This window comes from Mustelus asterias, chromosome 4, assembly GCF_964213995.1.
Source record: "Mustelus asterias chromosome 4, sMusAst1.hap1.1, whole genome shotgun sequence".
Lineage (NCBI taxonomy): Eukaryota > Metazoa > Chordata > Chondrichthyes > Carcharhiniformes > Triakidae > Mustelus > Mustelus asterias.
In genome coordinates this window covers 58055548-58127636 of record NC_135804.1, presented here as the reverse complement: position 1 = coordinate 58127636, position 72089 = coordinate 58055548, and the positions used below count along the sequence as shown (strand labels likewise).

At 41.5% G+C, this 72089-nt stretch overlaps 2 protein-coding genes across 5 annotated transcripts in view; one reads left to right on the top strand and one right to left on the bottom strand.

The window, feature by feature from the left end:
- Positions 1 to 15991, bottom strand: part of csnk2a2b (casein kinase 2, alpha prime polypeptide b) — a 41405-nt gene extending 25414 nt beyond the window's left edge. The window contains exon 1 of one of the 4 annotated variants that reach the window (XR_013497629.1): positions 15382 to 15981. Coding sequence is in view for 2 of the 4 variants with exons in the window: in XM_078211104.1 (XP_078067230.1) it covers positions 15382 to 15392 (11 nt within the window). In the remaining 2 variants the exon portion in view is untranslated. Of the gene's footprint in view, positions 1 to 15381 lie in introns of all 4 variants that reach the window. The other 3 variants (XR_013497628.1, XM_078211104.1, XM_078211102.1) reach the window with 3 other exon arrangements.
- Positions 15992 to 28243: 12252 nt separating this feature from the next.
- cfap263 (cilia and flagella associated protein 263) lies at positions 28244 to 48423 on the top strand. Its single transcript, XM_078210286.1, has 9 exons — positions 28244 to 28361; positions 32340 to 32463; positions 33392 to 33556; positions 34737 to 34892; positions 36188 to 36268; positions 39020 to 39175; positions 40428 to 40535; positions 42407 to 42562; positions 48146 to 48423. Exons 1-9 carry the CDS (start codon positions 28252 to 28254, stop codon positions 48233 to 48235), a joined length of 1146 nt encoding a protein of 381 aa, XP_078066412.1. The 5' UTR covers positions 28244 to 28251; the 3' UTR covers positions 48236 to 48423.
- Positions 48424 to 72089: the final 23666 nt, after the last annotated feature.

The following is a 72089-nucleotide window of genomic DNA, read 5'->3' as shown; positions in this document are numbered from 1 at the left end:
CCGCGTGCACGCGCAGAGGGGAGAGGGGCCCGACCCGCGTGCCCGCGCAGAGGGGAGAGGGGCCCGACCCGCGGGCCCGCGCAGAGGGGAGAGGGGCCCGACCCGCGGGCCCGCGCAGAGGGGAGAGGGGCCCGACCCGCGGACCCGCGCAGAGGGGAGAGGGGCCCGACCCGCGGGCCCGCGCAGAGGGGAGAGGGGCCCGACCCGCGGGCCCCCGCAGAGGGGAGAGGGGCCCGACCCGCGGGCCCCCGCAGAGGGGAGAGGGGCCCGACCCGCGGGCCCCCGCAGAGGGGAGAGGGGCCCGACCCGCGGGCCCCCGCAGAGGGGAGAGGGGCTGATTCGTGTGAGGGTGTCGGGGAAGGGACGAGGGCAGATTGAAGCCTTTGCGTGGCAGAGTGGGAAGTTGGGTTTCATAAAGTCTTTTGCCATTGGCTAAACCTATATGATTCGATGAAATAATTTTTTACTAGTATTTTGAAAACCCATTTTCACTTTTACATGTCTCGGTAAATAAAACAGAAACTTGAATAATTATATTCTGAGTGCTGCTGCTTCAATGATTTTTTTTTCTGGTATCTGCCTCACTGTAATTCTCAAATGTTAAATGCGATTGCGTAGGAAAATATTTTGGAAAGCTGAAATTTAAACTTTTGACTCCCATTCCTGAATTTTGTAAAATCAGAGATTTTTTTTTCAAAATTGACACTTCTCCTATTTCCTTTGGGTCTCTGGTTCAACTCTCATTTAAACTCCTCATTAGTTGCTTGAATTTCATGTGTTACGGAGAGACTGTTGGTTCCAGCACTACGTTTCCAGGCTTCTTTGCTGTGTCATTACCAGCTCGCATGCCCAGTAACTTCACAGGGTCAAGTTTTTTTCAAGCTGAAGGTTGCAGGAAAAAGTCTAACCAACAGCCCGTTTTGCCAATTGTTGTTCTGGTACCATTTGGGCCTCTGGCAACATGTACAAATACGGAAAGGTGTCGGTGTTGTGGTGTTGTCACAAGACTTGTCATTCAGAGACCCAGCTAATCCTCTGCGGACCTGGGCTTGAATCCCATCAAAGCAGATGCTGAAATTTAAATTGAATAAAAAACTTTCGTGACAACCATTGTTGCAAAAACAATTGTAATAAAATATTCATCTGGTTCACTATTGGCCTTTCAGGAAAGAAATTTGCTATCCTTACCTGGTCTGGACAACACGAGACTCCAGACCCACAGCAATGTGATTGACTCTCAAATGCCCTCCAAAATGGCTGAGCAAGCCATTGGACAATTGTTCAAGGACAATTAGGGATGGGCAATAAATGTTAGCCCAGCCAACCAACGATGCCCACATCCCATTAGTGAGTAAGAAACTTAAATTCAAAGTTCATTATAAGCCTCTCATAATCAGGAATCTTTATCAATTGAGTGTCTTTAAATGTTTCTCGGCAAACAAATTCTACCCTTGGCTGCAACTTGTGTGGAAAATGACCACAGGATTTTGCTGCTTAAAACAAATGCAAAAGGAGAAAGCACAGCAGGGATAATTGAACACCGAATAGACAGGCTGACAAGCCTGAACAAGAGGGGGGTGTGGTCATATAGTACAGGGTGGCAGTATAACCCAGCCATTCTTAGTCTGACAAGCAATGCTGTGACTGTGCACGAGTGTACAGTACTTCATAAGTGTAAAATGAAGTACGTAGAGCTCGCTAGTTAAACATGCTGCTTACTGCACATTTCAATTTTTCCATTTATAACCTGTAAGTTTGTACTAAGTGCATACATCTTACTGTGACACTGAAGTTCAACTTTAAACTTCACCATAAGTTCAGGGAGAATCTTACAAGTAGATGACGAACATTCCACTCAGCCTCAACACCTTGTCTGTCACTAATGGCACACATATCAAATGTGAATTCAAACAAGAGTTGGAGCACCACAATTACCACCTTAACTTTGGACTAGAGAGGAAAAATATCAGCCAGTGATCCATTTCTGACTGTTAGTCAGTGAGCTCTGCTCAAGGCTACAAGTGTGGATCTCACTTATATTGTTATTTACTTTTGAAATGTCCTTAAACATTCTAAGTCCAGCTCACTCACACCAGGGGGGGCCCCCCCTCGGGGGTAGTACTCAAACTGTTGGCACCCAGTCATCACAATCCCATATCAAGGAGGGCTTTCAGGAGGAAAGAGAATTGAGTAACAAAAAGCTCTGGTTGTGTACAGACTGCTGTTAGTGCTGTTACAATGCTAACTATTCTTTCATTTCCACTGGGGACAGCGTGTTCAGAATGTTTATATTTTGTTTAGAGAAATAATTTACTTCTGCTTAGAAAATGGGGGTTGCATAGCAAAAACCTGAAGACGACCATGAATATTCCAGTCACAGACTTGATGGTCCACTCAAGCTCACCTCCAAGTCCCTGAAGCACAAAACAGACACCATTAAGATACAGATACATGACTCCTCGCAGTATACAGCACTAGCTCTGCCTTCAGGAGGTTGGATGATACTGTAAACTAGTGCACAGTCTACTTTGGGATGAATTACAACTTCAGTACATAGTAAATTTAGATCAATCTCGACTCAGTTACTTGCAGCAGTCCACATGACAGGATTACATTCAGTTGGAATAGTTTTGCAAGCAAAACTCCCATTTTGGTTTGCTGGTAAAATGCACCTTAGACAGAGATTTATTATCTCGATCAATGGCACATCTGTGGTCTAATTTGGTACAAAATCCAAATGGTTTATCTACCACTTTGATTGGACCATTTTGCATATAGAAGATAAACAAACTTGAATATAGCAAGAAGTTTCACAACACCAGGTTAAAGTCCAACAGGCTTATCTGGAATCACAAGCTTTCGGAACATTGCTCCTTCATCAGGTGAGTGGAGGTAGGTTCACAAACACGGCATATATATAGGCAGAGACACAATTGCAAGATAATTACAGATTGGAATGTGAAGAATAGTTGGAATGCGAGTCTTTACAGGTGCAAACAGCGTGGAGAGAGAAGGGTAATCACAGGACAAAGATGTGCATTGTCTCAAGCCAGGACAGTAGGATTTTGCAAACCCAGGCAGGATGGTGGGGTTATAACTAGTATGGCATGAGCTCAAGATCGCAGTTGAGGCCGTCCTTATGCATGTGGAACTTGGCTATCAGCTTCTGCTCGGCGATTCAGCGTTGTCGTGTGTCTAGAAGGCTGCCTTGGTGTACGCTAACCCAAACACCGGAGGCTGAATGCCCTCGACTGCTGAAATGTTCCCCGACAGAAGGTGAACGTTCCTGCCTGGCGATTGTTGTGCAATGTCCGTTCATCTGTTGTCGTAGCATCTGCATGGTCTCGCCAATGTACCATACCTTGGGACATCCTTTTCTGCAGCGTATGAGGTAGACAACGTTGGCCGAATCGCATGAGGCACTGGCCAGTTAGAATAACCAAACACTTAACCAAGAATCACACTTAACAGATTTGGTTGAAGAACCAGGGGACTGATGGTACCAGTGGAAAGGAGCAAAAATGTGAATGATACCAGAAAGTGAAAGTGAGAAAACCGGAAAGGAAAGACACATTAAATTTCAGTTCAACTGAGAAGCTGTGGAATTGCTGGTATGGAAAATTATAACATTCACAAGGGACAGTGCAGAGGGCAGTTCACCCAGCAGGCATTAAACGTTGCTGGTATTTCATTCATCAGCACCAACAACCCTCATTTTTCAAAATACAATATGCTCTTTTTAATAAACTTCTTCGTTTGCCCTAGGGACTGCAATTGGCACCAAGTGGGCTTGTGAAAAGCAAATATTCTGCATTTCTCAACTGAAAGAACTCAGCAAGCATCAAAAAAGCTTCATCACTGTATGGCACAGAAAAAGTCACATGCTCCCAGTCCTCTGTCAGTTACCAGCTGCCACAGGGATTAGCTGCAGAATAAGACACCTTGTGAATGACCTAAGAATTCCCCCTACCCTCGTGATTGCATCAGTCTACCCTACTAAACATTCTAATGTTCTTGGGAGGGGGTGGGCGGTGGGGTGGAGCAGTAAGGGCTGGATAGAGGGCCAGCGATAGCTAGAGGCTAGGGGGAGATTGACAAAGATGTCATGGACAAAAGGGAATGTAAATGGTGGGGATCATGGCTAAGAAGGGTGCACAATAAAAGATCAGAATGTGCTGCTATCAATACCCTTCTTAGACATAATCACCACCATTTACATTCCCTTTATCTTTTTGTAAATCCCTCCCTAACCTCCATCTATCACTGATCCTCTATCCAGCCCCTGCTGCTCCACCCCCACCCCTCCAGCCCCCTCCCCATAGTATAAATCTAATCTCATTTCCAATTGACTACAGATCTGAAGAGTCATTCAGACTCCAAATGTTAGCTCTGTTCTCTCTCCAGATGTTTTCCTAACTCAGACCACAATCAGTAAGGATAGGCAACACCACCTCCTCCATGATCACCCTCAACACCGGTGCCCCACAAGGCTGTGTCCTCAGCCCCCTACTATACTCCTTATACACTTATGATTGTGTGGGCAAATTCCTCTCCAATTCGATTTTCAAGTTTGCTGACGACACCACCATAGTGGGTCGAAGCTCAAACAATGATGAGACAGAGTACAGGAATAGATAGAGAATCTGGTGAACTGGTGTGGCAACAATAATCTCTCCCTCAATGTCAACAAAACGAAGGAGATTGTCATCGACTTTAGGAAGCGTAAAGGAGAACATGCCCGTCTACATCAACGGGGACGAAGTAGAAAGGGTCGAAAGCTTCAAGTTTTTAGGTGTCCTGATCACCAACAACCTGTCCTGGTCCCCCCATGCCGACACTATAGTTAAGAAAGCCCACCAACGCCTCTACTTTCTCAGAAGACTAAGGAAATTTGGCATGTCAGCTACGACTCTCATCAACTTTCACAGATGCACCATATTAAACATTCTTTCTGGTTGTATCACAGCTTCGTATGGCTCCTGCTCTGCCCAAGACGGCAAGGAACTACAAAAGGTCGTGAATGTAGTCCAATCCATCACGCAAACCAGCCTCCCATCCATTGACTCTGTCTACACTTCCTGCTGCCTCAGCAAAGCAGCCAGCATAATTAAGGACTCCACACACCCTGGACATTCTCTCTTCCACCTTCTTCCGACAGGAAAAAGATACAAAAGTCTGAGGTCACGTACCAAACGACTCAAGAACAGTTTCTTCCCTGCTGCTGTCAGACTTTTGAATGGACTTGCCTTGCATTAAGTTGATCTTTCTCTACACCCTAGGTATGACTGTAACACTACATTCTGCACTCTTGTTCCCTGCTCTATGAACGGTATGTTTTGTCTGTATAGCGCGCAAGAAACAATACTTTTCAATGTTAATACATGTGACAATAATAAATCAAATTCCAATAAGATTGCAACCAACTGAATCCCAATTTTTCCTGTTTTTCTCCTCTCACAATAATACAAATTAGAGTGCCCAGCTCAGTACTCTTGCATTTCTCAGACAACCTAGCTGAGGTACAGAAATGCAGTAAATGAGCATAGCAAACATATCTAAATGTTTAAGTTGGATTTTGTGGAGCCTGAGGTATCTACAAGGACATCATTCTGGGGTTGATCATACCAAATGTTGTAAAAGCACAATGCATTGAGAATACTGAATTTCATGTTTTTCTGTATTTATGAGCTTGCACTGTTGATGTTTGCTTATATATTAATGTTTTGTAATGATAACCTATGGTGTTATGTTTTTTCAGAAAATCAGACAGGAATGTGCTCACATTTACAGCAGTCCCGCACATTGAAATGCTCAAGAACCACTACTGCTAACTTGCCGATCTGGTGTCCCTCTCAAAGGCTTTAAACCCTAATCGCAGACATTCTATCTCCAAGTAGCTACCATTTTTCTTGGTACTTGTTGAAGTCATGATAAGTGTCATTGGTGCAGGAGATTGCATCGCACTCACTATTGGTACAGCTGCTCAGCAGAATCTTCTGCAGTTTCACTTTTGGAGACAGGAACTCTGGGGATTATGCTGAACTCATTTTAGAAATTCTCTCAAGGGAGCTCTCTGTTGTTCAGCAGGGTGTCTTCAGATTCGCTTGCAAGCTAGAGATCTGTAAAGTATCAGTCAAGACTCCTGTGTGTGCCAAGAATTGCAAAGCTAGCTGCCTTTAAGCTGGTGAAAGGTCACTGCCCTGAAAAATCAACTCCAAATCTATGGAGAGAGAAAAACAGCCCGACAGGGGTCAAAATGCTTTTGTCCCATCAAGGGCTCTTTCTGAAATTTTCACCAGGGCTACTTTTGGTTTTGAGACATTCTTTTTTCATATCATCCAAGAGGAGGTAGTCACACAGTAACATTGCCTTCTGTATGTGTGTTGGGATTTGTTTTTAGGTTTTAATTTAGATTTTTTAATACTTTCATGGGGCGTGGACATTACTGGCAAGGCCAGCATTTGTTCTTAATCCCTAACTGCCCTTGAGAATTGCAGTCCATGTGATACAAGGACACCTACAGTGCTGTCAAGAAGGGAGTTTCAGGATTTTGACCCAACAGTGAAGGAATGGTAATATAGTTTCAAGGTGGTGGATTGGGTGCCAATCAAGCAAGCTGCTTTGTCCTGGATGGTGTCAAACTTCTTGAGTATTGTCGGAGCTGAACTCATCCAGACAGGTCAAGAGAATTCCATCACACTGCTGACTTGTTTCTTGTAGAAGGTGGACAGACTCTGGGGAGTCAGAAGATGAGTAACAGCTGCCAAATTCCTAGGCTCTTACCAACTCTTGTAACCACAGTATTCATATGGCTGATCTAGTTCAGTTTCTGGTCAATAGTAAATGGCTAAATGTTGATAGTGCGCGATTCAGTGATGGTAATGTCATTGAATGTCATGGGTAGAGGTGGCTTCTGTTATTCAAGATTATTGCCCGTCACTTGTGAGATATGCATGGTATTTGCCACTTATCAGCCCAAGTCTGAACATTATCCAGGTCTGGCTGTATATGTACAGACTGCTTTAGTATCTGAGGAATTGCGAGTGGTACTAAAAATTACATGTGAATATTCCTACTTCTAACCTAACGATGGAGGGAAGGTCATTGATGAAACAGCTGAAGATGGTTGGGCCAAGGACACTATCTTGAAGAACTCCTGTAGTAATTCCCCCGGGGCTGAGACGATAGATCGCCAACAATCAACCACATTCTTGTGTGTTAGTTTTGATTCCAACCAGGAGAGTATTCCCATTGACTTCAGATTTGCCAGGGCTCCTTGATGTCACACTTGGTCAATCTCTGCCTTGATGCCTGGGCACTAACTCTCATATCCATGTTTGAACCAAGGCTGTAATGAGGTCAGGAGTTGAGTGGTCCTCATGGAAACCAAAGTGAGCATCAGTAAGCAAGTTATTTCTGAGTAAGTGCCGCTTGATGACACTGTCAATAACACTTTCCATCACTTTGTTATGATTGAGAATAGACTGATGGGGCAGTAATTGGACTGGTTTGATTTGTCCTGCTTTTTGTGGACAGGACATACCCGGGCAATTTTCCACATTGCTGGGTAGATGCCAGTGTTGTAGCTGTACTGGATCAGCTTGGCTAGGGGCACACCTAGTTCTGGAGCACAAATCTTCAGTACAATTGCCGGAATGTCAGGGCTCAGTCTTTGCAGTATACAGTGTCTCAGACATATCTTGATATCACATGGTGAACTGAATTGGCTGAAGACTGGCCATGGTGTGACAGTGGAGACTTCAGGTGAAGGCTGAGGTGGATCATCCACTCTACACTTCTGGCTGGAGATGGCTGCCAATGCTTCAGCCTTGCGTTTTGATTCAGGTGCTGGGCTCCCCATCTAGGATGAGGATATTTGTGGAGCCTTCTCCTTCTTTTAGTTTAATGGCAATGGTAGAGTGTGGAATAAGGCAGGCCATGAGGTTACAGATTGTGATCATCTACAATTGTGCTACTGCTGATGGCCCACAGCACCTCGTGGATGCCCAGTTTTAAACTGATGTCAAGACACTGACTTCCAAGGGTTCAATAAGGGGGAACACAGAAATCGCCAAGCTAGACAACCAGATGAATTAAACAAATGGTTTGATTCACAATCTTCACATTTCAGTTATTTTTCCAAGCTAATACATCTCCATGCATGATGATCTGTGCTTTAATGAGACAGAGTGGATGCACCCAAAGAACCATTAATTGTGGTTCTTTGTACCCAGACTAACAATAAAGGACAGGTATTTAATTCTCCAATGCAGCTGGTGCCAGACAATCAATCTTTAATAGCACAGAGGTTTATAGCATGGAAACAAGTCCTTCAGCCCAACTTGGCCATGCCACCCAGTTTTTACCACTAGGCTAGTCCCAATTGCCCGCATTTAGCCCATTTCCCTCTATACCCATCTTACCCATGTAACTATTTAAATGCTTTTTCTCATAGGCTATTTTCCCTGGGCCTGCTCCTGGGCTCATTCCTAGTTTTCCAGCTGCCTCCTCAGAATCCTACAGAGCAGGAGGCCATTCGGCCCATCGAGTCTGCACTGACCACAATCCCACTCGGGCACTATCCCGATAACCCATGTATTTACCCTAGCTAGTCCTCCTGACACTAAGGGGCAATTTAGCATTGCCAATCCACCTAACCTGCACATCTTTGGAGTGTGGGAGAAAACCGGAGCACGTGGAAGAAACATGCGCAGACACGGGGAGAACGTGCAGACTCCACACAGACAGTGACCCAAGCCAGGAATCGAACCCAGGTCCCTGGTGCTGTGAGGCAGCAATGCTAATCACTGTGCCACTCCTCTTCTCCAGCTTCTTCTTCTTGGCCTCTTCTCAACACAATTAGCAATGACATAGCTGGAAGTTTTTTTGTATGGCAGCAATGGGACTGGCCAAAATAATTGCTCCAGCCCCTCCAATCAAAGATTGTCTCACAGGAGTAGCAACACTGGGAAGGAGTCTATCTCTGATTAGAGGAGCTGGAGCAGCAAGCATGGAAGAGATGGAACCTGCAATTGGAGGAGCACCTACTCAGATTCTCTCTCTCCCATGCCTGCTTTTTGCTCCAATTAAACTCCACATTTTCCCACTCAGCGAGATGCCCATGCCTGCAATTGTCCACCCGGTTTGGACAACAGGAACCATAATGTGAGGTAATATACCCAGGGCAAACTTCCTTCAATTTTTTGCTCATGTATTTCATTTTTCACAGGCTAATTGAAATATTGAGGGCAAATTCACCCACCGCCATGTACTGCTGTCTTAGTTGAGTACTTGCATCATTTCCTGTTTTTATTGCCTTTAAGCGTGCATGATGCAGAAAGGGGTTTTTTTACACTGCAACAGCAGAGAATTCACTCACCCTTAAAAAAATCCAAGAAAATTTTACTGAGCCTCATTCCTTCAGTCCATTCAGCTCTCATTTTAGGATTCAGGTTGAATATCCTTGATGCCTTTGACTCTATTAGCCAGCAACATTTATAAACTGCAGGTTGTAGCCCCATTTAGGAGCTTGACAACATAACCTGGACAGATAAAGCCATGGAGTTGAAGCAGCTATCCAGTGGATAAAAAGTTAAACTAATGGCAGATGTTAAATATTCCCATGGAACTGTATGAATAGCAACGTCCTGACCTGCTCTCCTCCCTTATCTCCTTAGAAAAAGTGCATTCATCTTTTGGCTCTTTACATCATGTTACTGACACAATAATGTGTAGCTTTATAATATTAACTTCATACCAGAAAGTAATCCATTGGGTAAAGTGCTTTGATTTTGCAACAAGTCTGCAATAAACTTGGCAAATTATTACATTTATATTCTAATTTCTCTCCAAAACTATATTTCAATGCATCGTAGAATGGTTACAAGCACAGGAGATAGCCATTTGTTCCAAAATGTGTACTGGCTGTGAGGACAATCCCACATAACACCTGCTTCCTTGTAGCCCTGCAAATTTCCTGTCTTCAGTTTTTTCTAATTCAGTTTTAGATTCTAACCATACAATGCACAAAAAATGGTTTTCATGTCACTACTGGTTCTTTTGCCAATCACCTTAAATCAGTGTCCGGTAGCTATCGATCCTTTTGCCAATGAGAACAGTTTCTCGCTATCTACTCTGTCCAGACGCCTCATGATTTTGAACACCTCCATCATCACCTCTCAACCTTCTTTTCTCCAGCTTCTTCAATCTATCCCTACAATTGAAGTTTCTCATTCTTGGAATCATTATTGCAAATCTTTTCAGGCCGCTCCTAAATAAGCCTTCACACACTCTTCATAACACCCAGAATTGGACATAATAATTCAGTTTTCCAAAAGGTTCAGCATATTTTGTGCTCTACATTTCAATTTATAAAAGCCAGGATCCCATTTGTCTTTTAAACTAGTTTCGCAACCTGCCCAGCCACTTTCAAACATTTGTGCGCATACACTCCCAGGTATTTGTGTTTCCTCCATGAGAATTGTAACCTTGAGTTTACATTGCCTCTCCTCATTCTATTAATCCAGAAACTCAGCTAATGTTCTGGGGACCTGGGTTCGAATCCCACCACGGCAGATGGTGGAATTTGATTTCAATAAATATCTGGAATTAAGAATCTACTGATGACCATGAAGCCATTGTCAATTGTCGGAAAAACCCATCTGGTTCACTAATGTCCTTTAAGGAAGGAAATCTGCTGTCCTTACCTGGTCTGGCTTACATGTGACTCCAGAGCCACAGCAACGTGGTTGACACTCAACTAGGGATGGGCAATAAATGGCCAGCCAGCGACACCCATGTCCCACGAATGATTTTAAAAATATCATCCTACCAGAAAAGATTTCACATTTATTTGCATTAAAATTGAATTTTATCTTCCATGTGTCTGCCCATTTTACAAGCCTGTCTATTTCCTCTTGTTGTCTATTTCTATTCTTGTCTGTCTCTACCTTCCTCTAAGTTTATATTATTTCCAAGTTTTGTCAACTGAAAATTTGGAATTTGGGTCATTAACATTTTTTTGTTGCCATTCTCTAATTAATTAATCACTGTTGCCTAAGCGTATGTGAATTTTGTTCTGGATTACAGTCTCCAAAAACTTTCCAACAACTAAGGTTAAACGATTATCCTTGCACCCTTTTTTGAAAAAGGGTGTGACATTTGCAATGATAATCAGTCAAATGGCTCTATCACCACCTCTTTGATTATGACTTTAGTAGCATCTCCTTCCTTGGTTAAAACAGATGCAGAAAGCTCATTTAGCCATTTCTGTCACATTTCTGCTTCCATGTGTAGATCCTTTTTAAATCCCTAATCTGCCCCATCCCTCCTCTTCTTATCCTTTTACCATGTTGTTATAGAAGACCTTTGGATTTCTTTTTATGCTAACTGCCAATCTCTTTTCAGACTTCCTCTATCTCTGATTTGCTTTTTCAATTCTCATCTGAATTTTCTATATTCAGCCCGATTCACATTTTATCAACCTGACATCTGTCATACATTCCCTATTGTCTGCTTCGACTCGCTCTCTGCTCATCATCCATGGAGCTCTGGCTTTCACCCTTGTGAAAATGCACCTCAACTGTACTCTAGCCATTTCTTTAATGGCAGTCCGTTTTTCTGTTACAGCTTTGGCTGCCAATGTTTTATGCCACTTTACCTGGGACATATCCATTCTCACCCCATTGAAATGGTCGAGAGCTTCGAGTTTTTAGGTGTCCAGATCACAACAACCTGTCCTGGTCCCCCCATGCCGACACTACAGTTAAGAAAGCCCATCAACACCTCTACTCTCTCAGAAGACTAAGGAAATTTGGCATGTCAGCTACGACTCTCACCAACTTTTACAGATGCACCACAGAAAGCATTCTTTACGGTTGTATCAAAGCTTGGTATGGCTCCTGCTCTGCACAAGACTGCAAGAAACTACAAATAGTCGTGAATTAAGCCCAGTCCATCACACGAACCAGCCTTCCATCCATTGACTCTGTTTACACTTCCTAGGAAAAGCAGCCTGCATAATTAAGGACCCCACACACCCCAGACATACACTCTTCCACCTTCTTGCATCAGAAAAAAGATGCACAAGTCTGAGGTCACGTACCAACCGACTCAAGAAACGCTTCTTCCCTACTGCCATCAGACTTTTGAATGGACCTACCTCGCACTAAGTTGATCTTTCTCTACACCCTAGCTAGGACGGTAACACTACATTTTGCACACTCTCCTTCCCTTCTCTATGAATGGTATGTTTTGTTTGTATAGCACGCAACAAACAACACTTTTCACTGTATACTAATACATATGAATAATAAATCAAATCATGATACTCAAAATCACTGTTCCCTCAGCCCTACACCTACAACCTTTCTGCAAAATGAAACTCATTACACTTGATTGTTTTAAATGAAATGCTGCCTTTAGTTCCTAAACAACCTGCCAACCCAACCATACGATCACAAAGCTAAGTACAGAAAGATGGACATTTGGCCCACCTAGCTCATCCTTCAACACATTCACATGCCAAAAGTAGGGCACCCAAATGCCTGTTGACTGATTCCAGAGTTTTTGCCTTTGCTTTCTGTGAATGTGCTTCCTAACAACACAGAAATTGTCTTTTTCTAATTTACTCCTTACCTCATCATCTTATTGGTTATTTAACTTGTGCTCTAGATTAACCTTTTTATCCCACACTGTCTTGGAGACCCTTTAAAAGAACCCCCGCCCATTCATCTCATTTGAAGCAGTAAAAGCTTTTCCAAATTTTCCTCAAGAGTCTTCTGACAGTAGGGATTGGCCTCATGCTCCTTCACACTGATTTCAAGCATTGGCTCAGGTCCTTGTGGTTTAACGGACAGAACTGAGGGCTCCGAGCCATTTGCAGACTGGCCCATTACTTTATTGCTCGATTAGGTAAACCTCAGATTTTTATTCTGATCAGGTCATTCAGCACAAGATTCCGCATGACTGAACAAGTGATCACTCAAGTGATCAATTAATACAATTTCCTATATTTTTCTCCCTCCAGGGTGACGGACAATACACTTTGGACATACTCATGCTACAAATGGATAAAATGTACCCACACCTGCATTGCTTGCTATCTGGCTACTGGGAGGTCACAAGTGGAGAAATAACTGACTTCAGCTCACTGCCGCTGCTGGGGAGCAGGGTTGAAAAGTGAAGAATATTGCACATTACACTGTCTGATCACAAATGACAGGTGAATGGGACTTGGTACAGGTTAAGGTAGAAGAACCAGTACAGTTATAGGTTACAGAGGATGGAATGCCAGGCAGTTATGGGGCATTGGAATAATGTCAGGAGCTGACTAATGAACAGGAGTCCAACAGCACATAAGTAAATGTCAGTACAGAGTAGAGCAATATTATGGAGGTGAAAGTACATACACTAAGAGGGAGGATAAGTGGTCTGAAAATCAACTTGGTGTAAATCTGGTCATCAAGGTTGGGCCAAAGAGAGGTTATGGAGTTAGTGGGAGGATATAGTATGTGTGTTGGGGGTCACAGATGATGATTTAGGTCTTCAAAATGTTTAACTGGAGCAAACTACAACGCATCCGAGACTGGATGAGAAAGAAATGGATCGAAAAAAAGAGCTGCCATCATGAGTGTGTGGAACCTCATTCTATCCATGTGCCCTCTCCCCAACATTATTCATGTCTTTTAGATTAAAAATATTTTCTCAATTTTCTTTTCTATCACCCCAACCTGCCAATTACTGTAGTCTTGATTCCCTTCTCTAATCTGGACATTTTCAACGAATAAACATAGTTAAGTATTCAAGTTTCAGACATTCACACACACCCAGCATTTGTCTTAATTCAGTGTGAAGATTTTGCCAAAATATTTAATCAGTCCCCTCACTGAGGAGATATTTGGATACTGACAAGAACCTTTCAGGTATGTTCAATCAACCCTCAAGGCAGTGTGTCAACTGGATGTCTGTATATCGTAACATTACTTGATACAAGACAATCTGAATAAAGGAAGTGTATGTACAGTTACTGTGTCCAAAGTGCTCGAGTCCAAAGGCAACATAAATGTTGTTAAGGCTACCTAGAATGAAGTGGAGCTTCATAGAAAACAGACACACCTTTTGACTACAGGAAGATCACCAATCTTTGTTTCACTTGTGGAAAAGGGTGCCTCTGGATCTTAAATTTAGAACGAGGGAAACAAATGTCATTAATAATTAACTCCTTACTGGACTCAACTCAGGAATGCCTTGGATACTTCTGGATTGTGCGGCCAGACTCTGCATTTAACCTTGTTGGAATGCCTGTTTTACCAGAGTACTGCTTTACATTTCCCTTTACTGTCTAAGTTACAGCAGCAAGTAACAGCACACATTTTTAATTCACATGACAAGAACAGCTTGTCCTTATAAAAATTCTGACAAAAAAACTCAGGTGTGACCTCACAAGAGTGGGCGTTAATGAAATTAAAACTTTACCAGATTAGCATTTTTTTTTCTTTTTAGTCAGATGAATGCCCAAGCATACATGGAAACCAGCCACCATGATTAATCACCAAAACAAGTTTTTCAGAAATTTACTAAGCAGTTTTGGTTTATCCAATATGGAGTCCACAACCTCACCCAGTAAGGGACATGTCACACTTACCTCAGGGCAAGTATTTAAGCAGATGTTTAAAACCTTAATCATTATGAGCACGCTTTCACCCACTTGTCTAGTTAGGGATATCCTATTTATTGCATAATCAGTTTACAGGTTTATATGAAGGAAATGGGAAGAATCCCAGTCCCAATGACAGCTCTAATCTCGAGGGTCTCATCAGTAAACTGAACTAGCAGGTCAATCATCAATAGTACTCAAGTGTTAGCTCAGGTTTCAAATTAGTGAAACAGCCGACGATCCATTTGGTACTAATCTTACATAGGCAGCATTTAGGAAAATATTCAAAGAAATCAAATAGCATTCCAAATAGCCCAAGCAACAGTTTGCAATCCAAATAGTGGTCTCCTTTTAGATAATAAAAGTTCATAAAGCATTAACAGTTCAACTCATTTTTATTTCTGCCATGTTAATGACTGCAAAAACAAGAGTTGGATGATGTGGGGCAGTTTATTAACAAAGCATTGAAACATCATAAATAATTTCTTAAACCTGATGCTGTATAAAAGTACTCTCCAACAAGAACCTCTAACAATTAAGCAACTTAATAATCAAGCCAGTTACAGCCCATTTCTATAGGAAACACAGATTTCTAGTGCCTAATTCCATGTTTCTATATATTTTATGCACCATCTATTGTATTTCTACATTTTTCTATAACTGCGTTTCCATTTATGTACCCAGCAAACATTTATCTATTCCATCATACAAATAGATACCTATACCTTCGAGTCATATATTAATCTCACGACTACAGCATATTGTGTCTTACCCCCACTCAGGAACATGCGACTCGTAGTCCCAGTATTCGCGGGGTTTCAGGCTGTTTACCTCGGCATACACGCGGGCCCTGCTCCCGGTAGCCGGACCCGGCATGGCAGAGCCAGGGCTCAGCTCTGGGACAAGGGGGCGAAATCCCCAGAGGGAGACCGCGGGGGCGACAGAGAGGTCGCACCGCCACTGGGCACACCGACTATCAGGAGCCAGGCCCGGCCGCAACCCACGCAGCACCACTCGGGATAACTTCGACAGGGCCCTTGGAGCCAGTGAGGACTTCCCCCCGGGGCAGGAGGCGGCAGTCGGGTTGGTAAGGCCCAGGCAACGAGAGCGGGGCCCCGGGGAGGGTGGGCAAAACCGGGGCAACAAGAGCGGAGACCCCCCGGGCAGAGTGGGGTTTGGGGAGGGTCAGACAGCGGAGAGGGCCAAAGTCAACAAAGCCGAGCCGGCCTTCCCAAAGTGAGGCCCGCAGCGGAAGAAAATATTCCGCCGGGTGCGGACCCAACCCTGAGAAACCGGTCACAAGCCCGGTCTGTCAGCGAGAAGAGACCGAAGTGCACAGGCTGACGGACGCCGGCAGCAGCGGCTCCTAGCGGCACCTAACTGAACCTGAGCGACGCCGGTTGCAGACTCCATCAGCAGCGGCTCCTAGTGGCACCTAACTGAGCAATGTCGCCTGTAGACTCCACCGGCAGCGACTCCTAGCGGGACCTGCCAAACTGCGACTGGCTGCGGCTCCCAGTAGTGTTTAACAGTGGTTCCCAAAGAGTGCGGCGAGAGAGGATGGCAAGTGTGCGGGAAGATTCAAGGTCAATCAAAGAAACATTTAAACATGGTTTAAACAAGCATTGTTTTATACTTTCTGGATGTCCCATGATCATATTATAAAGTAGTTGTGTTCTATGTTATGAATCAGGCACTGCTAGGAGGTTTTTTTTGTTTTTGAATGTATTTCTTATCAATAAAAAATTCGGTGTGTCTTGAGCAAATTTTTATTCCTAAAGTGCGGCCCAGTGAAAAAAGTTTGGGAACCACTGGTTTAATAGAACATTAGTGAAACACACCAACTACAGACTCACCGTGGTAGTGAGTCGGCTTCCAGAATGCCGACGACAGTGATAGCACTCAATCCGAAAAATACAGTGCCCTATTCCTTGACGTTCACAACACTTTAGACAGATTCCAACAAACGGCCCCAAATGATACAGAAGGCCACTTGGACTGTCATGTTTTTGTCACCTCCAGTCTCAACTATTCCAACGCACTCTTGGCTGACATCCCACATGTCAACTCCATAAACATCATTCATCAAAATTTTGCTCCCTGTAACCTAACTTGAAACAAGTCACCCATCATCCTGCCCCAACAAGGCCTCAAATTTAAAACTATCATCCAGGTGTTCAAATTACTTAATAGCCTCACCCCTCCCTATGTCTGTAATCTCCTCGCATCCTTCAAACTTCTGAGATATCTATGGTCTTCCAATTCTGGTTCTCTTTCTCAGCCTGATTTCCATTACTCTAACATTGGTGGCCGTACCTTAGTTCTGGAATTTCCTCCCTAAACCTCTTTCTATCTCAGCGTTGCTTCTCCTTCAAGATGCTCCTTTAAACTTATCCGTTCTTTGGCAATTAAGCTTTCAGTTGCCAGCCCTAACATCACTTTATGCAGCTCGGTGTCGAATATGGTTTTATAATGCTCCTGTTAAGTGCTTTGGGGCATTTTTCTATGTAAAATGTGCTAAGTAAAAGTTGTTATATTGCATCTTTTTTTTCAAAGTTTAACTATAATTCCTATGTCCAAAGTGTCTGAGTAATCTTGCCAAACTGCAGTTAAACTGCAGCACCATCATTGGTGGGAGGTGTAATTACAGTGTGACAAATTTACACAGGCAATTTCTATCATAAAAATGAACATAAGAATTTTGAACATCAACCTAAAAGTAATGGCATATAGTGTGACATTAAAATGGGGCCTGAATTACACTTGCATGCCCAGCTTCTAATCTAGATGTACCTTTAGACTGGTTGTGAATAATTTTCAACATAGATGAATGTGAGGTAATATGCCTCGATAATAAAAAAAAGTCAAAGAACGTGGCACTGTGGTTAGCACTGCTGCCTCACAGCGCCAGAGACCTGGGTTCAATTCTGGCCTTTGGTGATTGTGTGGAGTTTGCATATGTCTATATAGATTTCCTCCGGATGCTCCGGTCTCCCTCCACAGGCCAAAGACATGCAGGTTAGGTGGATTGGCCATGCTAAATTGTCCCTTAGTGTCCAAAGATGTGTAGGTTAGGGGGAATTAAAGGATAAATATGCGGGGTTACAGGGATGGGGCCTGGGTATGAAGCTCTGTGAGACAGTTGGCGTAGACTCAAAAGAGTTGAATGGCCTCCTGCACTATAGGGATTCTATTATTCTAAATGTCTGCTCAAAAATAAGATTCTAAATGGGGCTGAGGTGCAAAGAGATCGGAGAGTAAAAATACATAAATCACTAAAAATTTGACAGAGGCCAGTAAGGCCATAACAAAAACAAGCTAAGGAAAAGGGTTTAATTCTAGTGGGATAGATTTGAAAAGCTAAACTGTGTTGAACCTTGGTTGGAACACACTTGGAGTACTGTGTGTGGTTCTGGTCACCATGTTATAAAAAGAGACACTGGAGAGAATGGTAAAAAATTACAAGGATTATGTCAAAACTGGGATTATAACTCTCAGGAAAGGGTGAGCAGGCTGGATTTCTCCTCTTGAAAAGAGAAGGTTGAGGGGTGACCTCATGGGAATCTTTAAAATTATGAAAGGTTTTGTCAAAGAAGACACAGGGTATGTGTTCCCACGTGGGGAAGAGCAACATTAGAGGCCATCAAATAAGATAGTCACCAAGAAAGCAAATCTTAGAATCTTAGAAACCCTACAGCACAGAAAGAGGCCATTCGGCCCATCGCATCTGCACCGACCACAATCCCACCCAGGCCCTACCCACTAATCCCTCTAACCTATGCATCCCAGGACACTAAAAACAATTTTAGCATGGCCAATCAACCTAAATTGATGATCAATTTCTTTACCCAGGGTATGGTGAGGATATGGAACTCACTACCACAGAGAGTAGTTGAACCAACAGTATAGATGTTTTTAAGAGGAAGCTAGATAAGTGTATGGGGGAGAAAAGGACAGAGGGATGATAGTTAGATGAGGAAGGATAGGGCATAATTTGAGTGGAGAAGAAATTGACTAATTGGGTCAAATGACCTGTTTCTGTGCTATATGTCCCAGATAATGCTTTGGTGTTATTCCCCCTTTGCAACACCCGAAGTAATCAATGAGTAAATTATGGATATTTAATTTATGCATGGAGTGTGCATTTCATTCAGAACTCATTGTAAATACCTGAACACTGCTGTGGTTTTGCAATTGATATTCCCAATGTTAAAGGAATGCTATATGTTACAGAATAGCTGCTATTCTATGGTCAGAATATATCTGAGATTCTACAATGTAACCTCCAGGTTCTTAAAAAAAATTAAATTCTTTTATGAATACTTTTGTCTATTATTTCTTTCTTATTAACTAAATCTTTTAACATCTATTGAAAAGTGACAGATCTCACAATAACTTGATTAAAGCACATTCTTTACTCTCATTAAAGTTTTTACATGAAGGCCTCAGCCTCTCCCCAAAGCCTGGGCTTGGACTTATTATTTTTGCCCAAAGCAGTGGGACTGTAAGATGATCTTTGAATGTGCATTCTAAATGTATGCAATGTACCCAGTTTTCCAGGATGCATAGGACTATTCAGTCAGCTATACCAATAGGAATTTGTTTCTATATTTCCTGACATTTTTGGCTTATCACTTCCCATTAAATAATTTTGAAAGACAAGAGGATAAATATGAAAACCTTCCCTGAGGTAAAGTTTAACTGTTTTTTTTAAGGAGCGGTTGTGCGAAAGAGAGCAAGAAATTGAGGATGAGAAAAAATTACTGCACTGATCACATCATAGTTTTTTTGTAACTTTTATTTTTCACTCTTTTTTTTACGTATCAACTTTAGCTCAGTGGGAGCATGCCATGCACATATCCACCCCCACCATTAACTATTCCATCCCCCCTCCCCCATAACCCCAGGTTGCTGGTTTCATGACAATAAATCATCAACCACAACCATCTTCCTTTGTGCCAGTGGAGAGTTTTATTCCTGATTCTCATTGACTTCAATTTTGCCACAACTCCTTGATGCCACACTCAGTCATATGCTGCCTTGATGTTAAGCGCAGTCACTCTCACCTCACCTCTTGAGCTCAGCTCTTTTGTCCATGTTTAGATCAAGGCTGAAATGAGGTGAAGAGCTGGGTGGCCTTGCAAGAACCCAAAGTCAGTGAGCAGGTTACCGTGTAAGTGTCACTTCATTGCACTTCCAACATCTTCCAATATTTTGCTGATGATCGAGAGTAGACTGGTGGGATAGTAATTGTCCGGGTTGGATTTATCCAGCTTTTTATGGACAGGACATACCTGGTCAATTTTCTACTTTGCTGGGTAATTGCCAGTGTTGTTGCTGCATTTGAACAGCTTGGTGAGAGGCACAGCTAATTCTGGAGCACAAGTATTCAGTATTACTTCTGGAAGGTTGTCAGGGCCCATAAACTTTGCAGTATCCGATGCTTTCAGCCATTTTACATGGGGTGAATCGAATTGGCTGAAAACTGATATGTAAGATGTGGGAGACCTCAGGAATAGGCCAAAGTGGATGATATACTCATTATTTCTAGCTGAAGATGGTTGCAAATGCTCTGGCTTTGTCTTTTGCACTGATGTCCTGGGCTCACACACCATTGAGGCTGGGATATTTATGGAGCCTCCTCCTCTGATTAGTTGATTAATTGTGCACCACCATTCATACATAGCTGGATGTGGCAGGACTGCAGAACTTTGATCTGATCTGTTGGTTGTAGAATTGCTTAGCACCATCTATTGCATGCTGCTGCCCATGTTATAGTCCAGGTCAGAAACTCCAAGGTGTTTTATGAAGTCAGCCCAGACAATCGGTTTTGCACTTTGAATTTGGGGCGGGTAAGCATAATATGTTTCACCCCAGGTCTGATTCAAATGACCCATTAGGGAGTGTTTATCAAACAAAGTTTAATTAAGAATACAGTTAACACATAGAAAGAGAATTAGCAATAACTTTTACCAATTACAAATAAGAAAAAAACAACAACCATGGGGGGTAGTTGTTGTTGTTTGATATTGTTTTAACCTTAACAACTAAATGCACTGTTCCAGCATAACAAACCTCCCTATAAACCTGTCCCAGGTTTAGCACAGAAAATAAGAATGCTTGCGTGATGCTGGAACTTAGTCCTTTGGTTGGAAAATTGAAACATTGGCTACTCCGTTCTGGAATTCCCAGCACCTCGAGGTAGAGATAATGCCACTGTTGGCCACTAGCTAGCAAACTACCCACAGCAACATTTTCCCTCCAGAGAAAGACTGCTTCCAATCTGCAGTCCAAACAGCTTCTAACTGAACTGCAGCCAGCCAAATTCCCAATGCCAAGGTGAGAGATACAGAAATACTGCTTCTCAATCTGGAGTTCAACAGCTTCTAACTAAAACCGAAAGTGAATCCTTGGATTCCTCTGTGAAGGAAGCACTTGACCTTGACTTGTCAATCAATCTTCCCATAACACTTCAAAAGGGTCATAAAGTCCCAAGGAGTGCATTAGGCTCAGATTATAAAGAAACAAAACCCCATTTAAACCATTTAAGCAGCAATAAAAGATGCCACTACAGACCCCACAGTGCCAATAATATAAAAAGACATATTTACAAACTGCATAGAACATGATTAAAAATACAATTCTTAAAGGCACAGTAGCATCGCACCAATGTTTGGCATGCAAGTAGTTTGAGTTGTAACTTCACTAGGTTGATACATCTTTGGTATACCTGATGCTCATGGTGTGCCCTCCTGTGCATCTTATTGAACCAGAGTTGATCCCTGGCTTCTGCTACTGCTGATGGCTCACAGCACCCCCTGGTTTCCCAGTTTTGAGCTGCTAGATCTGTTCAGAATCTATACTATTTAACACATTGGTAGTACCACACAACACATTGGCAGGTATGCTGAGTGTGAAGACAGGACTTTGTTTTCATAAGGATTGTGCCATGAGACATACCAATACTGTTGTTGTGAAGTTGAGTAGAGTAATTGTAAATTGGTGTTTGTAAAATTGTAAAATGCTAGGGAAAAGGCATTGCATGGTCCCTTTAAAAACGTGGTCCTTTTTCTGTGCTTAGAAAGTTTTTTTAAAATGCAAGTACACACAGAGTGCCCAAAATGAAACATCCAAATTGAAACATTTGTATTGAAAGGGCCAAACAACAGGGTTACCAAGGCAACAGGTTTTCAACAGGCTTTCAGGTTTTTAATTTTTTTAAATTTAGCCTATCAATTTGAATTAGGCACTTAGATAGCAAAAACCTATTACATTTAAATCTGATGGTTTTGGCAATGGAGGACCAATCCTATTGTGGGGGATATTGATATGTCATCATGGATATAAAAGAGGGAAGGCAGTGGGACAAAAGTAGAGAGCAACTGCCACCTGCCACAGCTCATAGCTTTTAGCTGAAAGCCTCATCTGGATAGCAAAGAAGAAAGAAGAAACAACGAGAAGGCCCAGAATATTCCAGAAGACACAAAACCTGGTTGTAATTTAGAGTGACTAAAATTCTATTTTTTTGTTAATAAGTGAAAATTGTATTTATCTGAGCAGCTTTCAATTAGAATCGTGTTTTATTCAGTTTGTTAATAGTTCTGTTAACCTGTTCACTGTTAGTTAGATAAATACATTGTTACTTGTTGATTTAGAGAGAGAATGTCAGAGAGTTATTTCGATTTAACCACTAAAAGCTGCTGAAGAGCAGATATTACCACTTCACACTCACTTTTACAGATTTTAGAGCAAGGTACTCCTCTTTGAGTGGTTAGGAGTTAGTTCTCAGAGGGGAGATCCACTTCTGCTTTGTAATACTGTCATGGAAGGTTGCATCTGTGACAGGTAGATTCCATTCCTCACTATCTGCTGCCAGCGCAGTCTGTCAGATATGTCCTTTGGAATTCGCTGATTTCAGTCAGTACCCACATTGCCAAGCTACTCTTGGCGATGGATATTGAAATCCCCCATCCAGAGTAAATTCTGTGCCCTTTCCCCCCTCAGTGCTTCTTCCAAATGATATTCAACATGCAGGACTAGGCCACCTGAGGGAGTGATGGGTGCGGTGCGATAGGAGGCGATCAGTAGGAAGTTTCCTTGCCTGAGTTTGATCTGGTGCCATGTGACCTAATGTGGTCTGGAGTCAATGTTGAGGGCTCCCAGGGCAACTCTGTCCAAATGTACATTGTGCTGCTGCCTCTGATGGCTCAGTCTGCTGGTGGGACAGGGCATACCAAGGGATAATGATGGCAGTGTCTGAGACATTGTCTGTGAGGTATAGTTCTGTGAGTATGACTATGTCAGCTGTTGCTTGTCTGTGGGACAGCTTTCTCAATTTGGCACAAGCTCCCAAATGTTAGTAAGGAGGACTTTCCAGAGTTGACATGTCATTATTGTTTCCAGTGCCCTAAGTTGATGCCATTTTTATTGTACGTCCAGCTTTATTCCTTTTTGTCTTTTCTGTAGTGGTATGGTACAACTGTGTAGCTTGCTAGGCCATTTCAGAGGGTAGTTAAGAGTGCTGTGGGCCAGGAGTCACATGTAAGCTTGATCCGGTAAGGACTTCATATTTCCTTTCCTGAAGGACATGAGCTCCAAGGGCGCATTGGTGCCAACCATGAACACACTCATTTTTCTCTTTTCTGGCCCTGGTTTGCTGGAAGGGGAGGGGAGAGTACTTTCAAATGACACCACGCATGACAGGGTTACATCAGTCAATGAGAAACCCAATTGGAAGATCAGTGCATCGCGGAGGGAGGTCATGCTCCAGTTGGAGATTTAGGGTGAGAGTTTGTGTCTAGGGAGCAGTCCCTGTGCAGAAAGTTCCAGAACTCCTTATTAGTATGGTGCTTGTCTAATCTGGAGCTGAACATTTTATCAGTGCCAAGATAACATTTATTTCACAAGATAGTTTCAAAATACAGATTTTCATACGTCACTGATGTATTGTATGTTTATCTTTAATGTGTGAATTTTAATAATGAAACATTGACTGTTGTTATACTGCTATCTCATTTTTTGTTGGCATTTGGGGTCATGTAATTTTGAAGCATTCACATTGGATCACAGTGAAAAAGTTTGGGAAGCAATGTTTTACAACATATGTGTATACATGTTTTAACACATAATTTTACATTAATTTAAAGATGCCAGCCTTGGGGGTTCAATGGTTGCACTCTTATCTGAGTCTGTAGGTCCAAACCCTAATCCCGAACTGGGGCCCTGACCACCTCCTGGATATAAAAGATCCATGGTATTATTCATAAAGCAGGAGAGTTCTCCCAGTCCTGGTAGACGTCAAACAAAACCTAAAACAGATGACCTGGTCTTCTCATTGCTGCTTGTGGGACCTTGCTATGTGCAAATTGGCTGCCACTTTTCATAGATTGTATCATTTGCCATCCTTAACTACTTCATTGGCTGTAAATTTGCTTAACATTCTGAGTTTGTGAAAAGTGCTACATAAATGCAAGCTCTATTTATTTTAGCTCCCATTCATTTAATTTGAAAATCTCTACAATTATTGTTTTTAATTAATATTAAATTTTGTCTTACTTCTTAATTAAATTAAGTTAAATGTCACCCTTTATTTTGTTCCATCAATTTATTTAGTTTTAACTAATTTTGTTACTATTCCCACATCTAAAATATACCAGCACACAAAAACAATCCCCATTATCCCATAAAATCTTCTCATTAAACAATATGTTATAATATACATTGTATATATTACACTGTCAATAAGATTGACACAATACATAAAAATAATTTGACTTATTCACTTTAAGAAATATATTAATGAAATAAAGCTCTCATATTATACCGTTTACAACATAAGATGTATTCTCCAACTTACCCTAAATGTCGCCAAAGCTGATCATCGAGTAAATATAAAAGCCTTGCATTTAATGTGCATCCATCATTCTTCAGGTATTCCACTTCAGTGTGTCAAATGAATTGAATAAAAGAAAGAAACCAGTAATTTAGTTCTTGCCGTCTGTGGCATCAACTGTGGCTTTACAAGCAGCTACCAATCTACAGATAACCACTTAGCTTCCAATAACTTGGCCACTAATTGACTTCATGATGTATCTATTTACATATATTAAACCTTTCCCTAACCCTGCACCTAAAGGGAATAGGCCCACCTGTACCCTACTCCAACTGAACAGCAGAATAATATATTGCATGCTATATAATGTGATGTATCTGTCCTTGTGAAACCATGCATTCTCCAATTTACCATGCCATCACCAGCGAGGATCTCTAGGATTGGAATAAAACAGAAAATGCAGGACTCTTCTCCAGGTTCAGCAAGTTTATTCAATATTTTGTCAAGTTTTACAGATCAGAGATGTTCAAGTTTCAATCTCTCTTCTGCACAGAGTTAGCCAATCTTGGCCAGGTGACAGAAGGGGCACAAAATGTCTCTCAGTGTTGTGGGAGGGGAGAAAGAAATCAACCATGTTTCATGGTCCTTAGCTCCTCAGCTAGTCTATCGGGACCACATTTGTGTAGATATATGATAAGGACTGATTGGGTTTGGTTGTGATTCCCCACAGGTTAAACAGCCTGATACACTCTCTAAGCTCTTTCATAAGATTGGCTGCTTGTTAAAGTATGAAAGGGTTCCCAGAGCCTGTAGAAGTCCATTCAACAATGAAACTGTTTTCAGGTAAGCTGAAGGGGAGAAAGAAAATGCTGGCAAACAGACACAAAACAAAGAGTGATGGAATCATAGGACTGCTGTGTTACCAGACTTCCCTCAGTGGCTGAATATAGGAATATGTCATTGTAATTTGTTTGTTGATATGTGTGTAGGTATGTATTGGAAACAGTGTGGCCATAATTACAAAAAGTTCAATGAGAAGCTGAGTGCAAGATCAAGGCTCCCTCTCCAAGGTTGACTTTCTATGATTCCAGGATCATTTTGGAATTTTGGGATAATTCCACCCTCGGGCCTCTACAGCCATCTCAAATCTTCTTCAAAATCCTTTTCATCACTTCTCCAGGGAAAAAAAACCCAGATTCAACCCTTCAATCATCACCACATATCACACCATTTCCAAGCTCACTTTCCTTAACAAGGTCCTTAAATGTGTAGTTACCTCCCAACATCATGCTAACCGCTCCCACAGTCTGATTTGGATTTTGTTATTCTGTCCTTTGTTGTACTTACAACACTGTGAGACCATTTTGCTCAAAGTTACTATCCTTTTTTTGTTCTCTCTACCATGCTCAAAATGGTCAATCATGCTATCCTCTTCCACTCACGGTCAACTTCCATGAGGCTTCTCTTGCGTGGTTTTACTCTTTGCTGTTTCAGTGTAGCCAGCACATCTTCAGGAATGGCTTCTTCCTATCCTAACCCCATACAGACATTTGTGGTCTAACGCAATCTTTTACCTTTGGCCTTCCTTTCCCACATTTGAACGTTGCCCCTCGCCATGTGTGCTGATGGCATCCAGCTCTAAGTTTCCATCATTTCTTCAACTCCACAACCTACCACAATGTTGTCAGACTGCCTATCTAACAGGACATCATAGATCAGGCAGAGTCTTTTCAAATAGAACACTGTAAAAACCGAAACTATAATTTTCAGCTCTGTTACAAAAAATCTGTATCTTTAACACTGATTCCACTTTAACTATTCACTAAGACAGTGCTAGACAATTTACAATGTCACTGGCATGACCAAGCCCAGAACTGAGTGAGTTTCAACCCTCAAATATTGGGTCACCACTAAGAATGCCTGCTCACATTCATCTCAGTAATATAGGAACAGTGGAAGAGGAGTAGGCCACTTAGTCCCTCGGGCCTGTTCAGTTAGATCATGGTTGATCTGTATATTAATGCCATTTTCCTGTCATTGCTCCATATTGTCCATCTCTGCTTCACCTCATTCCCACTACAGCCAAAAACAAATAAAGTATTATATAGCAACTATAGCAACTTCATAGTGTCCCAAAAGACATCACAGCCAGTTAATTACTTTTGAATTATCATTATTCTGTCGTATGGAAACAGAATAACAAATGTAGCAGTGTCCAACAAGCAGAAATGGGCCAATAGACCACACAATGAGGGTAAAATTGGTCAATGGCAGCAGCACAAAATGGGCTCTTAGTGAGTCAGCAACCAATTTTTCACTGCACCCAACTTTTGTCCGTTGAAGTTCACTGGGCTATAGCTCAACTGTTTTTGGAGACTCATTTCTTCATCTTACTGTAACTGTAAATCTTGCCAAGACTTTCCAAGTCCATGAAAAATAAAAGCAGTGAAAAGTAGATTACCGAGTTACTACAAGTTCATTTCATAATACTGGCCAACAACAATCTCACCCCAAATTTAGTGATAATGGTTGATGGATAAATATGGTCCATAATGTTAAGAGAACTTCCCTCCATATTTCATCCAACAGTGTCATGAATCTCTAACACCAGCCTGAGATGATAGATGGAGCTTTGGTTTAACATCTGTTCTGAAAGACAATAAATCCAGAGAGCGACACTCCCTTCATCCTGCACTGAGATGTTATTCTGGTTTTGTACTTAGGTACCTGGGGCAGGGCTTAAACCCACAACCTTCTGACTCAGAAATGAAATAGGGACACTGAGTTGAGGTTGATACTGTGTGTACTTTTGTCACTTGACTTTTCTAGTTCCTTCCATGCCAAGCTCTCAATTTCCAGTTGCTCATCCCACAAATCTCCAATGATCGACATTGGCTCCATATGTTCAACACAAATCTTTGCTCTCATTTGCTCAAATCTGACCTTGTCCCATCCTAACTCCACCCAATGTAGACTCAAATCTGCTCTATTCAAATGATTCCTGATAATATTGTCCCTGATGTCACAGATTTTGGGGCATCTATGTCAGATCAAAGTAATTATATTTACAATGAACCCATAAAGGCAATCATTGGTTATAAACAAAAATTATGTGAAATTTGCATATTTAAAAACTGAGGTTTATAATACATTTGCAGAATCAATTTATTGATAATTTCTCTTGATCATTTAGTGTATTATTGGGAAATGCTGGTTCAGTAAATCATTGACAAGCATTTTGCTTGATCCAAACTGTTTACTTGGATACAAGGGAGTATAGTAGACTAAAATCTGCTCTATTCAGGTGATTCCTGATAATATTGTTCTCGGTGTGGCAGGTTTTAGGGCATCTGTATCAGATCAAAGGTATAACATCTGCAACGAACCCACGCTCCATGTACCTATACGTAAAGTCATCAAATTACTATCATTAGCTTGGTCTGCAAACAAAATTGTGTGAAATTTGCATTTTTTTAATAAACGAGGGATATAAGACATTTGCAGAATTAACTTCTTGATCATTTCCTTCAATAATTTGTTGTCGTGATGGCAAATGCCGGTGCTTGGTCATGCTCATAAGGATCCATTTGTCCTGGAAACTGCTCTCCATTACCAAGATGGCGACCTACAGGCACAAGTACCAGGCGTTTGCGCCTGCGTCTTGGTGCGTCGATTTACCCCGTCTACGCCAGCGCTCCTGCGGTTTCTATGGAAACGGGTGTAAACATTGGCAGCGCCGCTTGGTGCGAGACTCCGGAACAAGATGGCGGAATCAATAGACATGGAAAGTAATTTGAGTGTAGATATCCACTTGAACGAACGGATTAATGAACTGACCAATGCACAGCTCCAGAAATTATTGGATGAGATGAGGTATCGAGCGTCTAAAAACATCTAAGTACAACCTAAAATAAACAAAGCAGAGTAATGCTGGTAGCACCTGTGGAGAGTTTCTAGAATTTCTCTGGTTTTATTTCGGATTTCCAGAATTCGCAGTATGTTTTATGCTTTAATAATACCAACCTGATAACGTTAAAGGATAAAACGGTTGTTGGTGCTGAGTTAGAGTGGGGTTGGTGCTGTACTGGCAACATATGCCACTGGCAACACCCTTTCACCATTGTGTGCACTTTTGGGAAGCTTTTTCTATTTAATGAGCGCGGAATTGTTATTTAAATAACCAAAATATCCTCTTTCTCTTGAGGACCTCTGGTTAAGTGGAAAGGCTTATACTGCAGGGCTCTGCCAAGGATGAAGATGATCCAGAGAAAAGAAGACAATTGCCTTTGGCAACCCTCCATCTGGTTTGTACTGTGATGGTCAAATCTGTGTTGAATATCATCTGGTATGGCACAGGAACCCCATACCGGTGCATTTTTCACAGAGACTGCCATGTCAGAGTCCTACCAAGGATGAAGGAGATAGCAGAGAAAAGAATGGAACTGTTGCTTTATTACTAGGGGAGCTGATGACCTAGTAATATTATCGCTAGACTATTAATCCAGAAACTCAGCTAATGTTCTGGGCACCCAGGTTTGAATCCCACCATGGCAGATGGTGGAATTTGAATTCAATAAAAATATCTGGAACTAAGAATCTATAGATGACCACAATTGTTGGAAATGCCCTTTAAGGAAGGAAATCCACTGTCCTTACCTGGTCTGGCCTACATGTGACTCCAGAGCCACAACTGCCCTCTGAAATGGTAAGCCACTCAGTTCAAGGGCATCTAGGGATGGGCAATAAATGCTGGCCAACTAGTGACGTCCACGTCCCACAAATGAATATAAAAAATGTGCCGATACTGCATGGGCTGTGAAGTATTTTGGAAAGTCTGGTGACCTTGAAAGGCACCATAAAAATGCAAATTTTTTTCCTTTTTAAGTCAATATGAACTATCAATACAATGTGCCACTTCAATCTGTAATGAGTGTACCTTGTTAACAAGTTTATCAAATCCCAAAAACAGTAATGAAATGGGTGCCCAGTAAATTTGTTTTGGTGAAGGAGCCGTGTTGGCCAGAAGACTGAAAAATAGACAAACAGATGATGAAAAACCTGGGCTCCTCCTTTTGCACAGATAGGAGTACAAATCCAAAACCATCTTTCTCAAAAAGGCTGCGGATGATGGAACAATTGAAACTTTCAAGACTGAGATAGAATTTTGTCATGTGAGGGTCTCAGGGGATATGGAACAAAGGCAGGTAAATAGAGTTGAGATACAGAGGAATTTAATGGCAAAGCAGAAATAAAGAGTTTACTGGCTGACTGCTGTTTGTAATATTGTTCAGGGAAATTATCCTGGAATGGAAAACAGAGTCAAACTGATTGGTACCACCTCAACATCACATCGTTATGATGGGGTTAGAATGCTACTTCTTGCAATCACAGGGCTTTTTAGCCTCCAGGATTTTTTGGTATTTATTGTGTCAATCACTGCATTTTCCTGAGAATGAGAGCATATTTCTCTTTGTAATTCAGTTCAATTAAATTGCATTCCAAAGCAGACAATCTCTAATTTTATTCTACGATTATCATCTGTTACTTTGACAATTAGAAAATGTAAACGTTGTAATTGGTAATGGCTGTCACACATGAGATACAGAAAGAGATTCTTTCCTGTTGAAAGCTGTAATCATCATGCTTTTCTCGATAATAACTGGAATGTTTTTCCTTGTAGCTAAATATGATAGAGAAAAGACAAGCACAGAGATACATGCCCAAGGAACGAGCACAAAACATCAAATTCACAGTTTAGTGTTTACAGAGAGGCCTCAGAAAGTCACAAGCCAGTGCTCCAAATTTGACTATGCCTTGCATGCTATTCCATTGTATTTTATCCCTTATTTGCAATAAGGGATAAAACTCAAATATGTAGATAAAGGGATTTACATGTAAAATATAAAGACCACTTGTTTACAGTTTTGATAGCAAATGGGTAAGGTTGTCAAATCCAGCACCAAAGCAGCAGTATAAATCTCAGAATATTTAAGAAATTGAATTTAACTTGCTTCATTTACTGTCAATTTGTGGCCATGTCTGATTTTATGCTCTACCTATTGTTAAGATCCATATAGAGAACAATAACTTTTAAAAAGAGATGTGAATTTCCCAGTGACAGACGGAAAGAATCACATAACATTTCATGTTTTATGTCTTACAGTAACAAACAAACTAAAGTACATATATTAGTTGCCTATTAAGTAGTGTTTAGTTTATCAAACTATAAAATAAGTACTTCATTATTAACTAATTAACTCAACCAAAGTACTTAACTCCTATTTGTAGATTATGTCACAAAAGGGAGATTGGGAGTGGTGGGAAAATGGAGTTGAAGTCAAAGATCAGCCATGATTGTGTTGAATGGCTGGGCAGTGTGGTCTACTCCTGCTCCCATTTCTTGTGTATTACGTTCTCAGCAGATAGGTAACCTTGCGGATGAAATCCCACACTTCTCCCAGCATTTCAGTGGCTTCCCTCTCCCTGCCACACCAGGATGAATCTCCCAGAGTCTTTTGAAAGTCATTTCACTCAATCTTCTGAGTATCTATGCACTGGCTTCAGGCAGCAAGGCCCTGGTGAGTCCTTGATGCTTAAATCTCCATAAGTTCCATTCTTTGAACCAGCAATCAGTTCTCTCCAGCATCCTACTCAATGGCTAACAGAAAATGGTCTTTTCCTCTGCTTTGCACAGAAGCAGCTGTTTGCAGTCTATCTCTCCAAGTCTCTGAGCCAGAGAGTCTGTGCCCAGAAAGACCAGCTATGCCTCTTTTGTCAAGGTGCAAAAACTGACACTTGATTTTGGTTTTGGTCTGGGCCTCTCTGCCCATGACAACCAAGTCACATGAGTAGAGTTTGGTATATTTCACCATCACCCATTCCAGGACATCCTGTTTTACCTTAAATTAAAGAAGACATTTAAAAGAGAACTATCTCATAAAGACCCACATTCATAACAATATCATACATATTCCTATGGTTATAAAGTACTGAATCCTCTGATTCACCATGATCAATACTATTGACAATAGAGAAGAAATCTTATATCTTTTTTGCAATTCCTGTCAACTTATTCAATTTTAAATGCTTACATTAATGTTTATATTTACAATGAAAACTGAAAATGTAAACTCTCATGCTGTGATTACATCTTGTTGCCAGTGGATCATCCCTGCTAACTAGCAACTTTTGATATTATTACATTTTATCTCATTCTTTTAAAATTTGCCATCAATCCTTGAACATTTGACCTCCCAGTTTCCATTCTGGGAATCGCCCATCATCAAGTCCAATGTGTCAGGGGCTGAGTACATTAAGCTGACTTTGCAAAATTAGATAGGGATCAGTTCACTGATGATCTGGAGGGTGCTAGTTATCCACTACTTAATTAACTAACTGACTGAAGTAGCATAAGATAAAAGCAAAATACTGCAGATGCTGAAATCTGCAAGGGGTCATCTAGATTTGAAACATTGGCTCTATTTTCTCCACACACACATGCTGTCAGATCTGCTGAGATTTTCCAGCATTTTTTGTTTTTGTTGTTGAAGTAGCATAAGGATAGATGTTCCTGTTGGGTTTTCAATCAGTTGTTAATCAGTGATGAAGATCCTGATCAATCAATTTAAGATTTAATAAAATTGCTGATAGGACAACATATTAAATCATGACATAGTAAATCTGCGAATATTATGATATTTCAGAGGTACTGTAATGTTATGGTGAACTCGAATTAACTAAGTGCTCCATTTTATATACTTTGAGCAGAATCCCTTGTTGTAAGCCATGCTTCCTCTTATAAACCTCTGCTAATCTGTGCATTTCAGTGATTTATTTTTCTCTTTAACATAGTACTTCCAATGAAGTCTTGCAGATAGAGTCCGATATGCTTGATAAGTACTTTGAACGTGTGGTACCAAAAGAATTGGCCCTACAAGCCCAAAGTCAAGCACAAGAGCTTGCCCAGTTGGCACAGGTAGTACCTAAAGAGCAGCATTAATATTTTCTCATTAGTTTTTGATGTTTAAAATCTGAGAGAAAGGGACCCAAAGTAGCTGTAGCAAAATTTTGGTACCTGATTGTTGATAAGTAGCTCTGGATTTACAAAGTGATTCACCTGTCATCGTGTACCATCCTGCGTGGAATGTAGGGTCAGAGTTAGTATATATTGAAGGAATGCGAGGTATAAACTGAAGTTGACCTCAACTAAGATTTGTTGTATTTTGCAACTGTTTTTTAAAATGTTAAGAATATTTTTAATTCTGCCAGGGAAGAAGGTTTCAGCTCTTCAATTGTACTAGAAGAACAGATGGGAAGGGTAGCTATTTGTTAACATGATGGCCATGAGGAACCTTGCTCACTGCCAGCACCTATGTGGAAGGTGGTTTGCTTGCCTATCAGCTCTTTATAATCAGCATGTACTTGGAAAATTGCACTCCCTGGATATTTGTCACACTGAGTTATGGCCTTTATAGGTAGCACATAAACTTGGTATCTGTGACTGAATGGGATGAATATGAAAAGTGGATTTTGAGCTGCCAACAGTCCATGGCATATTTGTGCCACACTTTTCTAGGACCAGTAAGTGCTGCATGTGTGCAATTCCAGTGATGCTGAGTTCACAGTTCTGGCAATACCAATCAGAACTGTAGGAAATAATGAGCGAAAACCAAGCAAGACAATTTCCCAATGGGGACAAAGAAAACATCAAGGATGAGCTACACTAGGAAATGCATATACTGTCTTAGCTCACTGGCTAAATTAACCTGGGAGAAGTTGGCTTACAACCTTCTCAGCAAAATATATGTGGCAGAGGAAGAGCTGTAAAGTTTGGGGGGAAAAATGATTATGTTTTGTTATAAAATGTAAAGTTCAGAAGTTAAAGTATTTGGTAAATCTTGTAGGGGCGATCAAGGCATCGATCCAGGTCTCGCACTGTGACAGTAGAGCGGCTTTTGACTTTAACAGCAGAGCAGAAGTGCAATATTGCTTATAGAGAACTAGAGGAAACAAAAGAGGTATTAGCAAAGATGAAGCATGATTCAGACCACACAATTCGGATTTTACAGGTAAGTGACAACACAAAGCCATACTGTTCAATCTGCATATATTAGTGGTAACTCCAACCAGATACTATATAGGCAGCTAGTACTCAATTTCAAATATTCATACCTCTCAAATGGCATCTAAAACAAAATTGGAGGTCTGTCATTGCTGAAGTATTATATCTAAGACTGCTGGAGTGTGAGTTGCACATTAAAAAAATGTATGGAATCATGGAATGGAATCCCAAGTTCCGAGTAAAAGTTCTAGAATTACAAGTAAAGATTAAAGAGAACACTAGTGTGCTGGAGATAGAGGATGTGATGGAGGAGTTAAAAACAGAGTCTACTTAGTTAGAGTTAAGAAACAATAGAGATACAATTACACTGCTGGGTATAGTTTATAGGCCACTGTCTAATGAGAAATATATAGAGAGAAAATTTGCTGGAAAATGACATTGACGTGCGAGAACAATAAAATAGTGACATTTGGGGTCTACTTCAATTGTCTTATATAGACAGGGATAGTAATAGTGTAAAAATTAGTGAGGGGGAAGAGTTTTAGAAGTGTGTAGGAAAATGTTCTTGATCAGTACTGTACATGCCTGGTCCAATTTGGAAGGATGTACTGCTGGATCTGGTTCTCTGGAATGAAGTGGGTCAAATGAATCAAGAATGTAATCATAGAATTAGTTTTGGGTTAGATGTAAAAAAGGACAAGGAGAAATCTAGAGTAAAAATACTTAATGGGTTGAGGGGCAGCTTCAGTGCGTTGAGCCTAGATCTTGCCCAGTTAAATTGGAATCAAAACTTGGCAGACAAAACTATAATCAAGCAATGAGCAGCTTTTAAATGGGAATTGATTGGGGTACATTCTCATGAGGAGGCGGAAGGAAGACAACCAAAATCAAATTTCATGGATGATGAAAGAGATGGTGAGGAAGCAGAAAAAGAGGGCACATGGCTGATGTTGATAATGCAAAGGGGGACCAGGCTGAATATAGAACGTTCAGAGGGGAGATAACAATGAAAATATGAGAGGTGCAGGAAGAGTACGAGAAAATTGATTGTTGGGAATTTCTTCTTATGTTCTGTCACCATAACTGAGTTTCTGCTGTACTTCTGGTAAAAGTACAAGGAAATTCCAGGCTACTGTCTTTGTGACTACTCAAAGTAGAAAATCTTTAACTCGGTGTTTGTTTCCTAGGCTACTCTTGAGGAGGCTGAATTTGCACTGGCTGAAATAAAAAAAGCAGTCAATGAGTTTGAACGTGATATTGGGAGCTTCACACAAAGTAAGAAGGGAAGCACAATTGTAACAGAGACTCTCTTCAAATATTTTGAGGACAAAATTCATGCAAAAGTGAGTCCTATATCAAAAATTAGCCTGCCCCCTGTAGAAAGCAGATCTAGCAAACAACCCAGAACTAGCAAGCGCGAGTAATAGGTGTGGAACTAACAGAAATCACCAAATGAGACAGTGGGTTGATTTTCTGAGCAGATACTGTTGGTGCGGAAATTTACCACTGAATATTGGGGCCCAAAGCCTTTGCTGTATCCTGTGTGCTCAGCTATTTCTTGATATCATGCAGAGTGAGTCAAATTTGCTCAACACTGGCATCAGTGATGGTAAGGACCTTGGAGATTGAGATGCACCAATCACTACTTCCGACTGAAGACGTTGTAAAAGCTTCAGTCTTGTTTTTTGCACTCAAGTACTGAGCTCTGCTGTTACTGAGGATAGCACTTTTAATGTTCATGGGGTCTCTCCCTCTAACTCAGAGTACTAGTAACTGAGCCACACCTGAGACTTAAAAGCACCATTCCTTTAAAACAGTTATTGCTCGTGGTTTAGTCAGTAAAGGCACTGGCAGAGCCCTGAACCATGTTGACCTTAAACTTCTTTTGATCTGCTGGGTCAACTGATCTCTGCCAGGGAGAGATTGAGATTGGAATGTTCTTCGTCAATGAACATGGGGCCAACCGACCTGTTCGGGAGACTTTTGAACCTGGTCACAAATCTCAAACACTGCTGCTAGGAGTCTGAGAGAACTTTGTTCTTCAAATTTCTCGTCCATTGACACTGCCTTCTTTGCCATGAAATTACTGGGGTGGGGTGGGGTAGACCTCTGATTCAGAGATATTACCAAAAACAAGAATTTGGTGGCAAGATGTCAGGAAATATTGTTGTTTGTGGGTGCGGGGGGGAGGGGGGAGGGGGGGGGGAAGGTGGTTGGGAAGAAGAGAGAGATAGGTCCCTGGTCCCTGTGGCACAGCACTCAATGCATCTTGCCAACCCGAAAAAGATCCATTTATGCCTATTTTCTGCTTCCTGTAAGCCAGCCAATCTTCTATCCATGCCAGAATGTTACTCCCTAGAACATGAGCTATTATTTTCCACAGTAAAAGTGATGTGCCACTTCATCAAATGCCTTCTGGAAGTCTAAGTACAGTACATCCACCAGTTCCCCTTTATCCACATCCTCAAAAAACTCCAATAAGTTGGTTAAACATGATTTCCCATTCACAAAACCAAGATATCAAGATACTGAATTATCTAGTAGTTAATATTCTCAGTAAATATTTTGGATAGTGACCAGCATTAGCTGTGGAGTTTCTTGCACTCTGCCCTATCTAATTGTTTTCCTTTCTCTTCAGGAAATGCTGATCGATAAGCTGCAACTGAAGAATCATGCATGGAAGATGCTCAAGGCTAAACTGCACCAACAGCTCCGACTGGTTTGTAAATGGAGGGTGGTAGGCAGGAGCACAGTTATCACAATGTCATTTCTGAGCTACCACTGCCAATCAAATTTCTCATTATCTTTTTTGAATGCAGCAGTAAGGCTGTCATTTACCTCTTTAATTTGTGATATAAATTCAATGAATTGCTTCATTTGAAAGAGAGCACTTTGAGATGTCCGGTAAGTGCTAGATAAATGCAAGTTTTTCTTCTTTTCAGTGAAGAAAGATTGGTGTTTATTTAACATCTTATTGTATATCTTAAAGCATTTCACATATTAGTTACTTTAAAGTAAAGTGACTCATTCTGCAAAGGCAAATGTGGATGCCATTCTGTGCATGGGCAATATTATCTATCCCACAAGCATCAATAACCATTTGGACATGGGAAATAAATGTAAATAATTTGTAGGAAGTAGATACAGCATAACAACTATATTATAAATCACATTTAGTTGAATAAAGCATCCCAAAGTGCATTGAGATATTAGGACAAATGGGCCCAATAAAGCTTGGTCAAAAAGGTAGGTTTCAAGAAGCATTTTAAAGGAGAGGGAGGTAGAGAGGCAGATAGTTCAGGGAGGAATTCCAGGGCTTAAGGCTCCTAGTCAGCTGAAACTTCAGCTGCCTATGATGGGACAGTGGAAATGCTGGGTGCACAAGAGGTCAGAATTGGAGAAACACAGAGATCTGAGAGTTGTAGGGCTGGAGGAGGTTACAAAAATAACAAGAGTTGAGGCAATGGAGGAATATAAACACTTAAGATGTGAATTTTAGATTCTAGGTATTACTGGACTGGGAGCCACTATGGGATATCACAGCTAGAGCGTTGAAATAGGCAAGTCTGGAACTAACAAAAGCCTTGATGAAGATTTCAACCATAGATGGGCTGAGGCAGGGCTGGAGACTGGTGATATTACAGTGGCGGATGTTGTTAGTATTGGAACCCTCACAGCGTGCACTGCATTGTAAGTGAGAGAAGCTGTTACGAATTGAAGCATGGTGGGGCATTATTCTTAAAAATATTCTGGTTGTGTCAGACTCGGCGGCTGGGGAATGGCAGTTGTGGCAGGGAAAAACACAATGCCTTTGGTCTTCCAACTATTTACATAGTGTGTTCAATGATCAATTCCTCTGCTTTTAATTTTGGTGGTTGAGAGAAGAATATTGGTCAGGACAGCGGGAGAATTCCCTATTCTTTGAATAGCATTATGGGTTTTTTAATGTATGCTTGACATATCAGGCCAGTCAGAGGAACTTGATTTCATGCTAGTGGTTTGCATTTCCATCTGAAGTCAGTGCCAGGATGCCTAAATTGTTTCAAATAAAGTCAGTGAATTATGGGTACCATACAAGTGTTCTGCTGCAGGCTGGGAAAATGGATGGGTCCTATATAAACTGAGCTAGTCAATGGCTTGAGTCAGGGAAGGATGAAAGTGCATGATGGCAGCAGTGTGTTTATGGAGCCAGGAGAAGAATTGCGATTCTTTCTGATCCACATAAACTGCCCCCCACAATCTTATTGGCATTTAGTGGATTGGCCAAAAGGCAACCCTTTAGGGTTGCTGATTAGGCCACTCGCCACCCAGTGCGAAGTTGGTGAGTGCATATATTTCACCAAGTTGCAATCATAGGGAGAGCCAGGAGGAGAGAGTTGTGAAAAAGAGGGAGATGACCAGATAATGAGACACAGAATGAGAGATGCAACAAGTAGTGGGATCTTGAGAAAGACAGGAAATGAGATACAGTTTGCAACAAGAAATAACGTCTGCTGTATTTGCTGAGCAAATACAGTGAATTGCTTTGAGCGGTTTCATAGAGACATATTTCATTATTCAGTGCAGAAACAGATCATTCGGCCAAAATGTTATTAGACTTGCACTTGACCCATTCCATGGTGATATTCTTGGCAAGTCATGATGTCAGCAGAAAGTCCAACCAATGCAATGCATTCTACAAGACAACTGGGACCTCTGTGAACAAGGCATGCAATTGCATATTTTCTTAATTGATCAGCTTGAAGAATTGCACAATCTGAATCAGGAAATGTACATTAGAATAGCGAATTAATGCCAAATCAGGTACAGTAAATAAAAAGGGAAGGAAAGCAGGAGAGATAAATGTAATAGAAAGAAAAAAAATGTTTTAAATCTCCCACATTAATTGCTGGTTGAAAGAATGAGATTCCACACTTACAAAAACTAATTTATAATTTCAAACGGGTTGCTTTGCAGTAGTTAATATTTGCCATGTCATTTAAAAGGTTACTGAGACAGAAATGAATAAATCCTTTGTGATGAGATTTCTCCAATATCAACAACACCAGTACAGGATCTTTATGGCATTTAAAGCATTTAAATGGGGGTCCAGATGATGTCATGCCATTTTCATGCAGTTTGCAGAAGAATGTTACATGGAACATAGCAACTTCAGTTTCACATTTAACTGCTTGCAGGCAGTTGCTGTCCAATTTCTGCACTAATTACAGTCAATATCATTAACATTACAGCTATTTTCACAACAAAATCTGGCCATCTATGTGCTATATAGATGTATTTTTTTTCTCTTTTAACCTCTGGCTCTCCTCTTGCAGCTAGCTCTTGTGACTGGTATTAAAATAGAGTTTCAAAACTTGGGATGAAGATTGCCTGGCCCCTCCTTCAATTATGGTATAGCCATGTGATATGCGGAAAGGGGCAAAAATAACAATATTAACCAGGAAAACAGAATTTTTCTTTCTCTACCTAGAAAGAGGAGGCGGGGGAGGTGTTGCGGGAGGTCGACTTTCATCAACTGAAGATTGAAAATAGCCAATACTTGAAGCAAATTGAACAGTACAATCAGGACCTCCTGCAGCTCAAAGTAATGACAGGGAAAACTCAGTTGGTTCTCAACTCCTACAAAGTAAGTTTTGTTTGACACACTGTTCAGAATATCTCGTTCACCAACTCCGATAGATTGATGTAATTTCACTGGATTGAAGGGAGGACAGGGTAATGCAGTGGGTTCATCTTTCACCTTTGATATTTGAACTTGGTGGTTAAAACTTCTTCTCCCTTCCTACTTCAAATCCAATGCGAAAACATACACTGGGCCCAATTTCGGACCAGTTCCTTCTGCTACAGGCCCACAGCATGAAATTACCTACAGCTGATCGAAAAGCATCAGTTCCCTCATGAGGCTATAACATTATTTGGTTCAGTAAAGGGCAATCTTCTGAGATTTTGGACCTTATTTATTGTTGTGCCATATGTAGAGAGAGATCTGCTTTGCATTTACTTTGATTTACACCTGACTTTGGAAATGCTTGATCCTGATTGTGAATTCAAAATTAGGGAAGAAGCGTTTAGGAACAAATAGAAATGGATGGTTGAGGGAGGTGAATACTGATACAGCTAATTGGATATGAAATAACTCCTCAGAAGCCGGTATCCCTTCACCAAACTTAGATTTATTTACATAGTCACTAACACTCTGATAGGTACTTCCTAGACAGTGTATAAACCCAAAGTGCCAGTAACCCTGACACACCACATTATATACATGTGCAGGGCTCCCTGGTATCTCTTTTAGGTACCAACCAAATAAACAAACTCAAATTAACTCGGGGACCAATTCAAAGGGGCAGCTCCCCAAAAGGAAGGGGGGAACAGCCCGAACAAAAAACAAAGTCAAAAGGAAACTTAAAACATCAAATCAAAAGGTGATTATCAGGGTTGATAATACACCCCAGCCCCTGTGGTGCCCAGCAGGCGCAGAAGGTGTCAACTGTACCCGTGGACACCGCATGCTCCTTCTCCAGGGACAGGGCTCCCTGGTAGACCAACTCATTACTGCCTTAATCAAGGAGCTCATAGTCTAAGAAGTTCAGCTCATGGGCCTCATTAAAGTCATTACAGGATAGGTGCTGGATCGATTGGTAGCTGGGGTGGAAATGGAAGACCTTGGGAAGGAAGTGATGTGCAAGGCCAGGAGGATTGAATCAAGAAATGTTATGGTTGGAATTGCAGATTTGAATAGTGTTGTGGTTAAGTGCACCAGTAAAGCCTGAAAGTGCCATCTGGGACAATGGAAGGTAGAAGGCCCAATTAAAACAAATCATATTGCTAAAATGTCTATTATGCTTTCAAATCCGCTGGTTACCTCCCTTTTCCAGAGACAGTTGCACAGAATGTCATCAGAGACGAAGCAACTTATCAGCGAAATAAAATCTAGACAGGATCTGCTTAAGAAGATAGAACTTGAGACTACAGAAGTGCAAGAAGTAAGTGATAAAGGATGCATTTTGATAGAAATTACTGACCTTTAGTTTTTTTAACTTCAAAAAATTACAGCAAAATAACAAGAAAGAAACCTAGCCACAGGTGTGCCAAGATTTATGGAATAATTCTCCAATTAATTATTTTAATACAGAGTTAGAGGTTAACTTGCTAACTGATGTGGACACCAACCAACCTATTTAAATGCAGCAATTGAAAAACAATATAATCAATTCTTTTACTCTCCTCACCCTGTCCAATTTCTGCCAATTTGATGATCATCTCTTCCACCCTCTTCCTTCAGGTACGGATAGACTAAATTGGATAGCCCCTGAAAACAGGTGCAGGGATCATAACGTGTAATTAACCCACACCCCTTAATGTAATACTGGCAAATTTGTACTGCCTGTTTATTTTCATGATTTCTGCGTACAGCAAGTGCGAACCACACTATTCATTTGTTCAATACATCAGCAAAAGCTCAAAGTCGTAACTTGCTACTACCAGTTTTGCCCTGTTTAAAAGGGGTAGGTGCTGCCAATCGTGCAGTAAGTGAATCTGACCTGTAAAGCAGGGAAGAATGACAACCTGGGAGGGTGCAGGTTCCAAATTTTGAACTGCTTTCTTGGAGGCTTTGGTAGAGGAGGTGGAATATGTGAAAGATAGCCCATACTTGGAGGGGTCCAGGAGGGTTTCCCAGTCACACGCCTCAAAAAGTAGTGGAAACAGAAAGCCGTAGAGGTCAATACCAGGAGTCAAGCCCTGAGGACCTGGATGCAATGCTGCAATGTTGAGCTCCCAAATAGCCGCACTGGCATCAGACAGCTGTTTCCTACTTTTGGCAACGCCATTCACTTTTTTTCTCATTACATTTTTCTACCTTAAAATATTAGTACAAAAGGGCACTAATACCCACAGCAATTTGGGATCTATTTTGCACTTCAGCTTTCTCCTCTTTCTTTTTTAATTATGCTACTGCTTTTTTTGTGATTTCATTTTTCTACCTTAAAATATTAATACAAAAGCAAAATACTGCAGATGCTGGAAATCTGACATAAGAAGAAAAAATGCTGGAAATTGGGTAACGTCAACGTTCGTGTTGATGAGCGTTTCAATATATTAAATCTTGTATGAACTAGATCAATTGTGAACTGTTTTTGAGGAAATCAAGGTTCCCTTTTTACAGTGTATGTTTATATTGTATTGTTTACATTTTTCCAAGTCAATGGACCAGGTTTTGTGATAGCTGGAACTGAAACTATCTGTGCTCATCATTATTATGGTAGAAACCAGATTTTTGGCATCCACACTTAGAGTAAAACATGAAAACCCACGTTTCCCAATTCTCTCTGGATTTAACACCCGCATCGCTGTTCGCCCTGACAGCAAATGCAGGCTGAAAATAGCCCCTAGAGGGCAGTTCAGAGAAAATAGGAGGTGCACCACAACTTTTTAAAATAGTAAATAGGTGTGCTGTGACATATAAAAGGTTGGGAACCACTGAATGCAGGAACTCACCAATGCCCTTTTGACAGTACCCTCCAAACCCTTAACCTCTATCACCTCGAGGGACAAGGGCAACATATTCATGGGAACACCACCATCTGCAAGTTCTTCTCCAAAACGCACACAATCCTTGGAACTATATCACCATTATATTTACTATTCCTTCACTGTTGCTGGGTCAAGGTCCTAGAACTTATTTACTAACTGCACTGTGAGTGTACCTACTCCACAGCAGTTCAAGAAGGTAGTTCACTCCACCTTCTCAAGGGCAAATAGGAATAAGTAATAAATGCTGGCTTAGCCAACAGCATCCACATCCTGTGAATTAATAAATTATAAAACATTGTGTTTCTCCCCTTTGTATCTGCAGGACAAAGCCAAAGAAGAGGAGCTAAACAGGAAGTTTCGTGATGACATTTCCAATTACAGAGTGCCGGACGTCCTTGAATATGTGCGTGAGACGTGGAATCGCTTTGACTTAGAGAAGAAAGTGAAAACCTGGGAACGTAAGGTGGATATTGCAGAGGTGAGTGTCACTCTGCATTTGTGAGCTGATGGTGAATGTGACTGCATTTGAACTGCAGGACTAACTGACATTTGGCTGGATAATAGATACATGGAGTTGTACCTACCTTCCAAGAGCAGGGAGATTGTAATGAGTTTAATTATCTCTGGATTACAAAGGTGTGCCTTAAATGGCAGAATTTGTTGTAACAGAACATCTGAGGGAGTCTGCTGAATAAGAGCAAAGCGGCACCCATGGAGAAAAGCCAGAATTTTTCTCTGGTACACCTAGCCTATCCTATTGAAACACTGGCATGAAATATGTTAGCTTGCCAAACTTCATCCAATGGCTATTCCAGGGGAAATCGATGTGAAAAATAGCAATGCTTCTGTCAAATTAAAGTAAAAAATTTGCATTTGTGTCATATCACAGATCTTGGAAATAACACAAAGCAATTCATGCAATGAGTAACTTCAAATTATAGTCAAATATAGCAGCCAATTTTCACACAGTAAACCCTCATGAAGAACAATTAGATGTTGGTCAGTTTATTTGCATTGTAGTTAAAGGAAAAAGGAAAAACTTTAATATCCATCTCAACAGACACCTTATCTGGCAGTTCAGCGCTGCCTTAATATTATATGCCAGCCTAGATTATTCATTCAGATCCTGGATTGATCTTGAATTCACAACATTCAATTACTGTATGTCAGTATTTACAATCAGCATGTTACACACCCTCAGAAAAGTAATACTGAATCAGTATCAGAGTCTCACCCAAAGTAACGTAAGCAATAAAACAGAGATGAAGGAAATAATGGCATGGAAGTCTGACAAATCCCCAGACCAGATGGTTTCCATCCCGGGTGTGAAAGAAAGTAGGTAAGAATATTGCTGATGGCTGAACACTAATCTACTGAAATTCTCTTTCTCCGGAAACCATTCATTTAGTTTGTAAAATTGTGCATTGCCACTCCGCTTTTTAGTTACAGTTGAGAGGGGAAAATCAGATAATTCTTGACCAATTAGTCTATATAGACTCTATTTGTGTTGGAAAATCACTAAAGTCTATAATTAAAGATTAGGTGACTGAACACATTGAAAATTTTCAGCTGATTAAAGGTAATTAGTTTGAATTTGTAATGGGTAGGTCGTGTCTAACAAGTTTTTTGAAAATTTGATTAAAATAATGAACAGAGAAATGTCACAATGCTATTTATGTGGGCTTCCAGAAAACAATTAAGTCCCTCACAAAAAACTGTTAACCAAAGTTGAAGTTCATGGAATTAAAAGAAAATTATTGACTGGTCAGGAAATTGGCTGAGTGGATGGAGACAGAGTAGAGATAATAGGCAGGTACTCTAATTGGCAGCAAGTGTCCTACAAGGACCTGTTTTAGGGTCTCAAATATTCATGGTATTTATTAATGATTTAGGAGATGGGATAGAAAGCCACAGATTAAACTTGGCAGCAATATAGGCAGTGTAGATGGAAAGGTAACATTACAAAGAGATAGCAAAGAATAGGTGAGAGAACATAACTAAGGCGATTGAATTTCAATGTAGACAAGTGCAAAGTCATCCACTTTGGAACTAAAATGAATAGAACAAGGTATTTGTAAATGTTGGAAAGATGTGAGCAGTGGAGGTCCAAAGAGACATGGAGCTCTATGTATACATCATCAAAAAGTCATGAACAGGTCCAGAAAATAATCAAAATCACTAGCGGAATTTTGGTCTTTATATCGAGAGGACCAGAAGACATTGGGATAGTAGTCATGCTTCAGCAACGCAAAGCCATAGTTAGACTGGTGAGGTCGGAGAATCAGGTCCTTCATTTTTCAGTTTTGTAGTTATAGAACATCAACCAGGCAGGGAAAAGCCTTGTATTTATAAGACAAAAGATCAGCTAGAAGTTCATAAATGTTATAATGTAGTTTAACACTGAAGTAACATGATGTGACGAGAGGTATGTGTTCTACTTGCCACTCGTTTAAAGTGAAAATTTTTGTTAACTAAATGTATTAAGGGATATGGGCAAAAGTGTGTCAATGGAGTTGTGTCCCAGATCAGCCATGACCTCACTGAAAGGCAGAACAAGGCTATTCCTGTTACTATGCTCTGAATTAGAGGTAAGACTAGTAGCAAATGGGCCTAGCTGACAGTGCTATTCACAAGCTATCCTATACGAGATCAATGTGAACAATTTTATGATTCGCATTGACATCCATTAGCTATTCTAAATAGAAGCAGTGTGAGAAACATCCTCTCTCTCTGAAGCGTCATCTAGATTTGTCTCCACCTCTCCTAGTTGAGTCGAGGACTGGATTCAACTCTGTGGGTCGGACCACAATGGGCCTCTTTTTTTAAAGGACGTGAATTTAAGGTTTTTAACTTAATTTATTGTTGCAGCACGTTTCTTTTTGCCCAAGCTGTTATGCTAACTAACATCTTTTACAGTGAGTCGCCTTTTGTTTAAAATAGAACTTTCATGCTGTGCCATTTGATTCCAGACAGGGTAAAAGTGATTTTAGAATTAGTTTCAGATAGCTGCAACTGAAAAAAGAGCTCCTTTGTCTTTGTGTCAGGGGACTGGACAGAATTAATTGGATTTATCTACACTTTCAGTAGGGTCTGGCTAATGCCTGTACACCGAAACCATAAGACATAGGAGCAGAATTAGGCCACTCGGCCCATCAATTCTGCTCCGCCATTCAATCATGGCTGATATTTTTCTCATCCCCATTCTCCTGCCTTTTCCCCATAACCCCTGATCCCCTTATTAATCAGGAACCTATCTATCTCTGTCTTAAAGACACTCAATGACCTGGCCTCCACAGCCTTCTGTGGCAAAGAGTTCCACAGATTCACCACTCTCTGGCTGAAGAAGATCCTCCTCATCTCTGTTTTAAAGGATCATCCCTTCAGCCTGAGGTCGTGCCCTCTGGTTCTAGTTTTACCTACTAGTGCAAACATCCTCTCCACGTCCACTCTATCCAGGCCTCGCAGTATCCTGTAAATTTCAATAAGATCCCCCCTCATCCTTCTAAACTCCAAGCAAGAAATGAAGCAAGTTAAAGTTTGTTTGATGTCCAAGAAGACTTTAAAGTACTTCTGCAGAATGGGAAGTCGATGAATTAATTTTCTCTTAACAGTTGACCCATCAAAGGATGTGCTTTGGAGGAAAGCTATTGATATTTTAATGTTAAGGTGCACAGTTTTTGCATCAATACACTGCCCTAGAAATTTAGCTTTATTTTATTTCATTTGTGACATTGAACTTCATGAAATTACATTGCCCACAAATGTCACCACAAGCGGAAGTCTACTTTTCATCCATAAATCCTGCAGATTATTTATTAGATGGGTGTAACAAAGAGCAAGTAGTAAGCTAATGTTATTTGAAGCTCCCATGAGGAAAGCGCAACCCAGAAGCACTATGCTAGAGGCGGTTTGAAATGCTTTGGAGCACATCCTTCTCTGAAGTGCCCTGCTGCTCTGTGCTTTGATCTTTAAAAAGGGTACATTTGGTTCAATTAATAAGGAACTCTTGTGAAATGCACAGAGAGATTAGGAAAAAAACATAAGGCAGAAGTGGCAGAAATGAAGAGAGACTGTCAGAAAGAGAGATAGAATGTGAAAGAGTTGAGAACAGAAAGATATGGAGCTGGATTTAATGCAGTCTACAACTTAATCGCAGTAGAGGGCACATAGCAGTTTCCTGGTGGCGGGAAAACCTCCTGCAATTAGTTGAAGGTGGAAATAGGATCATAGGAGAAACTTGCTTTCTTGTGGTGGTTGGTCGGTCAGTTAGGCTCAAATTGACAGCACCTAATCTGGCTGCGCCTCACCCTCAGAAGCGGTTCTCTGACTGGTGGGCTGAATCCACATCAGTTCATTAAATTCTGTCCACGGGATGTGTTTACATTTTTACTGTTGTTGTGCTAAAAAGGAGCTTTAATTATATGGCTGCCTGATTTCTATTGATCTCAATGCAAAAAGATATTAAAAATGAGAGGGGGTTATTAGGAAAACAACAGTAATTTTAAGGGATTTATATTTGTGTTGGTAAACATTAGAAATTAAGGTATAGTTATTTCTAAGTGGATTTAATTTAATATTTCTGTGGAAGGAAGGGTAAAACTTTAGTTAGTTTAGGCATTTGTGCGTGGGGTTTGGTTTCAATTCCAACTTTGTTTCTCTTGAGCTTAGAAAGGGTTATGGCATGAAGAGTAAATAGAGGTTGGCAGAAGTAGCAGTGGTTGCTTTGCAACCAGGCGTCTTTTAAGGTAGAAAGGCTTTTGAATTTAGTTTTTAGCTGAAATTGTTTGCAGTTGAAGAAGGACACCAGGGAGTGAACATGTCTCAAATCTGAACAGGTCAAGGGTGTTACAAAGAGGCAGATTTCTCAGATACAGTCCCAAATAATTAGGAAATTGGGACAGAAAGAACACCTTGAGAAGACCAAAGTTAACAGAGCAGAGACCAAAGTATTGTTCAGGAGAATTCAAGAGAAAAGTAAACAAAGTGTTCTGAGTTAAAGAGAATGTTGCAGTAACCAGAGAACGGGAAAGCAGACTTCCGAGGTAAAACAAAGTTTGATGCCATTTCCATAGAGTCTGGAAATTGATAGTTAAAGCAATTGCGAACAGTTTGTCCAATAGTCAAGACAAAGAAATCCTGAAGAGGGAGCTGAAAATCCTGGATGCTGGATTCTCTGTTAAAAGTGGAGTGGCAGCTCTGTTTAAATGAGTCATTTGGAAAACCTGAACTGGATTTTGGAATGCAAACTGCTGCTGGAAAGCATTGTTGAGGGAAAAAAAAATTAAAGTGTGTTTTTTGGGAGTGGGGTTTGGAAACACTCATGTGACAATCATCTGGGGAGATTCTGTGGAGAAATCCACAGACATTCACTTGTGGTTCAGAGTAGAGCGTGTATTTGTCTACAGCCTGTCTTGTGTGTTTAAAGAGATGTTGTGTTACTGAGACTGTTGTCACTTAAGATATACTTTGTAATCTATGTAAATTTTAAAATCTGGGTGTATTTGTTAAGCTAAGGGGTATTGTATTATTCAATTTTTTCATGCCTAATATTTTTCTTTCTTGTTGTTAAAACTAATTAGCGGTCCTGTGACTGTTCCTCCACGTTTTCTAAAAAAAATTAAAAGTTATGATCTTTTGAGCCAAGGTTCCATTCTGGGATCAACTGGGATTGTAACAGGGTTTACAAAGGATAGTTTGATCCTGTTCTCCATCCAGTGGTCAAAGTGGAAACTTGTCCCATAGAGTCACCAAAGAAGTTTAAAAAAGAGTCCAAGCTCACGCAGGAGAAGCTGTTAGAATGATGGAATCATAGAATCTTCCAGTGCAGAAGGAGCCCATTTGGCTCATCGAGTCTACACCGACCACAACCCCACCCAGACCCTATCCCCTTAACCCCATGCATTTACCCTAGCTAGTCCCCTGACACCAAAGGGCAATTTAGCATGGCCAATCTACCTAACCCACACATCTTTAGACTGTTAGTTACAGGAAAAAGAGATACAATCTTTTGAACCTCGGGTATTAAACAACTAACACTTAGTTATTTAAATTTGTTTTCCAGCTTGCACATAAGACTTACAGCAAAACCTGGGAGAACATAAAAATGTACAACGATCAAGATCAGGACTTGAATAAAACCAGCACAGAGTAACCAGGACATGGGAGGATTCTTGAAACTAGAACTTAGCACAAACTAGACAATGGAGCAACATTCACAGGAATCCAAAGGAAAATGTTCCTTAGAATGAAGAATTAATTTAACCTAGCTGCAAAAGACAGTCATGTTTATGCTAATAATCTGACTGCATTGTTAATTCAAATAAATAGAGCCAGCTATTGATTCTTTGCCTTGTTGCCTTCTCACAGCCTCCTAATACTGTTGTTACTAGCAAACAACAGTAAAATTATGTTGCGAGCACGTCATAATCCTATAATGTGGGATTTCCTTCAACAAACACATCCCACTGCACTGTTAAGAATAGGGGAATCCTTTGCAGCAAAACCAAGGAACATCCTATAAGTAAGAATATTGGGTATTATCCCAGTAAAGCCTGTCATTGTGCAATTAAAAGCTATAATTAGTATGTCATAAATTAAACATTTTGAAGTTCAGATCTATTGGTTTAGTATTCATTAAATTAAACAAAAACAAAAAACCTAACATACAAACGAGGAGTAGGCCATTCAGCCCCTCGAGCCCGCTCTGCCATTTAATAGGATTATAACTGATCTGATAGTAACCTCAAATCTGCATCCCACCTACACTGGATAACCTTGCTCACCAAGAAAACTATCCATCTCTGCCTTAGAAATATTTAGACTCTGCTTCCACAATCTTTTCAAGAAGAGAGTTCCAAATACTTTACAGCCCTCTAAGTGAAAGAATTTCACTTCTTCTGTGTTTTAAATGGGTGATCCCTTATTTTTAAACAGTGACCGCTAGTTCTAACTCTCCCACAAGAGGAAGCATCCTCTCCACATCTACCCTGTCATGACCCCTCGGCATTGTATAGGTTTCAATCAACTCGCCTCTTAATCTTCTAAACTCCGACAACTCTAGCCTGTCCAAGCTTTCCTCGTATGACAACCCACCCATTCCAGGTATTAGTCTGGTAAACCTTTTCTAAACTGCTTTAAATGCATTAAATAAGGTCATCAAGACAATATTCCAAATGTAGGCTTGAGTACACCATACAACTGAAGCAAAACTTTCTTACTTTTATATTCAATTCCCTTCGCAATAAATAATGACATTCTATTAACTTTCCTAATTACTTGTACCTGCATTCTAACCTTTTCTGATTTGTGCACTGGACATCCAGTTCCCTCTGTATCTCTGAGCTGTGCAATCTCTCATGATTTAGATAATATCCTTTTTTATTCTTCCTGCCAAAATGGACAATTTCACACTTCCCACATTTTACACTGTTTGCCAGATCTTTGCCCACTCACTTACACTATCTATATATTTTTGTAGCCTCCTTATGTCTCCTTTACAACTTACTTTCCTACCTATCTTTGTGTCATCAGCAAATTTGGCAACCATCCCTTCAACCCCTTCATCCAAGTCATTTATATAAATTATTCACAATTGAGGTCTCAGCACTGATCCCTGTGGTACTTGTTAGATTTTGCCAACCCATTTATACCTACTCTCCACTTTCTGTTAGCCAGCCAATCTTCAATTCATGCCAATATGTTACCCCCGATAACGACAGCTTTTATTTTCTGTAATAATATTTAATATGGCACTTTATCCAATGCCGTTCTGGAAATCTAACATCCATTGGTTCCCTTTTATCCATGGCAAGGTTACTTCCTCAAAGAACTCCAATAAGTTGGTTAAACATGATTTCTCTTTCACAAAACCAGATTGACTCTGCCTCATTATTTCAAGCTTTAAATTCACTACCACAGAAAGTAGTTGAGACCAAAACATTGCTTGATTTCAAGAAGAAATTAGATATAGCTCTTGGGGCTAAAGGGACGAAGAGATATGGGGAAAGGAGAGAAATCAGGATATTGAATTGGATGATTAGCTATGATCAAAATAAATGGTGAAGCAGACTCAAAGGGCCGAATGGCCTACTCCTTCTTGTTTCTAGCTTAGCCAGGTGCTCTGCTATAACTTCTTCTAAGATTATCCCTCCGACAGATATTAAGCTAACTATTTTCTCACTTTCTGTCTTTCTCCCTTTTTGAATAATGGAGTTACATTTGCTATCTTCCAATCTGTTGGGATCTTCTCTGAATCTAGGGAGTTTTGGATTATTAAAACCAATTCATCAATTATCTCACTAGACAATTGTTTTAAGATCATTTGATGAAGTCCATCAGAACTGGGGCTCCAGGTTAAGTCAAGGCCAAGCAAATATTCATAAGCTTGGTTACCCAAATACTTAATAAAACTGGTTATATGTGGATTAACCTTTATAGTTGAAAGGGATAGATATCCAGATAAAGCAAGGTAACTGGAAAATCAGACTTTGACCTGAAAATAGGTAATTAAGAATCATCTTGGCTTTCTTCCTCTCAGACTTCAATCATCTTAGAAATGAATGAAAATAGAAACATATTTAGAAATGTTCTTTCCAAGAAAATTGTAGCTTCAAGACACCAAGTTCTAGAGGCCATCTGACTGACTTATATGGTCACCCTTAAGGCAAGTTGTTTTATTAGGCAACATTCTCATTTTTGAAGGCCTCTCCAGCTATATTTTAAGATCCTGAAGGCAAAATCATGCTTCTACAGAGGAGTTGAATTTCATGATTTTTTTGTACCATTGAATATAGGACTAACAGCCAATTTTCTATTATCTGAACACATGACAAATTTGCAGAATATTGATTGGCTTCTTTTGAACCTTTTCTGCTTTTTGTTCAGTTGCATCATGCTGCCATATATGCCATTATCTCTAACTATTGAAGATCCCATTGTTTGTTTCTGGATTGCTCTTAATTGTAACAGATTTATGTACAGTGCACCAAACTAATGTCAACACCTTAGACTATTCATAGCCCATATGGGTTCACCATCTTAAAGTGGAAGTTAAATGCTAGGAACAGATCAGGACAGAAAGATAAACTTTAAAATCACTTGTTACTGGTTCAAGAACCATTATCTTCTCACCTGTATGCAATGAAGCTACATCCATCGCAGCAAGAGGACTGCTTGCAAGACTACTGTCATCCCAAAATCCAGACTGACACTACTGTTTGGCACTGAGTATATTCTGCAATATCAGATATGACATCCTTGAGACAAGATGTTAAAACAAAGATGTCTGCTAATTCTTATGGTTTTTGTATACATTTGAGATCCCATAATATTACTCAAAGCCTTGTCCAGCACAATTAAAACCAGATTAACCAGCAAATATCAATTTGCTGTTGGTGGGACCTTGTGTATAAAACTGGTGTTACAATTGTCCATATAGTCAGTAATTGTATGTGTAGAGCTTGAAGAAGTGATATGATAAAACATAAATTAAAATTTTAATTATTTGCATGAACTGCTAGTTAATATTGGTTGAGATCAAGTCTAACCGATCACTTCAAATAAGGTGGAGGATTCTTTAATTTGAGACTGGAGGAAATTTAAGCAACAATATTTGCGTGAATGACCAAACCCAGTCAATTATGACTTGTACAATCGAATAAAGCCTGTGTGAAACTAGAGATATTCTCAAGTGGAAACTAGAAATGATTGTGTGAGGGAGCTCAGAGAACCAAATTCATGGAGTATTCAGACTGTGCTGTCAAGGTGGTATAATACCAATAGCAGAATTAACCATTCAAGAATTTATGGCTTGGGTTTTAGAGGAACAATCCCACATTTTTGTGATTGTGGTGTGGAGGCTGAGACATGACAACTTTTGGGCTTACTGGATCCAACAATGTAGGCTGATCCAACGACAGTCCTGTCTGCTCTCTCCACAGTAGTTTGGGGGGGGGGGGGGGGGGTGGAGAGAAGGGAATGAACAGTCAGTCCCAATCTAACAAGGTTGAATACTGGGTTGATGATAAAACACTGATTTTTCTTCAGAGATGATCAATGCTTAATTATTACTTTACTATTATTATTTATTAGTGTCACAAGTATACTTACATTAACACTGCAATGAAGTTACAGTGAAAATCCCCTAGTCGCCACACTGGCGCTGTTCGGGTATACTGAGGGAGAATTTAGCATAGCCAATGCACCTAACCAGTACGTCTTTCGGATTTAATTTGGTTCTGTCTTTCGATCAGAATGCAGAGGCAAAGCATTTACTTTCATAATAAAAGTTGTCTTAAAAGTTGAGAAAATACTTAGTTCTTGGTTGGAACTGACTGATTTATACCACCTGTAGCCACAGGAGGCCTCAACCTGAAAGTGTTGGCTCACTGATGTTCAAATGCAGCACTGATGACTTTTTTGCAATCTCGCTACATTGTTAAAAGTAGACTGATGGGAGAGGAAGGAGTGTCTGATACAGCATTGATCCAGGAATATCTTAAAACAACATTGATCAGCTTTTCAATATAGAGGCAGAGTGCAGCACTGATTATCTGTTCGAGTGGTGAAGGGGCGTTTATATAAAATTGATCAGCTGTTCCAAGGACATAGGCATGTAAGAAAATACTTTTCCCCTCAATGAAACTTTAAAATATACAAGACTCCATATCGGACTCTTCTGCGTGAAAAAGCCGGAGAAGTTGCCAAGTTCCCCAGTCGCGGTTTTACCTCTGTTTTATCCTTGAGTTCGGGAAAGTTGAAGTAAACATTTGAATGGACCGTAGCGACTGGGAGCAGCCGGCTGCCGGTGAGCGGTGACAAAGTAAGCGGGTAACCAGGCAACGGTGAGCGCTACCCGGGTTGCTTAGTAACTGGTGGCGCTCGCTCTCTCTCCCAGGACGTGGCGAGGTGGCCGCCGCGCTGTTGTGATCCCGGGATTGAGCCCCGAACACACTGATGCAGAACAATGTGGCCAAAGGCGACAGAGGGAGAGGGCGGGGAGAAGCCAGCAAGACCAGGTCGATCGGGGAATTAGTCCTGTCCAGGGGTCCCGTGGGCGAAGTGAGGCAAGTGTCGAAGGTCAGCCCGGCCAAGCAGAAAGAGCAAGAGGGGCTGAAGCGGACCAGCGTGGCTGTGCTCAAATATAACCCCGCTCTTGCCAAATCCCGCCATGGCGACAGGCGCAAGAACTCCGCCAGGAAAGGCTCCCCCAAAGACATCGGCGAGCCCCGGCTATGGAGCAGCATAGAGGGTGGCACAGGTAGGTGCAGTAACGTTCAATGGCAGGACACTCACAATGGAGGGAACCTGGGACAAGGAACAAAAAGAAGGCCCCGATTGTTAAACATCCCCCTCCCAATGAACGGTAGGACGCTAGGAAGTGCAGAAGCCCAGAGAGACCTTGGGGTGCATGTTCAAAGATCCCAGAAAGCAGCAGAACAAGTAGATAAGGTGGTTCAGAAGGCATTTGGGATACTTGCCTTTATTAGCCAAGGAATAGAATACAAGAGCTGGGAGGTTATGATGGAGCTGTATAAAACGCTGGTTAGACCACAGCTGGAGTAGTGCAATTGTGCAGGATGTTGATGAGGCCACACTTGGGTACTGAGTGCTGTTTTGGTCTCCTTATCTGAGGAAGGATGTCTTTGCTATAGAGAGAGTGCAGCAAAGGTTTACCAAGCTGATTCCTGGGATGGCAGGACTATCACATGAGGAGAGATTCCGGGGGCGATTTTACCATTTTTATTCTAAGTGCTGGGCGGACTTGAAACTGGGAGAGTTTCAGATCCGTATTTTGGGCCTGTTTTTAGTCCCCCCTCCCCCATATGCGCTCTGCCTGCAAAATTTTGAGCGCGTCAGATTCGCGCTGCAGAAGCTGGTGGGCAGGGCTTAACGTGCCCAAAAGCCTGCAGAGGGAGGTAGTGCACATGTGCAGCCTTCTGATGCTCCACATGTGCAGTCACAGGGATCTGACAGACAAGAGAGAGCTGTCAGGTCCCTAATACTGCAGGCAGCCTGAAGCAGCTCCCTCCCCCTGCAATTGCGAGGGCCTGCGGCCAAAGATGCAGGCCTGGACGACCCCCCACCCCCCCCACCTTGATTGATTGTGGACCCCCCTCCCCCACCGATCACGGACTCACTGCCCACCCCCCACCGATCGCTGCAGAGTGGCAGCAGGCCCCCTCTCACTCCCTCCCACCGATCCCTGCAGAATGGCAGTGGGCCCCCTCCCCCATTAGCCCCTCCCCCACTAGCCCCTTCCCCACTTGACATGCCCCCTCTCCCTCCCTCCCCCCCCACCAATCCCTGCAGAGTGGCAGTGGGCCCCCTCCCCCATTAGCCCCTCTCTCACTAGCCCCTTCCCCACTTGACATGCCCCCACTGGCCCCGCTCCCACTGACTCTGCCCCCCACTGGTCCCTCCCCATTAGCCCCGCCCCACAGGGCACTGCCCAGTGGGTGTTGCCAGTGCCCGGTGGGCATTGCCTAGGTGCCAGACTGGTACTGCCAGGGGGTACCCCTTGGGCAGTGCCAGGGGGGGCCTCAATGGCCTCCGGTTCCACCAGTGAGGTCAAGTCAACTGCTCCCCATTCATGGGGAGCCATGTCTACTCCTCACTGGTGAGGACCCTTTCCGGCGAGATCATAAAGGGGAGCCAAGCCCAGACGATTGAGCGTCAGGCTCGGTAAGCAGACGCAAATGCCCATTTTAATAAATTTAAATATATTAACCTTCCTCTCGCCCATTTCCGGTGAGAAGCTGACTGTGCCAGATATCCGGTGCTCGTAAAATGCGCTGGCCACGAAAGCTGGTGCCGATCGTGCTCAGTGCTCTACAGCCCACTTTACCACCACGTCACACCCAAAAACGGGCATAACACAATGGCAAAATCGCCCCCTAAGTCTGTTAGGATTCTATTCATTGGAGTTTAGAAGCGTGAGAGGGGATCTCATAGAAATTTATAAAATTCTAACAGAAATAGACAGGGTAGATTCAGAAAGAATGTTCCCAATGATGGGGAGTCCTGAACTAGGAGTCATAGTTTGAGGATAAGGGGTAAACCTTTTTGGGCTGAGATGAGGAGAAATTTCTTCACCCAGCGAGTGGCAAATCTGTGGAATTTGCTACTACAAAATGTAATTGAGGCCAAAACATTGTGTGATTTCAAAAATAAATTAGATAAAGCTCTTGGGGCTAGAGGGTTCAAGGGATATGGGAGAAAGGCAGGATCAGGATATTGATTTTGATGATCAACCACGATCAGAATGAATGAAGGAGCAGTCTTGAAATGCTAAATGGCCTATTCCTGCTTCTATTTTCTATGTTTCTATATTCTGGTCACCACACCATAGGAAGGATGTGATTTCACTGGAGAGGATGAGGTGGGGATTCAGCACAATTCTGCCTGGACTGGAGCGTTTCAGCTATGAAGAGAGGCTGGTTAAGCTGGGCTTGTTTTCCTTAGAGCAGAGAACATTTGAGGGAGGATCTGATTGAGGTGTACAGAATTATGAGGGACATAGATAGCATTGATACGAAGAAACTTTTCCCCTTAGTAGAGGAATCAACAATCAGGGGCATAGGTTTAGAGGAGATTTGGGGAAAAGCTTTTTCAACCGGAGAGTGGTGGGAATCTGGAACTCACTGCCTGAAAGGATGGTAGAGGCGGGAACCCTCACAACATTTAAAAAACATTTAGATGATCACTTGAAATGCCATAGCATTACAAGGCTCGGATCAAGTGCTGGAAAATGGGACTAGAATAGATAGATGCTTACTAGCTGGCACAGACACAATGGGCTGAAGGGTCTCTTGTTATGCTGTAAAATTCTATGAGTCTCTAAGGGGAAAGGCCTTTGTGTGTGTGTGTGAGAGAGAGAGGAGGACCAACCCTGTTAAATGTAACCCTGAGTAGAAAGGACCTCCGCGAGAGAAACAGTCACAAAGGAGAGTGATCTCGGCATGTTTTTCTTTCAAATTTAACTTGGAGGAAAAGAGTAGAAAGAATGTTGCCTTGATGTAGCCTTTCATGACCTCAAGATGTTACAAAATATCTTGCAGCCAAACAAAGCAATTCTTTAAATGTGCATTCGCTCTTTCAACAGTTAAATTTTACATGGCAAGATCCCAAAATAGCACTATGATAATGACCACTTGCTCTGTTTTAACCATATGTTGATTGGGAGTTAACTGTTAGAATCATAAAACCATACAGTGGCAATGCAGAAAGAAACCATTTCACCTATTGATTCCATGCCGTCTCTCTGAAAGAGCGATTTATTTAATCCTTCTCCCTTTCCCGGGCCCTAACAATTCCCTTTTGAAAGCCATGGTTGAATCTGTCTCCACCGCCCTTTCTGGATCATAATCAAGTTTTCCTCATGTCTCATTTGGTTCTTTTACCATTCACTTTAAACTTGCTTGTGGTTCACAAGCAATTGTCATTGTCTCTCTGTCTGCCCTGTCTACAACCCTCATCATTTTGAACAGCTTCTATCAAATCTCCTCAAACTTTTCTCGAAGGGAACAGAGCCAATTCAGCTTCTCCCATCTACCTACCTAACCAAAGTCCATCATCCCTGCAGCCATCGTTGTAAGGTGACCCAGAATTAGTTATGGCATTCCAGTTGAGGCGAAACCAGTGTTTTATAAAGTCTCATCGTACCTTCCTTGCATTTGCACTCTATGCTCCTGATTTTAACTCACTGTCAATGAATTGGTTTTGAGTGAGTTGAATTCTTGCGCTCTGCCTCTATTTATGAACACAGTAAGAGTTTTAACAACACTAGGTTAAAGTCCAACAGGTTTATTTGGTAGCAAATACCATTAGCTTTCGGAGCGCTGCTTGGAGCAGCGCTCTGAAAGCTAATGGTATTTGCTACCAAATAAATCTGTTGGACTTTAACCTGGTGTTGTTAAAACTCTTACTGTGTTCACCCCAGTCCAATGCCGGCATCTCCACATCATGTCTATTTATGAAGGCAAACACTTTCTCAAACTGCCCTACCATTTTCAATAAACTGTGTATGTATCTCTCTGCTTCTGCATCCCCTTTAGAATTGTATTCTTTAGTTTATATTGCCTCTCATGGTTTTTCCAACCAAACTGTATCACTTTGCACTTCTTTTGTGTTAAATTTCATCTGCCATATAAGCCTAACTGTTTCATCAGCCTATCCGCGTCCTCTTGAAATGTATTACTGTTCTCCTCAGAGTTCACAATACTTCCAAATTTTGTGTGATCTGCAGATTTTGATATTGTGCCCTGTACATCAAAGTCATTAATAGATGAGCACTTCAACAATATTGGTATACAATGATGTGACAAAAATCAAAATTCAAATTTATTAAAACAAACATGTAGAGCTTTATTTAATTCTTCAACAACCTCATAATAACAGTGGGGGATAGGAAGAAAGAGAACAAAGAAAATTACAGCACAAGAACAGGCTCTTTGGCCCTCTAAGCCTGCACCGACCATGCTGCCCGATTGAACTAAAGCTCCTTACCCTTTCGGTGACCATATCCCTCTATTCCCATCCTATTCATGTATTTGTAACATGTATAAGAGCTTGAGAGAGAACAGTCCTGGATGTTCCATTTTTAAAATCTAATTCCCATAAATTGTCCCCCAAATGTGTGATTTAAATGTTAGATTTATGCAACAGTGCTGTCCACAACAATAAGAAATGAAATGAACTTTAATCATACCCCATTGTAGTCATCTGAATAGACATGATTTAAAAGGATGACCAGACATTCTGCCTCAAAAGGGGAATAAAGAGGGACAGTCGGGACTTTCACTTCTAGCCAATTCTGAAAATGACTTTAGGACACCAACTGCAACAATTATTACCATGGTTCCTGTGTTTTGCCAGTCCTTTGCAATAAAGCCATGTCTCTTTTCAGGGATATTGGCTACACTGTGACCACATTTTTAATGCAATTATTTATTTTAATTAACTTCTATTTAATTATCATTGAAGTTCATTTTAAATGTCACATATTGATGTCCATCTTTGATGAAAATCAATGTGTATCTGAATCATCACAAAGAGAATATTGTTTAGATGTGCACAATGTTATATCTATCATATATATTTTATCAAATGATAAAACAATTCTAATGTCCTTTATTCTGACATTTGTACCAGGTCAATTTTACGCTGAACCTTTAAAATCTCTCCAGTATCGAAAAAATACTCATATCTGAAGTAAACTCTTTTCTTATTACTGACCCTGGCGAGCACCATTGTAAACTTTCCTCCAAACTGAAAACAACTATTCACCATGACACTCAGTTTCCTATTATTCTGCCAACTTCAAAACATTTTTGAAGAAGAGTCATATTGGACTTGAAATGCTAACTCTGTTTCTCTCTCCACAGATGCTGCCAGACCTGCTGAGTTTTTGCAGCACTTTCTGTTTTTATTAACTTCACATCTATGCTTTCACCGCCCCTTGTATTCTATGGGTTTCAAAGTATGTGGCACTTTATCATAAGCCATTTGGAAGTCTATGCATACCACATGCACAATGGTTACCCTCAAAAACCTTTTCTGTTGCTTTGTGAAAAAACTCAATTAAGTTACTTAATCACAATTTGCCACAATCTGCAGATCACACAAAATTTGGAAGTTGGGTTAACAAACCTAACCCAAGCTAGGTTTACATAATAAATTCACATTGTCCAAGTGAATGTTAATTTTATCCTGAATTACCATTTCGGAAAGCTTTTTCACCATGGAGGTTAAACTGACTGGCCTATCATTATACTCTTTTGGGTTCATCATTTCACTTTTTTCTTTTCAACCTTTTGCAGTTCTGTAGACCTCTGGCACCTCCTTGTATCTAAGGAGGACTGCAAGATTATGGCTAGTACCTCCGCAATTCCCACCATTACTTGCCTCACAACCTTGGATGCAGTTCATTTGGTTCTGGTGACTTATCAACTTTTAAGTACAGCCAGCATTTCTAGTACCTATTTTTCAATTTTGAGCCCAACCATTATCTATGCTTTCTCTTTCACTATGACTTTGGCAGTATACTCTTCCTTGGTAAAGACAGATGCAAGGTACTCATTTAGTACCTGAACCATGCCCTCTGCGTCTATGCACAGGACTCCTTTTTGATCCTTTTACCTTTTACTATTTATACGCCTATAAAAGACTCTTGGATTCCCTTTTATGTTAGCTGCTAGTCAATTCGCATACTCTCTCTTTGCCTCTTTGATTTCCTTTTACACTTCCCTACTACTTTCTATAATTCACTTCATTCCAATTCAGCTATGTTTTATAGTAGATTGCATCTTGTCCTTTTCTATAGCTAATGTAAACCATTTGATATTATGATCACTGTTTCTGAAATGCTCCCCTCCTGACACTTGATCTGCTTGACTGTTCTCATTCCCAAGGAACCGATTTAGTGATGCTCCCTTCCTCATGGGGCCAGAAACACACTGAGAAGAAAATTCTCCTGAACCCACTTTTATAACCACACACACACACACACACACACACACACACACACACACACACACACAGACCCCTCCCCCACCTTCTGCACTATTACTATCCCAGCCTAGGTTAGGAGAATTAAAGTCCCTCACTAACCCTAACTGGCTCGGTCAAAGAAGACAGAGGGTAGCAGTGGAAGGGTGCATTTCTGAATGGAACGCTGTGACAAGTGGCGTTCCTCAGGGATCAGTGCTGGGACCTTTGCTGTTTGTAATATATATAAATGATTTGAAGGAAAATGTAACTGGTTTGATTAGTAAGTTTGAGGACGACACAAAGGTTGGTGGATTTGCGGATGGTGATGAGGACCGTCAGATGATACAGTAGGATATAGATTGGTTGGAGACTTGGGCGCAGAGATGGCAGATGGAGTTTAATCTGGACAAATGTGAGGTAATGCATTTTGGAAGGTCTAATACAGGTAGGAAATATACAGTAAATGGCAGAACCCTTAAGAGTATTGATAGTCAGAGGGACCTGGGTGTACAGGTACACAGGTCACTGAAAGTGGCAGCGCAGGTGGAGAAGGTAGTCAAGAAGGCATACGGCATTCTTGCCTTCATCGGCCAGGGCATTGAGTTTAAAAATTGGCAAGTCATGTTGCAGCTTTATAGAACCTTAGTTAGGCCGCACTTGGAATATAGTGTTCAATCCTGGTCGCCACACAACCAGAAGGATGTGGAGGCTTTGGAGAGGGCACAGAAAAGATTTATCAGGATGTTGCCTGGTATGGAGGGCATTAGCTATGAGGAGAGGTTGGAGAAAATTGGTTTGTTCTCACTGGAACGACGGAGATTGAGGGGCAACCTGATAGAAGTCTACAAGATTATGAGGGGCATGGACAGAGTGGATAGTCAGAAGCTTTTTCCCAGGGTGCAAGAGTCAATTACTAAGGGGCACAGGTTTAAGGTGCGAGTGGCAAGGTTTAAAGGAGATGTACGAGGCAGGTTTTTTACAGAGAGGATGGTGGGTGCCTGGAACTCGCTGCCGGGCAGGTAGTGGAAGTGGATACGATAGTGACTTTTAAGAGGAGTCTTGACAAATACATGAATAGGATGGGAATGGAAGGATGTGGTTTTAGTTCAGTCGGGCAGCATGGTCGGTGCAGGCTTGGAGGGCCGAAGGGCCTGTTCTTGTGCTGTAATTTTCTTTGTTCTTTTATCGCTCCCTGCACCTCTTTGAAATTTCCCTGCAAATCTTCTTTACTAGCTTTCCTACTCTGTGGTGGCCAAAAGGATGCATCTAGTAGTGTAATTACATCTCGATTTTTTTCTTCACTCTAACCAGATAGATGCTGTTTTTGAAGTGTCTGGGATATTTTCTTTCTCCAGCACTACAATATTCTCCTGAATTAATACTGACACCCCTCATCCTTTGTATCTTTCTTAACAATTTGTACAAAGAAATATATAGTCTCCAGTTTCACTCTTTCTAAGCCAGGTCTCTGTTCTTGCCACAATGTTATATTCTCATGTGGTTATCTGAGCAGGCAGCTCCCCAACCTTATTTAGAACACTTTGTTTACATATATACATTGTAAACCTAATTTAGATCTCACAATATTGCCTCTTGGTCTGAATCCACCCAATGCCTTACCATTTCTTATAGAACAAAGAACAAAGAAAATTACAGCACAGGAACAGGCCCTTCAGCCCTCCAAGACTGCACCGACCATGCTGCCCGACTGAACTCAGACCCGCTACCCTTCCGGGACCATATCCCTCTATTCCCATTCTATTCATGTATTTGTCAAGACGCCCCTTAAAAGTCACTACCGTATCCGCTTCCACTACCTCCCCCGGCAACAAGTTCCAGCCACCCACTACTCTCTGTGTACAAAATCTGCCTTGAATATCACCTTTAAACCTTGCCCCTAGCACCTTAAACCTGTGCCCCCTAGTAATTGACTCTTCCACCCTGGGAAAAAGCTTCTGACTATCCACTCTGTCCATGCCTCTCATAATCTTGTAGACTTCTATCCGGTCGCCCCTCAACCTCCGTCGCTCCACGAGAACAAACCAAGTTTCTCCAACCTCTCCTCATAGCTAATGCCCTCCATACCAGGCAACATCCTGGTAAACCTTTTCTGTACCCTCTCCAACGCCTCCACATCCTTCTGGTAGTGTGGCGACCAGAATTGAACACTATATTCCAAGTGCAGCCTAACTAAGGTTCTATAAAGCTGCAACATGACTTGCCAATTTTTAAACTCAGTGCCCCGGCCGATGAAGGCAAGAATGCCGTATGCCTTCTTGACTACCTTCTCCACCTGCATTGCCACTTTCAGTGACCTGTGTACCTGTACACCCAGATCCCTTTGCCTATCAATACTCTTAAGGGTTCTGCCATTTACTGTATATTTCCTATCTGTATTAGACCTTCCAAAATGCATTACCTCACATTTGTCGGGATTAAACTCCATCTGCCATCTCCCCACCAAAGTCTCAAACTGATCTATATCCTGCTGTATCCTCTGATGGTCCTCATCGTTATCCGCAAATCCACCAACCTTTGTGTCGTCCGCAAACTTACTAATCAAACCAGTTATATTTTCCTCCAAAGCATTTATATAGATATTACAAACAGCAAAGGTCCCAGCACTGATCCCTGAGGAATGCCACTTGTCACAGCTCTCCATTCAGAAACGCACCCTTCCACTGCTACCCTCTGCCTTCTTTGACCGAGCCAGTTTTGTATCCACCTTGCCAGCTCACCTCTGATCCCATGCAACTTCACCTTCTGCACCAGTCTGCCATGAGGGACCTTGAAGTCCATGTAGACAACATCCACTGCCCTACCCTCATCAATCATCTTCCTCACTTCCTCGAAAAACTCGATCAAGTTCATGAGACATGACCTCCCCTTCACAAAATCATGTTGCCTCTCACTAATTTCCAAGTGGGAATAAATCATGTCTCTTAGAATCCTCTCCAATAATTTCCCTACCACTGATATAAGGCTCACTGGCCTGTAATTACCTGGATTATTCTTGCTACCCTTCTTAAACAAAGGAACAACATTGGCTATTCTCCAATCCTCTGGGACCTCCCCTGTAGCCAGTGAGGATACAAAGATTTCTCTCATCTGATATACCTCAGTATTCTGGGGTATATCCCATCAGGCCCTGGGGACTTGTCTACCTTAATGTTTCTCAAGAACCCCAATACCTCCTCCTTTTTGATCTCAACATGGCTCAAACTATCTACACATCCTTTCCCAGACTCATCATCCACCAAGTCCTTCTCTTTGGTGAATACTGATGCACAGTACTCATTTAATACCTCGCCCATTTCCTCTGGCTCCACGCATAGATTCCCTCCCTTGTCCTTGAGTGGACCAACCCTCTCCCTGGCTACCCTCTTGCTCTTTACATTTGTATAAAAAGCCTTGGGATTTTCCTTAATCCTGCTGGCCAATGCTTTTTCGTGACCCCTTTTAGCTCTCCTTACTCCTTGCTTAAGTTTCTTTCTACTTTCCTTGTATTCTACACTTGCTTTGTGTGCTCCCAGCCTCTTAGCTTTGACAAATGCTTCCTTTTTCTCTTTGACTAGGCTCACAATATCTCTCGTTATCCAAGGTTCCCAAAACTTGCTATCTCTCGTTATCCAAGGTTCCCAAAACTTGCTATACTTATCCTTCATCCTTACAGGAATGTGCCGGTCCTGAATCCCTATCAACTTACACTTGAAAGCCTCCCACAGGCCAGATGTTGATTTGCCCTCAAACATCTGCCCCCAATCTACATTCTTCAGTTCCTGCCTAATATTGTTGTAATTGGCCTTCCCCCAGTTTAGCACCTTAACTTGAGGACTACACTTATCTTTATCCATCAGTACCTTAAAGCTTACTGAATTGTGGTCACTGTTCCCGAACTGCTCCCCTACTGAAACATCGACCACCTGGCTGGGCTCATTCCCCAATACCAGGTCCAGTATGGCCCCTTCCCTAGTTGGACTATCTACATACTGTTTCAAGAAGCCCTCCTGGATGCTCCTTACAAACTCTGCCCCATCCATGCCCCTAGCACTAAGTGAGTCCCAATCAATATAGGGGAAGTTAAAATCTCCCACCACAACAACCCTGTTACTTTTACACCCTGCCAAAATCTGCCTACATATCTGTTCCTCTATCTCCCGCTGGCAGTTGGGTGGCCTATAGTAAACCCCCAACATTGTGACTACACCTTTCCTATTCTTGAGCTCTACCCATATTGCCTCGCTGTATGAGCCCTCCGAGGTGTCCTCCTGGAGTACAGCTAAGATATTCTCCTTAACCAGTAGTGCAACTCCCCCACCCTTTTTACATCCCCCTCTATCCCGCCTGAAGCATCTGTATCCTGGAATGTTAAGCTGCCAATCCTGTCCTTCCCTTAACCAAGTCTCTGTAATGGCAACAACATCGCAGTTCCTAGTACTAATCCAAGCTCTTAAGTTCATCTGCCTTACCTGTTACACTTCTCGCATTGAAACAAATGCACTTCAGTCCACCAGACCCTCTTTGATTAGCAGCCCCACCCTGCCTGCTGTTTCTCTGAGTCTTACTGGCCCTACTCTCTGGTTCCCCTTCAGCTAATTCACCTTTGCTTTGGTTCCCACCCCCCTGCCGAACTAGTTTAAATCCTCCCGTGTGACACTAGCAAACCTCCCGGCCAGAATATTTGTGCCCTTCCAGTTTAGATACAACCCGTCCTTCTTGTACAGGTCCCATCTACCCCGGAAGAGACTCCAATGGTTCAGATATCTGAAACCCTCCCTCCTACACCAGCTGTTTAGCCACGTGTTGAGCTGCACTATCTTTCTATTCTTAGCCTCACTAGCACGTGGCACAGGGAGTAATCCTGAGATTACAACCCTACAGGTCCTGCTTTTTAACTTTCTACCTAACTCCCTAAACTGCTGCTGCAGGACCTCAACACTCCTCCTACCTATGTCGTTAGTACCAGTATGTACCACGACCTCTGGCTGTTCACCTCTCCCTTCAGAATGCTTTCTGCCCATTCAGAGACATCCTGGACCCCGGCACCAGGGAGGTAACATATCATCCTGGAGTCTCTTTCACGTCCACAGAATCCCCTATAACTATTGCTCTAGTGCTCTTTGGCCCTTCCTGCTTAACAACAGAGCCAGCCATGGTGCCATTGCTTTGGCTGCTGCTGCTGTTGTTATCCCCTGATAGCCCATCTCCCCCAACAGTATCCAAAACGGTATCCTTGTTAGAGAGGGGGATGACCACAGGAGATTCCTGCACTGACTGCCTGCCCCTTCTGGCGATCACCCATCTATCTGCCTGCAGCTTGGGTGTGACCACGTCTCTAAAGCTCCTGTCTATGACGCTTTCCGCCTCCTTCATGCTCCTAACTGCATCCAACTGCCGCTCCAACCTATCCATGCGTTCTGTAAGGAGCTGCAATTGGGTGCACTTCCTGCAGACATAGTCGTCCGAGACATTGGAAGCGTCACGGATCGCCCACATCTCACAAGTGCAACACTTAACCCCACCAACCGACATTTTGAGCATCAATTAAATTATTTGAGAAAATTTATAAAATTCTTACTTTCACTTTTACCTTCTCACAGTGGCCTTTGATTTTGGTTAGAGGAGGAGGGAGGGAGGGAGGGAAACACTAATGTAGTGTTTCGGGCTCACCGCTCCTTGACACCAGATCTTCTGCTTCCCACTTCTTGGTAAATGTTGCTGGTCTGACTTCTCCCAGAATGCACTAGTGAAGTCCCTCAGCCGCTTCTACCGAATGCTGTAACTCCTGTTTATCACTGGAGGTGATCTTTCGCTTCCCACTTCTTGGTAAATGTTGCTGGTCCGACTTCTCCCAGAATGCATCAGTGAAGTCCCTCAGCCGCCTCTATCGGATAGTGCTATCTGTTTCTCTCAGTCATTTATGTATTTCACTTCTCCTTTCTATCCATCCTGGTTCCCACCCTAACTGCCAAATTCACTTATACCCACCCCAATGATCCCAGCAAATTACACGATTAGTACATTGTTTCCAATTTTGTTGAGGTGCAACCCATCTTGCATGTTTAGATTCCACCTCCTCCAGAACTGGTGCTACAGTCCCAGGAATCTAAAGCCTTCACTCCTGCATCCTCTCCTCAGCCGTGCATTCATCTGCTCTGTCCTCCTATTTCTACATTCTCTAGTGCACTGTTGTGAGTCCTGCATTCTACATGGGAATAATCCAGAGATTACTAACTTTGAAGTCTTATTTATTAATCTCTTAGATCTCTAAACTCTCCCTGCAGGATTGTATTACTCTTCCTACCAATGGCATTGATACGATTATGGACTATGACCTCTGGCTGTATACCTTCCCCCCTCAGAATGTTTTACAGCTGTCCGGTGATATCCTGTGCCCTGGCACCAAGAAGACAACATTACACACTGGATTCATGTATGGGGCCACAAAGAGCCTGTCTGTTCCCCTAACTTTGAATCCCCTATCATTATTGCCATTATGTCCTGTACGGCTGAGTGACTTATTGGACCATGGACTTGACAATGGTTCTAATTTTCAGAGAAATCATCACTCCCATCAGTATTCTGAACCAGTTATAGAGTGAGATGCACTCAGCGGACTCCTTTACTACCTGCCTGTTCCTCTTTCTGGTGGTCATCCGTTCCCTCTCTGTCTGCATACTTTTAAGATATGGGGTGACCACATCCCTAAACATGCTATCCACATAGCTGTCAACCTCACCAATGCAGTATCAGCTGCTGCTCAAGCTCCAAAGCCCAGTGTCCAAGCTTCTCCAACTGATCACATTTCCTGCATGTGTGGTTGATCAAGACATGAGATGTGTCCTGGAGTTCCCACATAAAGCAGGATGTGCATTCAATAGGGTTGAGGTGCCCTGCCGTGCTTCTATTTTTTTAGACTAGTAACCAACCTTATCAGAAATAAACCTATCAGATTTTTAAAAACTTGAGGTTTAAAATGGGGGAGACTATGAAGTAGTGGCAAAGAAACTGGGAATTGCTTGCAGTGAGCCAGAGGGTACAATGGACATGTGCATGAAATAAACAGATGGTAAAGTGACTCTCCATTGATTCAAATTTGCCTGAAGCCAACCAGGATCAATGGATAATGCTCAGAGAAAATGCTTGATAGAAATAGGGGGATTAGACAGTATGATGAGAACATGTAGTGTTACAGCAAAATAGAAATGCTGATTAAATAAATCTAAGCAGTTGAAAATTAGAATAAAATTTATATTGTACAGTTTTATATAATTGTAAAAGTTTGGAAAAATAGAAATTAACAAGTCAAATCAAATTATTGTAAAATATACAAAGTTAATTTTAAAATGTGTATGTGTGCATATATATATTTATATATGTTGTGTATAAAGAATGGATTATATTTAAATATGGCATCTTGTGAATGGGTCATATAATAAAAATAGTAAGAATTTTATACTTGTGTGAGTGTCAGTTTCTTTTCTCAAAATGATGTTGTGAAGTTGAAGTAACAATACAGCAGATAGTGTGAAGAGTCATGCTGCAATCTTGAAAAGCTATGAAACATCAGAGAAGGAGGAGAAATGAATTGGAAAGTGCAGAGCTTGGTGACATGAGTGCAAGAAAGCTTGTAGTGGCAGCTGAAGAGTAAATTTGTGTGGTGGGAAGTGCTGTAAGGTTTGAGAATATGTGCTCAATGTGAGGATCAAGACTTAAAAAAAACCCAGAAGAGTGAGATGTAAAATAAAAAGAAACATTAGGAACAATAGTAGGAACAAAATGCAGACAGTAGTAAAGTATCTCAGGGAAATAAAATTACAAACAACATGACCAAGAGCTAGAGGTGAAAGAGTAACACAGAGTGGGATTTTTAAAAATGATGCAGTGTAACATGGTGTGGTGTGACCTATTTCTCATTTACAGGATGTCCTCAGTGATATCATCCAAAAACACATTATTCAATTCCACAGGTATGTTACTGACACCTAGTTCTATCTCACAAGCACCAACCTCATCCCCTCCAATGACTCTGATTCGTTCCGCTGTTTGGCTGAGATGCAATATTGGATGAATGGAAATTTCCGCCAGTTAACTATTAGGAAGACCAAAGCTTGTCTTTGGTCCTCACTGTGATTTCTGTTCCCTAGTGACTGACTGCATTTCTCTCCCTGGTTTCCGTCTCGGGCTGAACCAGAGTGTGATCCAGTCCTTTGCTAACCCTGCCCCCCTCCCCATCTCTGTAACCTCTTCCGGGCCTCAATCCTCCGAGATCTAGGCCTCTCCAATTCTTACCCCATCATTGGCAGTAATACCTTCTGCTATCTGGGCCCTAAGCTCTGCAATTCCCTTCTTAAACCCCTCTACTTTGTGAGCTCTCCTTAAAGAAACTCCTTAAAAGTTTCACCTTTGAGCAAGCTTTTGGTCGCCTGTTCTAATATCTCATGATGTGACTTGGTGTCAAATATTGTTAACACTCATTTGAGGTGCTTTGGAACCTTTTGCTATGTTAAAGATGCTGCAAAAATGCAAATTATTTTCATGGTATGATGTGACATGACAAAATATGGCTTAGTATGATGTGATGTGGCATGTCCAGGTAGAACTGGAGGGCAGAACTTGACATATAGGTTGGGAAGGGCATTGATCTCAGGCCTTAACAGGGAGTTTGTGGACAGACTTCAGTCAACCCTGTACTAAATGCATCCACAATCATTCTCAACCATGCAGGCACACCGTCCATCCTAAATATAGGCTGTAAAAGTGGGCTCTGTGGTGCTGCTACTGCTGTTGATAAGGGAGTCCAGGGTCCTGAAAATATTGACCATTTCTGGTGCAGCCCACATAGCATGCAGTTACGCCATGTGTGTACTGGAAACGTGCATAGTTGACAGGCGATGATGCCACTCTGCATCTAATGCCAATTTGACGCCCGAGTTGCCATTTTGGACCTCGCAGGACCTATTGAAGCCCTCTTGTAAACATTTTGCAGTTGAACATTCGTTCAATTGCAAAAAGTTCCCTCCCCCCAACAATGCACTGCTTTTTAAAGGGATCATTTTCAGGTGAGGTGCTATTTGCTTTTGTTGGTACAGAGTGTGTGGAAGTATGATATTTTGTTCAGAGCTGTAGGAGGAGTTTGGAAAACCTTTTGTGTTCAGAAGGGAGTGGTGCTGGTTTTGGACAGGGAGGTCAGAGCAGTTGAAAGGTCCATGAACAGAAAAACCATCTTCCTCTAGCAGTCCCTCTTGGGCTACAACAAAGCCAGGACATAGAGCACAGGCAGCAGAGAGGAGAAGTTATCTGCTCCAATACAGTATATAGGAACATATGTGAATACCCACTTAATATCTACCCCCTGAATACAATAAAACCCTCAAGTAATGTTTACTTAACACCCTGGCTCCTAACCCATTAAGATCCTTGAAAGTCAAGGTTTCTTGATCTCAGATGAAAATCATTAAATAAGCTAGCACCTGCTACTTTTTCTGGGACAGAGTTCCACACTTTTACCACCCTGTCTGTGAAGGTGTGTTTCCTAACCTCTCTCCCGAATGGCCTGGTACTGCTTTTAAGATTGCGTCCATTTTTCTTCAACATCACCACGAGCAGAAAAAAATCCTCTCCATCTCCCCTACCAATTTATTTCAAAATCCAAAAAGAACAATCAAATGACCCGTAGCCATTTGTATTCCAGGAAATTCAAGCCTGGTTTATGTAATCTCCCCTCATAAATTATTCCTTAGAGCTCTACATTCTCATAGATTTATGCTATACTCCTTCAAAGTTCAATATTTCCTTCCTAAAATCTATTTCTTGAGCTGTACAGAATACTAAAGATTTGGGGACTAATTAAGGCTTTGTATAGTTGTAGCAAAATTGCCTCCTTTTATATTCTAGACCACCAGTTAGCATTTTATTAAACTTTTTGATTATTTTTTGAACCTTTTAAGTTAGTGATCTGTGCATGGACCAGTCCATTTAAATGTCTTTGGAGACCCCCTGTTCCAGGTTTTCCAGCACTTAAATAATGTTCAAATTTATCTTTTCGTGGTCCAAAATGTGTGGATGATCTCATACGTACCTGTGTTAAAATCCATCTGGCACTCCCTGCCATTTCCTTGCTATGATGTGGAGATGCCGGTGTTGGACTGGGGTAAACACAGTAAGAAGTCTCATAACACCAGGTTAAAGTCCAACAGGTTTATTTACCCAAGATCCCGGTTGAGGCCGTCCTCATGTGATGTTCTCCAAGGCGGCCTTCACGATACAAGACAACGCAGAGTTGCTGAGCAGAGACTGATAGCCAAGTTCCGCACACATGAGGACAGCCTCAACCAGGATCTTGGGTTCATGTCACACTATCTGTAACCCCCACGACTTGCCTGGACTTGCAAAATCTCACTAACTGTCCTGGCTGGAGACAATACACATCTCTTTAACCTGTGCTTAACCCTCTCTCCACTCACATTGTCTGTACCTTTAAGACTTGATTACCTGTAAAGACTCGCATTCCAACCATTATTTTATAAATTGAGTTTGTGTCTTTATATGCCCTGTTTGTGAACAGAACTCCCACTCACCTGATGAAGGGGCAGCGCTCCGAAAGTAGTGGCTTTTGCTACCAAATAACCCTGGTGTTGTGAGACTTCTTACTGTATTTCCTGGCTAACCATTCTTCAAACCAGATCACTGATTTGCCTTCCAATCAATGAACTTTAATTTTAGCTAACAACTGTCAGCCCTTTACCTTTCACTCATACTAACTTTCCTCTCCCACACCTCATATCATCCCACCTAATCCATTATAACCCCTACTTGAAGCTGCTTTCCCACCTCTTCTGTCTGACAACAATCACAGACTTCCTGTTTCCCCATCTTCCCCTTCCTGTATCTTAGCCTATTTCACACTGTGTCTATTTTTGGGTGTATTTTTTAATAACATGAAAACCCTTGCACCTATTACATATTTGAAATTTCGAAATACATACTTTAAAATTTTGGGATAACCTCAGTGCTGGGCAATAGGCCAACTGGGCCTGCAGTTTTCCTAAACACCACAGCTGGCTTAAGCGTTCACTTGTTCTTGTGGTTGGCTGTGCTCCACTTCCTGCTGTCTGCGCTGCCTTTTCCTCCACATTAAAAGCCATGCTCTGTACCACTTTCGTCCTTTAGGGATGAGATAACTCTGCACAGAATGTTATTGATTTGTAGCTTTATATTTTAGAGTTTGTTTGAGATGTGCTTATCTCTATGAATATTTAGTTTCATTTCTTAGCAGTGTGCAAACTTTTACTTGTGAAGATCATTTTGCTTCTTAAAGAAAAATGAAGGGCAGATCACATACACAATAAAAATAGCACCCTTTCAACCTTTTTGAAAATTGCAGCACAAACTCTGAGCAAATTGAGTATTACTTTATTTTTAAGAAAGGAAAGCCCATCACATAAGCAATGTTAGTCTCTCATTGTACCTTATCCAGACTTGCTGCAGTTTCCAGTCCAAACTGTTCTCTCTCCAATATGCTTCTGAATATACTCTCTTGTGTTGTGATTTACTTGCACTTACTCTCCATTGTTGTCACTTCCTAACCACAGTCTGTGCCCTTCTTATCATCCAACTTCTGATAGCCAACTCCTGTTTCCTGCCATGGTTGGCTCCCAGCCCCACTGGTTGAGTTTGTCCAATATTATATTAATATATCTTCATGCAGAAAAGGGCTGCAGGTCTACAAACCAGGAGTCGTGGAGCTCATGGACCAGGGAGCAGGAGTGACATTCGAAAGGCAAGATGCCAATGAGTTTGTAGGGCAGGGCTTGGAGCCAATGAGTGTGTAGAATGAGCCCAAGAGCTGGCAATGGTGAGGAGTGGTGCTAGAACTCAAATTAATGCTGAGACTAAGAGTGAAGTCATGAGGATAGCTTCTTAAAGTTAAGTAAAGAAGATTGAACCATAATCTAATCAAAGTGTTTGAAATATTAAAATAACCCAAAAAGTAAATTTTAAAAATTCCTCTGGTGAGTAAATTCAGAACATAACTTTAAAATTACAACCCAGCCAATCAGAAGTGAATTCAGAAAATATTTTATCACACAAAAGATAATAGAAATTGAAACTTTCAAGACTGAGATTGATACATAATTGTAGGGAAGCGTAATATTGCACGCTACAGATTTGTTGAGGAACAGAAAGGATATTTATTAATAAGGAAAAATTGGACAGAGACTGGCAGCCTCATGCTGCTGTCCAGTCCCTACATGTCTACTACATGCCTTCAGACTGTCTTTTGCCTTAGAGAGAGCTCCACACCCTGGGATGATTACCCACTCTCATTCTAATTGGTCCCTCAAGCCATGTGACCCTCTCCTGCTGCGTTGCCCTTAAAGTGACAATCACCACAGTATGGATTTCAAACACCATGGAGCGAAGACAAGTAAAATGACATTGAGGTATAATAATAGATTAAGTATAAGATGATCTACTCCCATTTTGATGTTTTTTACAAGCTAAACAGGGACTTC

Excerpts from the sequence above, each read along its gene's own strand:
- cfap263 (XM_078210286.1), top strand. The coding sequence starts at position 28,252 with ATGGCGGAATCAATAGACATGGAAAGTAATTTGAGTGTAGATATCCAC. Across the intron at positions 28,362-32,339 it reads AAATTATTGGATGAGATGAG|TACTTCCAATGAAGTCTTGC; the intron begins GTATCGAGCGTC and ends TCTTTAACATAG. Across the intron at positions 42,563-48,145 it reads GTAAGGTGGATATTGCAGAG|CTTGCACATAAGACTTACAG; the intron begins GTGAGTGTCACT and ends TTTGTTTTCCAG.